The sequence below is a fragment of the Procambarus clarkii genome, chromosome 64 (genome assembly GCF_040958095.1).
Source record: "Procambarus clarkii isolate CNS0578487 chromosome 64, FALCON_Pclarkii_2.0, whole genome shotgun sequence".
NCBI lineage: Eukaryota > Metazoa > Arthropoda > Malacostraca > Decapoda > Cambaridae > Procambarus > Procambarus clarkii.
Genome location: NC_091213.1, coordinates 32,967,182 through 33,039,270, shown reverse-complemented (window position 1 = coordinate 33,039,270; position 72,089 = coordinate 32,967,182).

Here is a 72,089-nt window from a genome sequence, read left to right as displayed (position 1 = left end):
CACTCCACACCTGAAAAGTGCTCGGTCCACCATCAACACGGGCCACACCACCCTACAACTCCTGCAGCACGCCCACTTCTCATCTCAACGTCTTCTACTATGGGCTTGCTAACTGCAGAAATTCAACCTGGAGACACGCTATACCAAGAGTCTGACAACATCTTAGCCCATGATCTCTCCAGAGTTTATGAAGTAGAAGCAACTTCATCTAATACTCCACCACATAACGACGTACTTCCAGAACCGCAGGCTTCGGGGGAGAGTTGTGGCGATAATCTCCTTCAAGAGATTGAGCCTGCTCTTCCCTCCATAATTACGTCGTTGAAATTATATAATACTACTATGGAAGAAATGTCCAACAACGACAACAACACCAGCAAGGTTTGCCAGAGCGCAAAACGTTGCAGCCAGAGACACCTGTTCAGACTCAAACCGCCAAACTACCTGTTGATCGCTACCGGCTCCGCTGATTGGTCGCCGGCCGGGCTGCAACTGCACTCCACCCCCCCATACTACTTGATGTCTGGGGTCGCCACAACCTCAGACCTCAGAATGTTCAGTGCTTTCGTGGTTACCACTCCTCCCGGCTAGACGTTAGCGTGTACTGAGAGAGGTGGTAGCTTAAAGCCAATATTCCAGCACCTTCCCTTTATTTTGTGTTGCACTTCTTGTTATTTTATCTTAACGTAACTTTTCATTGTGTCATTTAATTATTCTTATTATTTTGATTGATTGATTTTATTATAAGAATTTGTTTGTCCATTTTTTCATGTTTTGATTTATTTAACGTAATTAAAATTTCATTGTTAAAATTTACTTGTGTTTTGTGTGTCTTCTCCTTACCTTACCTTACCACAGACGAAGTTCCAGTTTTCTATTTTTATTTATAACTATGTGACGAGGCCATACCCCTAGCCTTAAACAGCCGAACACCAACGCGTTACCGTCACAATATATATATATATATATATATGTATATATATATATATATATATATATATATATATATATATATATATATATATATATATATATATATATATATATGTACATATATATATATATGTACATATATATATATATATAAATATATATATAATTTATTTATTTTTTTTGAGATATATACAAGAGTTGTTACATTCTTGTACAGCCACTAGTACGCGTAGTGTTTCGGGCAAGTCCTTAATCCTATGGTCCCAGGAATACGATCACCTGCCGCGAAGAATCGTTTTTTCATCCAAGTACACATTTTACTGTTGCGTTAAACAGAGGCTACAGTTAAGGAATTGCGCCCAGTAAATCCTCCCCGGCCAGGATACGAACCCATGACATAGCGCTCGCGGAACGCCAGGCGAGTGTCTTACCACTACACCACGGAGACTGCTATATATATATATATATATATATATATATATATATATATATATATATATATATATATATATATATATATATATATATATATATATATATATATATATATATATATATATATATATATATATATATGTGGGACATTTGGGGCTTGACTCGATACATTTAAATATTAATGTAGTGAAAAACAATAACAAAGGACCACCCGCTTTTATAGTAACGAGGGAAACTATGAAAATATGATCATTTGAAAATTCCTAGATGAACCAGTAACTATGGATAAAATACTAGAGAATATGATCACTTATATAATTAATGGGCTGTATAATTAACTGAATCAAAGCCTCAAACACCTACATTGGGGGGTTATTACTGGAACTCAATACGTCCAGGAACTAGTGTGGTTCGTTCACCAGTCCAATGTATAATAATCTAATCCTATGAATATTTATAGAGTCATTATCTTTATCATCAATGAGAACATAGATCAAGAACATAAAAATTAATAATTATAATAAACACATGTCAATCCAATGAAACAGGGTTCTACATGTAAAGGAATACAGATAATAGAAATCAAAGGAATACGAAAGGAGTCTTAGCTTGAAGACGATTTCCAAGAAGTTAGTTACGACTCATCCTCTGATTCTCCTGGACTCGTCGTGGAACACTGGGAGTTGATTAACATGGGAAATGACAGCTCGGAGAATTCTTCACACACGCTGTAAATCAAATTATATTCAGTAGCAACAGATTAAGCTGCTAGATATCTATCTTCAAGAAATTGAGATTAATAATAAGAGTAAATAATGACCTGTAATTTGTTATTGTCGCACGGCGTCACGACAAGCTACCCAGCTATATACCCACCCCCTAGATAATGCATCAAATAAGGTGTTACGAACCCGGATCCAGCGTCCGTGCCTGGAGCAGTGACAAACACGCCATCTGTGGGTCAGCTCCCGAAACCCCCGCCAAACGAACGACGACACCTAGTGAGGACAGCGTGTACTGGCCTCGAGGACCAGTTTCCAGTCTGGTTCAGCGCTCAACACCGCCGCTCCTGACCTCTGGTGAGGTGGTGCTCCGACGACAGCGCCATCTAGGGAGTGGATATGTCGGGCGTTTGTATCTGAGCCTGTGAGTGTGGTGTATTAGTGTCCCGGTTATTAATGACGTGTCTGCTTACAGAGCCGACCTGGGACCACTGTGTTGAAGGTGTAGTCAGTCTACCCGAGGCAGCCAGTCTCCATACAGTGAAGTTTGCTGCAGCTGTCGTGACGTCGCCCCCCCCCGGAAGAACACTGTGGTGTGTTAAGCCTGCCAGTGGAGTGGCAGTGGAAGGATTTACCCGGGACCGACGGTTGGAGACGATAATCCACTGGGGTATTGAGGACAGGAGGGTGATTGGTGATATCACACGAGACTCCTGTCTAGGGCGTACCCCTTTTATCGTTCGTGGAGTGGCCGTACCAGCCTTGTTGGCTCAGTACCTGCCAGCAGACCTGCTGGACGTGTGGTTGACGGCCTCCTCGACGGTGCCCCCAGTGGACCTGTGTTGTGGCTGACCTGTGGCCAGGGTAGACTCGGCGTTCTCAGAGGACACGTCTTAAGGCCACGAAGAGAGCACCAAGGAATCGGCACCGAAAGTGGTGTGGCACCAGAGTCTTCAGCAGAAGACTACAGTGAATAATCCCCTTGCATAGTGTTAATACCCCTCCCCCTTGTGTACGTTTTATTTCTATATATTTAGATGGTGATGGTGTTAATTATAATATTAAGTTCTTAACTATCTTTCCATACTCCCTTTAAGTTACTTGCGTCACGGATCTCATCCCTTGATAGCCACTACTGGCTTGGGAACGGATACATATATCTTCCTCTAACAACATCAGAGTAAGAACCCCGTTGCGTCCCGAGAGGGCCGTAACATAATTGGCATCCCCAGCGGGATCCGTCCCCTTGTTAAGTATGTTTGACAGGGGTGGTGAAGTGGCGTAATCCCTGTATATAATTCCCCCTGTGTGACGATTGTGACGTTATACGTCCTGTGCGGTGCTCAGTGACTAAGTGCGATATTGTGCAGTGCGGTGCTCGCTGTGATTAAGCGATTAAGTGCAATATTGAGTAGTGCGGTGCTCAGTGATTCAGTGCAATATTGTAGAGCGAAGTGTTCGCTTGGATTCAGTGCAATATTGGGTAGTGCGGTGCCCGAAGTAATTACGTGCAATATTGGCAAGTGCAGTGTTTGGTGCGATAAAGGGCCATATTGACGTAGAACAGTGCTCGGTGCGTTAAGTGCTAACGTGTAAGCGGTGTGTTAAGTGCTAGTTGAGTGTTCCATCTGTGACAATGGCAGAAAAAGCTACCATCGACGATCTGGACGATGTTCAGGCTTTTCTGAACAGAGTGGACTGTATTGCCAGATTAAAGTATCTGAGCAAACCAGAGCTTGTACTAGTGAGCGCCTACCTGGAGATCAAGATCCGTGCCAGTGATTCCCGTGTGGAGATCTTGTCCAAGGTTCACCGGCACCTGAAGGCAGAAGAGAAACAGGAAGGCGAGACTCCTAGTACAAGGGAAGGTGAGGAAATAGCTTCCACAGAAAAGGAAGATAAGGGCAGCGACGTTGATAGTGATGCAGGTGAGCTTAATATCAGCTTCCTAACAGTCAAAATGCGTGCCCTAGAGATTAATCGAGAAATTGAATGGAAGAAGTTAGAATTAGAGCGAGAATTAAAAGATAAAGAATTGGCGATGAGGCGTTTAGAATTAGAAAGAGAAGAAAGAAGAGAAGAACGAGAAAGAGAGAGAGAAGAACGAGAAAGAGAAGAGAGACGAGAGAGAAGAACGAGAAAGAGAGAGAGAAGAACGAGAAAGAGAAGAGAAACGAGAGAGAGAAGAACGAGAGAGAGAAGAAAAAGAAAGACAGAGACAACATGAACTAGAAGTATTAAGATTAGGCGCTGGACAGAGACAAACTGGAGTAAGCGGTTTCGATCCGGTAAGAAATATCAAAATGGTCCCCAAATTCAATGAGAGGGAAGTCTCGAAGTTCTTTGCAGCCTTCGAGAAAGTCGCTGCCTCTTTGGAGTGGCCAAGGGAGAATTGGGCCATCATGATAGTCAGTTTTGACTGGGAAGGCCCAAATTGCCTACTCTACGTTATCCCTTGACGACTCCGGCGATTACGATATGGTGAAGAAAGTGGTGCTCATGGCGTACCAATTGGTACCTGAGGCATATAGGCAAAAGTTCCGAAACCTGAAGAAGACCTCAGAGCACACTTTCACCGAATTCGCCACCATCAAGGAGCGACTTTTTCAAGAATGGTGCGCCTCTCGGAAGGTGGAGACCAAGGAAGACCTCGAACAGCTGATTCTGCTCGAGGACTTCAAGGATTGTTTATCTGGAGACCTCAAGACGTACTTAGAGGAACAGCAGGTAGAGACCTTGAGTGCAGCAGCCACCATGGCTGAAGAGTATATCCTGACTCATAGGCCGTCTGCTAAGTACGTCCCGAGGAATTACCAGCGCCGGTTTGATAGACCTCACGACGAAGAAGAAGAAAGACCCGTCCCACGAAGCGCGAAGAAGACGCCCCCAAGTAGCCCCCGAAGAACAAGTCCTAGTAGTCCGAAACACCGTAGTCCAAGGAGGAATATGGTGTGCTGGACTTGTGGGCAGAAAGGGCACGTAGCTGCTAGGTGCCGAGGCAGAAGAGGTGGCAGCGCACGAAGGGAGGTGATGTTGATGAGCTGTGGAACATCACCAGCAGGAAGCCAGTCGACGACGACGCAGGAAGAACCCAGATTGTTTGCCCCTCACACTTCAACCGGGTATGTAACGAGTGATCATACTGGTAGATCAATTGTAGTGCTCAGAGATAGTGGAGCAGCCCAGTCCCTGATCGTGAAGAGCTCGTTACCCGAGGGAGTAAGTGTGGTTGGGAGACCAGAGGTTGTCCTGGTTGGGTTTCCTAGGACGCAGTACATCGCCCCCTTAGTGCCAGTACATCTTGGCTCGCCTTATTTCAGCGGCACATGTGAGTTGGCAGTAGTCGATACCCTCCCTGTGGCTGGGATTGACGTGGTACTAGCCAACGACCTGGTGACCGATTGGAGCACCAATCATCCCAAGAAAGCGGACGAGTCTACCAGAACAGCAAGGTCGGAGGTGTCTACAGGCAATGGTAATGTCCAGGTAAAGACAGACCCGGATGTAACTATGTTTAATTTGTCCTCTCGCCTACAGATTGAGAGCGTTCTAGCAGTGTCTCCTGATTCTCTCGACGAGGAACATGAGGTTAAGAAGGCAGAGGTACCTGAGCAAGAAGAGAGGCCTTGTGTGCAGGCACCCACAGATACCAACGAGTCTGGAGCGAAGGCGGATGTGTACTTGCGGTATGGCAAGGTACAGCGTGTATTGAACCAGCCAGAGATTCCCCAGACTTCAGAGGTATGTGAGGTGTGTTCAAAAGGTCTAGTGCCCTCTTCGGTCCAAGCCAGGCTAGTGGATGTTGCCGGCTATGGACATGACTGGCTCGGGAAGCATATCCCTCAATTGACCCCATGTTTCTTAGCAGTATTTTGTTTTGTTCTCTTATGTGCTCTCTGTGTTCTCAGTAAGGATCAGTGGACGACCCGAAGGATGATGGCTCCCGTGAACATCGAGAAGAGGTCCCTGGGATTAGAGATTTGCACTGCAAGTGTTGCAGTTGAAGAAGGGACCTGGGAGGTAATAGATGATACAGGAGGTACGATATGTGATAATGTGAGTGACTGTTTCCGACAGGTTGACACCCCCCGCGCGACTGCTGAGCCTCAACACAGCGTTATACGGAACGTTGGTCGACCTGACGGGGGCAGAGCGAATGCCATCTTCGGTGAGCAAGCAGCCCTGTTGGAACTAGGTGTGGGCCTAGTAGAGGAGTGTATAGTAAGTACTGACTTGCCCATTGTCGCTATCACTCTGAATTATCAGACCCCTGTATTCCAGGTTCCTGTCTCCCTGAAGGACCACCGGACCGGTACCAGAAATGCCGTCTGTGATCAGCCGTCATCGGTGCCTCGACGCAGAGAAGTGTCGAGTCACCCCAGATCGTGTCGAAACCAATCCTTACTCGAGAGATGTGAGATGATGCCCCTGCTTGACATCGCAGTGGAGACGTGGAAGATTACGTCAGGCAGGTCATCGTCTGCCATCTGCAAGTTCCCATTGTGCCGGAATTGCCCAGTAGGACAATTCTGTAGACGTGACAGCCTCGACATCCCAGATTGTAAAGCTTGTGTGTCCATTTGGAGTTGTGTCGCCCTGCTAATTTGGTTTGTGTTTTTTATAGAACCCCAAACCAAATTCCTTTTGGTGGGGAGGTGTTACGAACCCGGATCCAGCGTCCGTGCCTGGAGCAGTGACAAACACGCCATCTGTGGGTCGGCTCCCGAAACCCCCGCCAAACGAACGACGACACCTAGTGAGGACAGCGTGTACTGGCCTCGAGGACCAGTTTCCAGTCTGGTTCAGCGCTCAACACCGCCGCTCCTGACCTCTGGTGAGGTGGTGCTCCGACGACAGCGCCATCTAGGGAGTGGATATGTCGGGCGTTTGTATCTGAGCCTGTGAGTGTGGTGTATTAGTGTCCCGGTTATTAATGACGTGTCTGCTTACAGAGCCGACCTGGGACCACTGTGTTGAAGGTGTAGTCAGTCTACCCGAGGCAGCCAGTCTCCATACAGTGAAGTTTGCTGCAGCTGTCGTGACGTCGCCCCCCCCGGAAGAACACTGTGGTGTGTTAAGCCTGCCAGTGGAGTGGCAGTGGAAGGATTTACCCGGGACCGACGGTTGGAGACGATAATCCACTGGGGTATTGAGGACAGGAGGGTGATTGGTGATATCACACGAGACTCCTGTCTAGGGCGTACCCCTTTTATCGTTCGTGGAGTGGCCGTACCAGCCTTGTTGGCTCAGTACCTGCCAGCAGACCTGCTGGACGTGTGGTTGACGGCCTCCTCGACGGTGCCCCCAGTGGACCTGTGTTGTGGCTGACCTGTGGCCAGGGTAGACTCGGCGTTCTCAGAGGACACGTCTTAAGGCCACGAAGAGAGCACCAAGGAATCGGCACCGAAAGTGGTGTGGCACCAGAGTCTTCAGCAGAAGACTACAGTGAATAATCCCCTTGCATAGTGTTAATACCCCTCCCCCTTGTGTACGTTTTATTTCTATATATTTAGATGGTGATGGTGTTAATTATAATATTAAGTTCTTAACTATCTTTCCATACTCCCTTTAAGTTACTTGCGTCACGGATCTCATCCCTTGATAGCCACTACTGGCTTGGGAACGGATACATATATCTTCCTCTAACAACATCAGAGTAAGAACCCCGTTGCGTCCCGAGAGGGCCGTAACATAAGGATAAAGGTACTTGGCTAATATGGGCACTGTGTAAGTTAAGGCTTGCCAAAGTTCGCGTCCTAGGCTCCGGCTTCTTAATAAAGAACACGTGGTGTCCAGCCTATCCTAGATACTGACGCGCTCCACTGGCCGGTCACGTGGTATTACATAGAACCAAATTTAACAGGTTCTGGCCGAATGTCAAATTAAATCTCTTGACAATTCAACTTGTTATGTAAAGTGACACTGACACCAGCAAAGTTAATGTCTGCAAAGGTTCTTCACACCTCACAGTGGCGACTTTCTTCTGGAGCTCTTGATGGCGTCTACCCTGGTGGCTGGGGTAATAGCGTCTCCTCTCCCCGCTCCGCGTCCCGCGTTTGCTACACAAATTATTTATTATGGATATTATCATTTCTCGCAGTTGTGATTGAAATGCTAGGATAAGGACGGGTTTATTATTCAGAGGAGTTAAATATATTTATTTGCCCGTTTTACGATGGGAAACGAGCAATGGAGATGAATTAAAGTCTCTCCAGGGCATTCGCGCGTGACGTTAAATTTATTACCAGATAACAGTTATAACTATAAACGCTCTATTTGGCTTTAGATGGAGATCAGTTTATCTGTAATTATCACACAGAACACCGTTGTTTTATAGAGAATCAAATTCAATTCTCAGACACAATGGATATAAATGTGTTTATTACAATGGAATCTGACGCAATACTGGCGTCTGGTGACGTAAAAATTCTAGCCTTATTGTACAGATGTAATTATTAGTACATGTGAACTCTACGCTTGGTTAATTTTAATCACTACAATGATTAGTAGAATTAGTAAGAATTAATAAGAATACAACAGTGTTGTATTTAGTGTTGGAAATTTCCAACATAACTCCGGGGGGAGGATTCTAGGGTCGTAGTGCAATGTGGAGTATTGACACCTATCCCGAAGTTGGCATTAATATAAGTATATTAGTATGTTAGTATGTTAGTACACACATAACGAATGTCCCGTATTTGTCAGGTTAAATGGAACATGTTATTATGAATTACTTATAGCCTATACAACAATTAAGAATTTAAATCACACAATTCAAACAACTGAGAATCTACTGTGATGAGAATGTCTTGGGTCATAGTGACTTGTAATGGTTTGTTACTTGACACCGCACCACAGTATCATCATGGTTGCTTAAATTGGGTGTAAAGTTATTTGCTTTTAGTTAAGAACTATAATAGGCTTGTAGTTTCCCTTAGCGGAAACATGTATTAAATATTGAAACATTAAATGATTAAGTTATCGGTAATCAGGAACCCTCTAAAGCTCACAATAAACTCAACAACTAGGGTCGCAGTGACATGTAATGGTGTAATACGTAGCTGCTGAATCGTAGGCAAACTCAGAATAAGTTCCTAAGAACTGATAACACTATTGTATAATTATACAGTAAAGTATTATTAGTCATTTAAGATCAAGGAAACTATGACACTACAGTAAGGTCACTGTGACTTGTAACTATTGAGTTACTAGACAATAACATCACGCAGCATCATGATCACCTCAAATTCAAATGAGGAAATTGAATTTAATGTGCACTGCTGTGCAGTAGTGATTCTGACTGATGGTACAACTAATTTGCTAACTAGCTAAGATAGTGGAAAATTAGAGAACTGAAAGGGTTTGTTCATTAAAATCAAGGAAGATTCCGAGTCGACAGTGAGATTGGTAGCCTAGTCATTCTGACTTATGAGCTAATTAAATGGCAGCTCATAGGCTTGACACTGTAAACTTGTTAATACGAAATCACCTTTACATGAAATTGAGTTTATTAAATCAGTCTCTATAAGTATAGTCAACTGCAATTAAGGGTGAATACAGATTAGACTAGAACTCAGTTGACACTACTAAAGTCCCTAAACCTACCTAAATAAATGGTTTGAATTTCTAACCTACCTAAGAAAGGGACGAAGCTAATTGTGAGCAAAATATACTCGAATTAACATTGGGAGCTATATTGAGCTCATTAAGCATGTTAACAAGGTGAGTTATAGTAAACTCGTCAACAGTGTTGACAGGGTGAGCTACAGTGAGCTCGTTAACAGTGTTAACAGGGTGAGCTACAGTAAGCTCGAATTAACGAGGTGGAGTATGGCATCATTCAATTATCATGGCGAGCAGTGCTCGTGGCATGGGGAACATTAAAGCGTTCGATTGTCATGGCGAGCAATATTGAGCTCGTATGCGCATGGGGAACAAGAAGCACTCAATTATTACGTTAATTCTAAGGTGAGCTATATTAAGCTCATGAAGCATGTTAATTAACAATGCTGATGTTTAACGATAATGCATTAAACAAAGAGAAACCTAAGATTGTTGGAAATTAAATTACTTCTACGATTAATCCTATTCAAGATAATTTGTAACATTTTCCCAACCTAAACGTTTCACGGGTTATTAGTTCTCTGTAAATTCACTTACATATTGGTAAGTTTGCAAGTTTGTTCGTGCTGCGCTCCTACACTAATTAAGCAGAAACGAAAGAAAAACAACTCAAACAAATTGATGCAAGTATTTATCACTAACTGTGCAGAAAACATGGTATTAAGAAGGTTTTCTTGGCAAACCTTTAAGCGCAAGTATAGTGGACCAGTGGTCCTAATGAATTTATAATTACAGAAGTTGCTTGATGACTTCATAGTATTACTAAATTCAGGAAATGCCAGTGGCATTGAGTGCTAGATTCTCTAGCCTAACATTATTAATTACCTAGGGAGTACTAGATTCTCTAGCCCAACATTACAATTTACCTAGGAAGACTGAGTGTGGTCAATTATTACTTGTCGAGAATAATTCTAGGTCTGCAGTGAATTCAATAGCTTGGTCGCTGTGACTTGTACTTGTTTGAGTACGGACCATTGGTTTTCACTGAGAGCTATGAAACATCTCGGCGAGTATCAATTGTACTACATTCAATCTGAGTTTATTACTCAGCTGTGTTTCTCCTTTTAGCTTGCTGCTGAAGAATTGATTTACTGCTGACTAATTTATTATTGTTGGCAGGCTTAGGCTTGTTCACATTCAGAACTTTACCAGTAAGTAAGTAACCACCTGCAGATTGGAGCATATTCATTCCCAATCGTTTAACATGTCCAGTTATGAACTGGTAATAGTAGTCGGCTCCTACTAGTACATCTACATTGTTAAGGCGGTCAGACGTTAACTTGTTGTCAGCCAAATTAATTTCACGTTCCTGCAGAAAGTGGGCTGTGTACCCCAGACCCTTAATGTTTAAGTCTAAAGGTATTTGATCTACAACAATGGCTTGGACAGCCTTGGCATGACTACCTAGTCGTACAAGCGGTTGAACTACTGAGTATTCATGGGTTCCTCGATTTATCATGAACCCTGACAAGTTTAATTTTACCTGTCCTATTGGTTGTAAATTAAGTGCCTCTGCTGCCCTTTGAGTAATGAAAGTTCTCTGGGAACCTTGGTCAAATAGTCCACGTGTGGTGATCTTGGCTCCTCTGTTCTTCACTTGAAGTTGGGCAGTAGGCAAAGCAGCTTCCACTTGAGATGCTTGTGAAGTTACGCTGTACACATCTCGCACCTTGCAGCACTGTACTGGTGTAGATTCTCTACCTCCTATTCTAGGATTGACATAATTTGTCCTAACTAATTTGCACAGTGCAGCATGATGCTTGCCCCTTCTACACCTATTGCAGGTATTCAGTGGGGTTTCACAGCTATTAACATTATGTGATTTGAGACACCTAGTACATTTGTGTAACTGTTTGAGTCGTCTGACTCTTGTGTCTCTATTAGGGTAATTGGTACATTTGTACAGAGAATGTTTTTGATTGCAAAACAAGCACATTCCCCATCCTACAGCTCGTTTAGGGGTTACCGGTTTTGGTAAAACAGTAACTGCAGGTTGTGATGGTTTTGCTGCTTGCATTTGCTTGTTATTTATTCTCTTGTGAGTACTTGGTGTACTCTGGGGAACCATTAACAGGCTCTTGGGAGTGCTCTTTGGACTATTAGGTCTCTTAGGAGCACCTGAGGGGCTTTTAGGCCTCACTGATGAATCAGTGTTTGACTGATTGTTGTTACATTGATTATTAGCACCTTTGTTACCTAGTGACAGTGTCACTTTAGGAGTTTCTGGTAAGGAAACTGATGTAGGTACAGTTTTGGTGCATTCAGATTTAGCATTAATTGCCTGGTCTGCTGTATGATTGCTCATATTGCGCAAACCTGTAAATATATCCTGCTTTGACAGGGTATTACCATTCTGGTATACATATAATTTATTAAGTGTGTCACCAGACAATTTTCTCTGGATGATAATTTTAGTCATCCACTCAGTAGTTGGGTGATCCACCTCTTTACTGAAAGAATTTATCAGTGACTCAAGCTGGAAACTAAAGGCTTGTAAAGAGTTAACTGATTGTTCTGGTGAAGATAAATTTAATAATTGGTGCACAAGGTTTATAATAGTCTTCTCATTGTTAGCACTTACTTTAGAAGGCTGTTGGGAGTAATTGTGACCATTACTTGTGTTGCTTAAGGCTTCTTGCTTAGCCTCAGCTTTGATTACGGCTTCAACTGCTGCTGCAGCATTAGCTTTATCATTTTCTGGTTCAGATCCACTGATTATTGCAGCTTCACTTGTTTCTTCTGCAGCTTCACTTGTTTCATCTGCAGCTTCACTTGTTTTTCTGGGTTCTTGTGATAAGCTAGTTAATTCAGTAGCCTTATGTATTGAACTTATAGAATCCAGGGAACATTGAGAAGAGCTGTCTGAAAATAGATCAGACTCGGTAAACAAATCATCACGTGAAGTTGTATTAGATGAGAGGTTAGAAAATGAAGGTTGAACTTCAGTTGTTGATCCTGTGTAGTGATCAGCATTGATTAGAGGATTCTCCTCATCTTGAGGTAGCTCATGTATTTCATCTGAGCTGGGTGCTTGCTCGGTTGTAGTTCTTCTACAAAAATGTTCTATCCAATCAGGATCATTTTGTTTCGCAAGCACTCTTTTATAGTGATCTAACTTGTCTTGAATGGTATATTCATATTCATCAAGATCAGATTCTATCAGACATAATTCGTCTGGGTCAGTATTACTGCTAAGGAGTTTGTCCTTATAAGCCTCGATTGTCTCCTTCACCTGGACATATTTTTCGTTAGCTGCCTCTGTGAAGAGGTTGAACTCAAAGAAGTCAATTGGGTTGTTTTCTAAACAGTTGTCGCATTCGTCAAGTCGTCTTGACAGGTACCTTTGAAGACATCTCAGGATAATACTGATTCTCCTTAATATTTCAGGAGTATCCATTCTGGATGTAAATTTGAGCCTTATAAGGCTTATATAGCTACTTGTACAGCTATGGGGTCTGCTCCTTGATGTAGAGCAGGTATAATTATTGACAGCCTGATATTTCTTGAGGCTGGTTGTAATTTACCTCATTTAGAGGTTAGCTACCTACCTAATAATAAGCAACTAAGATTTGAGTGGTACCTTGGTCTCACTACAGGTGTTCCTCAGCTTAGCTCTTCAAAATCAGCTTCGGATGGGTAGTGGACTTACAGTAACACTCAAAGACATACATAGAAATATGCAATAAAATATAATTACACAATAAATGGTTAATCCCACCCTTGATAGGGTCAGCACAAAAATGAATAATATATGTGTCACTAACTAGCTCAAGCCAAGTCGTGAGAATTTCTACTTGAGAAACTACAACTATATTTAGTCTGTGCTTGTGCCAAATTCAACACAATCACAGCCTAAATTGCTACCTAATAAAGGTTGGCAAAGATTATATTGTGGTGCAGTAATGTGCAAATAATTGTGCTGTGGTTTTGTTTTTTTTGGATTTTATAGTTTATATACACTTGTATAATTATGTGTATAAGAAATTAAATGAACACAAGAGAATTAATTGTGTTTGGCAAGTATTCTACTGCCGTAAATATTATCTAACTCCTGAATGTACTCCTAATTGTGGAATAAAATGTTATCAGGGTTAGTAATGATTAACTAGTATGAGATCAGTAATTTATATTAGTATACTGGATCCCTAAATGTTAATGATCCACTGACTTGAGTGAATCAGTAATTATAACATGGATTCAGGCTATAATGGACAGTCTGCTGACAGCCATATATTGAAACATTTGTATAGCCCAAATGGTTAACACATAATTGGTGTTAGTGTTTAATATAAGGTTATGAGCTGTTGCTCCTGGTGACCTAAAGATTCGTACTTCAGTATGAAGTGTAGGCCTAAGTGTTGTGGGCAATAAACTATCCCACGAGTGTTACCTTATACATAAGGTATAAGTAGCAATGAATTGGTGTGACTTAGGCTAACCTATGTGTTACGTTGTTAGTAGACATAATTAATTAAAAGGGTTAGTCTTGATTACATCACACAAGGATTAGATATTAAATACTAGTATTTGTAATTATAATTTATCTTTATCCGGTTCGATAAGGACCATAATGTGGGACATTTGGGGCTTGACTCGATATATTTAAATATTAATGTAGTGAAAAACAATAACGAAGGACCACCCGCTTTTATAGTAAAGAGGGAAACTAAGAATATATGATCATTTGAAAATTCCAAGATGAACCAGTAACTATGGATAAAATACTAGAGAATATGATCACTTATATAATTAATGGGCTGTAAAATTAACTGAATCAAAGCCTCAAACACCTACATTGGGGGATTATTACTGGAACTCAATACGTCCAGGAACTAGTGTGGTTCGTTCACCAGTCCAATGTATAATAATCTAATCCTATGAATATTTATAGAGTCATTATCTTTATCATCAATGAGAACATAGATCAAGAACATAAAAATTAATAATTATAATAAACACATGTCAATTCAATGAAACAGGGTTCTGCATGTAAAGGAATACAGATAATAGAAATCAAAGGAATACGAAAGGAGTCTTAGCTTGAAGACGATTTCCGAGAAGTTAGTTACGACTCATCCTCTGATTCTCCTGGACTCGTCATGAAACACTGGGAGTTGATTAACATGGGAAATGACAGCTCGGAGAATTCTTCACACACGCTGTAAATCAAATGGTATTCAGTCGCAACAGATTAAGCTGCTAGATATCTATGTTCAAGAAATTGAGATTAATAATAAGAGTAAATAATGACCTGTAATTTGTTATTGTCGCACGGCGTCACGACAAGCTACCCAGCTATAAACCCACCCCCTAGATGATGCATCAAATAAGGATAAAGGTACTTAGCTAATATGGGCACTGTGTAAGTTAAGGCTTGCCAAAGTTCGCGTCCTAGTCTCCGGCTTCTTAATAAAGAACACGTGGTGTCCAGCCTATCCTAGATACTGACGCGCTCCACTGGCCGGTCACGTGGTATTACATAGAACCAAATTTAACAGGTTCTGGCCGAATGTCAAATTAAATCTCTTGACAATTCAACTTGTTATGTAAAGTGACACTGACACCAGCAAAGTTAATGTCTGCAAAGGTTCTTCACACGTCACAGTGGCGACTTTCTTCTGGAGCTCTTGATGGCGTCTACCCTGGTGGCTCGGGTAATGGCGGCTCCTCTCCCCGCTCCGCGTCACGCGTTTGCTACACAAATTATTTATTATGGATATTATCATTTCTCGCAGTTGTGATTGAAATGCTCGGATAAGGACGGGTTTATTATTCAGAGGAGTTAAATATTATTATTTGCCCGTTTTACGATGGGAAACGAGCAATGGAGATGAATTAGTCTCTCCAGGGCATTCACGCGTGACGTTAAATTTATTACCAGATAACAGTTATAACTATAAACGCTCTATTTGGCTTTAGTTGGAGATCAGTTTATCTGTAATTAATTATCACACAGAACACCGTTGTTTTATAGAATCAAATTCAATTCTCAGACACAATGGATATAAATGTGTTTATTACAATGGAATCTGATGCAATACTGGCGTCTGGTGACGTAAGAATTCTAGCCTTATTGTACAGATGTAATTATTAGTACATGTGAACTCTACGCTTGGTTAATTTTAATCACTACAATGATTAGTAGAATTAGTAAGAATTAATAAGAATACAACAGTGTTGTATTTAGTGTTGGAAATTTCCAACAATATATATATATATAGTTATGATCGATGTTCCCTTCGGGAATCTTAATTTTAAGATGAATAGGAAAACCAGGGATATACTGAACATCTTGTATCATTATCTTTACTTTAAAAAACATAACGTTTCGAATACTTCTCGTATTCATCATCAGATCTAAAAGAAAAAACAGAAATCACAATCAAATAGCTGGTAAACAAAGAACTCATACTGAATATAATTGCCTATCAAAGAAAGGAAAAAACTTAAAAAACAAATCACTTAAGCGCACTTAAAGTGATCAATACAAATAAAACTTATTAACTGTCACATATATTAAATCTAATTTAAAATCCATTAAACTACAAGATGAAATTTATAACTACTAAAACAAACCATTCCATTAAACTTACGTGAAGTGATCAGAAGTGAAACTTGATACCTAACACATAGATACTAAACACTATAACAAATATTTATATAATGACTACAAATCTACAAAAATGTATGTAAAATACAAACAGAATAAACGACAATTATAAAGTACTAACCAAAATCTTATAAAAAACTCAAATATTAGATAAAATTAAATACCAAAAAATGTATTATATATCCTAAATAAAAGATTATATTAATGTACAATGTTAAGACTTGAAATAAGTAAGAAAGGGCAAAGACATGGTAAACTAAACAAAATTAAACTACCAAAATAAACTAAAAATCAAATTACAGGGCCTACTGTGCACTATACAGTGTACAATTGAACAGCTGAAAGGTTGCTATTTAACATAGGCCGCAGCTCCTTTATATATAAGGATTCCATTACTTTCAAATCTGACTGGCCATTCATACAAGTGTCCAGAATTTTAAAATCAGATTCCAGCAGAGAATGATCAAACTCATAACAATGGTTTCATTTTCGGAGATTAGAAAGATTAATGGAATGGTTTGTTTTAGTAGTTATAAATTTCATCTTGTAGTTTAATGGATTTTAAATTAGTTTTAATATATGTGACAGTTAATAAGTTTTATTTGTATTGATCACTTTAAGTGCGCTTAAGTGTTTTGTTTTTTAAGTTTTTTCCTTTCTTTGATAGGCAATTATATTCAGTATGAGTTCTTTGTTTACCAGCTATTTGATTGTGATTTCTGTTTTTTCTTTTAGATCTGATGATGAATACGAGAAGTATTCGAAACGTTATGTTTTTTAAAGTAAAGATTCTGATACAAGATGTTCTGAGTATCCCTGGTTTTCCTATTCATCTTAAAATATATATATATATATATATATATATATATATATATATATATATATATATATATATATATATATATATATATATATGTATATATATATATATATATATATATATATATATATATATATATATATATATATATATATATATATATATGTATATATATATATATATATATATATATATATATATATATATATATATATATATATATATATATATATATATATGTCGTACCTAGTAGCCAGAACGCACTTCTCAGCCTACTATGCAAGGCCCGATTTGCCTAATAAGCCAAGTTTTCCTGAACTAATATATTTTCTGTAATTTTCTTCTTATGAAATGATAAACCTACTCATTTCATTATGTATGAGGTCAATTTATTTTACTGGAGTTAAAATTAACGTAGATATATGACCGAACCTAACCAACCCTACCTAACCTAACCTAACCTATCTTTATAGGTTAGGTTAAGTTAGGTAGCCGAAAAAGTTAGGTTAGGTTAGGTTAGGTAGGTTAGGTAGTCGAAAAACAATTAATTCATGAAAACTTGACTTATTAGGCAAATCGGGCCTTGCATAGTAGGCTGAGAAGTGCGTTCTGGCTACTAGGTACGACATATATATATATATATATATATATATATATATATATATATATATATATGTGTGTGTATATCACGAAAATAAACACGTGATTAAGAATGTGACAATGTCAGACCAGGGAGGAAAAATGAAACAGGAAATTTCCTTAAGTACTTTCGTATATTAAATACATTAAATATACATTCGTATATTAAATGGGACCTTCTGAAGATGTATTTAATATACGAAAGTACTTAAGGAAATTTCCTGTTTCATTTTTCCTCCGTGGTCTGACATTGTCATATATATATATATATATATATATATATATATATATATATATATATATATATATATGTCGTACCTAGTAGCCAGAACGCACTTCTCAGCCTACTATGCAAGGGCCGATTTGCCTAATAAGCCAAGTTTTCATGAATTAATTGTTTTTCGACTACCTAACCTAACCTAACCTAACCTTTTCGGCCACCTAACCTAACATAACCTATAAAGATAGGTTAGGTTAGGTTAGGTAGGGTTGGTTAGGTTCGGTCATATATCTAAGTTAATTGTAACTCCAATTAAAAAAAATTTACCTCATACATAATGAAATGGGTAGCTTTATCATTTCATAAGAAAAAAATTAGAGAAAATATATTAATTCAGGAAAACTTGGCTTATTAGGCAAATCGGGCCTTGCATAGTAGGCTGAGAAGTGCGTTCTGGCTACTAGGTACGACATATGTATATTTATATATATATATATATATATATATATATATATATATATATATATATATATATATATATATATATATATATATATATATATATAATCTAAGGGAATCTGAGATAACATGGATGAATTGTGAAGAAATGCATTGAAAATTATCGCATGTCTCTGGAGAATAGGAGTTCAAGGGTAGACATGATTACATCTTGTTAAACATTCAGGGAAGTTGATCAAGCAGACAATGACAAAATATTTTTGAAATGATTAGTAACGAGAATGGGAGACTCACGAAACTAAATTATTAAATTATATTTTAGTGTAAGAGAAGTGAACAAGTGAAGTGAACGTGACGTGAGGAGGCAGACTCCATACACAGTTTTATATATAAATATAGTACAGCCCAAATGATTTAGAAACCTGAATACCAGATGATTCAAGGTTGAAAATAGGTACGAAAGATCCGAAACTGAATCCTCTAAGCCCAAATAGGAGAGTACAAACACAAAATTACACACCTACAGGGTCGAGTGGTCAGCATTCACAATTTTCAGTCTATGAACTCGTTTCTTTCACTCGAAGCTCTGTTCACGTTGAAATACGTAATTACTTGGTAGTTAAACAGCTGTCGCGGGCTACATCTTGGGGATGTAAAGGTCTTTGACAGAGGAAGATGAATATATTGTAGAAAAAAAATAAAATGAGTGGGAGTCAGAACATATAGATTGACTCGTGCGAGTGAATGGAATAATTTGTGCGATTGAATGGAATTTCATGACTGTCATTCACTCACTCAACACTCTTAAGAGTGCAGAGTGAGTGCATGACGAGTAGTTGTCAGCGTGTAAGCCCCAGGAGTGCACATGCAACAGTGCACTGTCTTAAAGCCTTTGGTCTGGGACCTAGGTCTGACTTTATTTATTTATTTATTTATTTATTCATTTATTTTATTTATATACAAGATGGTACATATGGGGTTATGAGAAAATATAGATATGAGGTTGATTTTACATTCTTGTAAAGCCACTAGCACGCATGGCGTTTCAGACAAGGGTATTGCAAACTTGTTTGGTATATATATTGTGAACGTGTTCTTTGACTGCACAGTTATTGTCCTGGCAGGTGTTGTGCCAAACGCACATTAAATAAAAAAAGAGAAAAAAAAAATTAAAATAAAACTGCTGGAACCTTTACGTTGTGTAAGCTGTGGGTACAGAACAAGAAAATAAACACTTTGAAATATTTAACATAACAAAACTTAACAAACATTTACTTTAATCATACAAAAATTAATAATGAATAATTAAAGACAAAAACCCCTTGACCACTTGCCTTTTACACAATCAAAAGAAAAAAACCTGTGAATTTTACGTTAGTACAAGATGTGCACAAGACATTAAACAAAATGCTCTGGGCGTCTACCGTCAGCCGCAGTAAGGACGTCTAGGGGAGGGCAAGATGTTAGAGTTTGGAGATGTGGCTGTTTCTGAGCACCAGAAGAATAATCTGCTGTTCTGGTCACTGGCAAGTCCTCATATACAAGCTGGTGACGTCACAGTGGCGCGAAGCTGGGGCTGTAGACGAGGAACCGGCACCGTAAGAGTTGTTTGCTGGTGGCAATGTGAGGGAAGGAAGGGGAGTGGACAATACGTTTTGGCACGTATTGTTGGTGTTCCTTGATGTTGGAGCATACTGAAGTAGAATACGAGAGGAATAGGCAGAATCCACTGCTATGCAGGGGATAACCGTAACAGCTCCTCCCTGCAGCCTGTTCCTATCGCCTGAGATGCTGTTGTGGAGTTAAGATTGGAAGTGGGAGGCTTCACTACGATAACGGCGACTACGTTCTCCGAGCCTTGGTAATCAGCAATCCCTACCATCCAACCCCAAGTACTCGTCCCACCCCCCCACCCCCAAGACTTCTTCCTGTCCCAAGCAAGCCTGGGCAAGATCTAAGCCCTCCATCCCCCACCTCACCTCCCCCTGAACCCCTGGCAACTTCCTTTCAGGACGATGAGCCTACCCAAGTAGCAATGACCATGGAACAACTTCCTACACTTGTAGGGAAGGAGGGTGAAAGTGGTTATAGGAAAATGAGCATCAAGGTAATGTACTCAAACATCGATGGGGTTACCAATAAAGCAAGTGAACTGGCAAGAAGAAAACCCAGATGTAATAGGACTCATGGAAACAAAATTGTCAGGAGTCATAACAGACGCTGTGTTTCTAAAGGACTACTATATAGTAAGGAAAAAGAGGGAAGGAAGAGGAGGTGGAGGAGTGGCCCTGCTGATAAGGAACGACTGGAGTTTTGATGAGATGGAAATTCCAGGCTGTGATGGATTCAGAGATTACATAACAGCGTAATGGGGAGGGGGGGGGGGTATTTAAAACGTATCCCTACTCTCTGATGGCAAGAAGTAAAGCAAAGTAAGCAAGCAGGAGGGGAGGAGGATGGAAGACAAGAGAGGGGATAGATATGGATAAAGTTGAGAGGGGAACTCGTCCGTCTAACAACAAAAACGAGGCGTGCACGGGAAGAGTGGAGGTAGGAGGAGAGAAGGAAGGAGGTGGAAGAGGAAGGAGAATGATTAGGAAGGAGTACAGAGAGTAAGCTGATGTATATTACTCTCTAATATAAATATAAGCTGACACCATCCTGCCAGTTCTACATAATTTTTTCCACAATTTACGACAGGAAGCATCATTTCCTGAATCTTTACTGAATAAATTCATGAGAAACAAACAGGCTGGTGAGGTGAGGGGAGGTGCCTCATTGCCTCTGACCACACCCTCACTCACTGGTCTACTGAGCTTCCCTTTCGTTTCAAAACTTTATCTCTACTCTAGTTTTACTTGAGAGATTAGTAACACTGGGCACTTTATCATTACTCTATTTCATAGATTATTAATTAAAAAAAGGAATGAACAAAACTCAAACTTGTTATTCTACACTTAGAAATTTATTACATTATAGTATTTCCATTTCCAGCAATTGATTACTAGTTCTGCACTTACTGACATTTTACAAAGTTACTATTTAACATTGAATTAATCAACCCAAGAAATCCACCAATCCACCCATCCTCAACCATATATTGGCTTCCTGGTTCAGACTACACTTGTCACCACTAAGACACTCCTGGTCAAAATAAGGTGTACTAACACTCTAACTCACAACTCAGATGAATGCACCCTAGTAGGGTGACTGGCGCCCGCCTAGGGTGAACAGTGGGGGGAAGGAACTGTGTTGAGGTCCACCTCTTGGCCAGACTATGACTGTCCTAAACTACGTCGTTAGCTGGGCCAGGGTGGGCACTCTTGCAAGCCAGAATAAGGACTTCTTTGTTGGTGAATTGCTGATCGCAGATGTCATGCCGCGCTCTCTCATCCACTACCACCACACTCTCTACTAACACGGACACACGTGCATACACACACACACCAACAATTACAACTGTAGATAAATGCCCTTTGCCTCGTCGCCTCTGGTGGTTTCCTCATTAACGCGTGCCTCTTCTCCTCTGCCGGATCCGATGTCCTCGCTGTATCCTTCACATGTGCTGGTGTCTACCCATCCGCCTGCTGTCCTCACCTAGTTGTACTCACCTAGTTGTGTCTGCAGGATCGAGCATTGACTCTTGGATCCCGCCTTTCGAGCATCGGTTGTTTACAGCAATGACTCCGGTCCTATTTCCCTATCATACCTGGTTTTAAAATTATGAATAGTATTTGCTTCCACAACCTGTTCCTTAAGTGCATTCCATTTTCCCTCTACTCTCACGCTAAAAGAAAACTTCCTAACATCCCTGTGACTCATCTGCTTTTCCAGCTTCCACCCATGTCCCCTCGTTCTGTTACTATTCCGTGTGAACATTTCATCTATCAATCCCTCCACTCTATCTATGTTCCACTCTATCAATCCCTCTGAATATTTTATACATTCCTATCATAGCTCCTATCATAGTTCTATAGCTCCTATAGGGAGCCGGTCGGCCGAGCGGACAGCACGCTGGACTTGTGATCCTGTGGTTCTGGGTTCGATCCCAGGCGCCGGCGAGAAACAATGGGCAGAGTTTCTTTCACCCTATGCCCCTGTTACCTAGCAGTAAAATAGGTACCTGGGTGTTAGTCAGCTGTCACGGGCTGCTTCATGGGGGTGGAGGCCTGGTCAAGGACCGGGCCGCGGGGACACTAAAAAGCCCTGAAATCATCTCAAGATAACCTCAAGAAGATCATGTCCCCCTTCTCCCTTCTTCTTACTAGTGTCGTAAGGCACAGTTCTCGCAGGCGCTCCTCATACCCCATCTCTCGTAGCTCTGGGATGAGTCTCATTGCAAACCTCTGAATCTTTTCCAGTTTCTTTATATGCTTCTTCAGACGGGGACTCCATGATGAGGCGGCATACTCTAAGACTGGCCTCACGTAGGCAGTGTAAAGCGCCCTAAATGCCTCCTTACCTAGGATTCTGAATGATGTTCAAACTTTTGCCAGTGTAGAGTACGCTGCTGTCGTTATCCTATTTATATGTACCTCAGGAGATAGATTAGGTGTTACGTCCACACCCAGGTCTCTTTTTCGCGTCGTCACAGGTTGTTCCCCTTCATTGTGTACTGTCCTTTTGGTCTCCTATCTCCTAGTCCCATTTCCATAACTTTACATTTGCTCGTGTTGAATTCCAGTAGCCATTTCTCTGACCATCTCTGCAACCTGTTCAGGCCCTCTTGGAGGATCCTGCAATCCTCATCTGTCACAACTCTTCTCATCAACTTTGCATCATCCGCAAACATCGACATGTAGGACTCTACTCCTGTAAACATGTCGTTAACATATACTAGAAATAGAATTGGACCCAGCACCGATCTTTGTGGTACTCCACTTGTTACTGTTCGCCAGTCCAACTTCTCGCCCCTTACCATAACTCTTTGGCTCCTTCCTGTTAGGTAGTTCCTTATCCATGCTAGGACCTTTCCCCCCACCCCCGCCTGCCTCTCGAGTTTGAACAGCAGTCTCATGTGCGGTACTGCATCAAAGGCTTTTTGGCAGACCAGAAATATGCAGTCCGCCCAAACATCTCTGTCCTGTCTTATCCTCGTTATTTTATCATAGAATTCCAGAAGGTTTGTTAGGCACGATTTCCCTGTCCAGAACCCATGTTGATGTTTGTTCACAAACCTAACGTTCTCTAGGTGTCCAACCAGTCATAGCCTAATTATTCTTTCCAGTATTTTACAGGGAATGCTTGTCAGTGATACAGGTCTATAGTTGAGTGCCTCCTCCCTATCGCCTTTCTTGAAGATCGGTACGACATTTGCCTTCTTCCAGCAACTGGGCAATTCTCCCGACATAAGTGACTCATTAAAGATCATTGCCAGAGGCACGCTGAGGGCCTGCGCTGCTTCTTTTAGTATCCACGGTGATACTTTGTCTGGTCCAACTGCTTTAGTTGCATCTAGAGTTGTCAACTGTTTCATTACCTCCTCTGCTGTCACCTCTATATCTGATAGTCTTTCATCTAGGGTAACCCCTTCCAACAATAAGAGCTGCTCAGGCTCGGTAGTGAACACTCCATGGAAACTGGCATTCAGTGCCTCGCAGATTTCCTTGTCACTTTCAGTGTATGCCCCCTCTGTTTTCCTTAGTCTTGTCACTTGGTCGTTCACCAACATTTTTCTTCTTATATGGCTGTGTAATAACTTAGATTGCTTTTTCGCTTTGATTGCAATATCGTTCTCATAGTCCCTTTCCGATGTTCATCTTATGTTAATGTAATCGTTCCTAGCTCAGTTGCATCTGATCCTGTTGTCCTCTGTCCTTTGTATTCTGTACTTCCTCCACTCCCGCCTGCTGGCCATTTTTGCTTCCTGACACTGTCTATTAAACCATGGGTTATTATATTCCTTCTTATTTTTTCACTTTACTGTTGGTATAAATCTCTCTCTTCGGCCTCCTGGCATTTCTGTATGACTAGGTCAATCATATCTTGGACTGTTTTTTCCTCTAATTTCTTCCTCTCACTGCACTTCACCCAGATAGTCCCTTATCCTCTTATAGTCCCTTTTCCTGTAGTCAACTCTCCTTTCCCAGATCTCTTGTCCCATGGTCATAAGTTTGAATTCTATCATGTAGTCAAAGACTAGAACACAATGGTCACTGGCCCACTAGAAGTATTTCATGCTCCAAATTCTCGATATCTTCTACGCTCTGGGTGAAAATCAGGTCTAATAGGCTTGGTGCATCTCCTCCTCTTTCCCTTGTGTCTTCCTTCACATGTTGTGTTAGGAAATTCCTGTCTATAACATCTACTAACTTTGCCCCCCACGTTTCGTCCACTCCATGGGGATTCCTTGATTCCCAATTTATCTCTCCATGATTTACGTCCTTCATCATCAGCAGCTTCGCTCTCATTCTGTGGCTAGTGTTGCGGCTTTCTGCAGTTCATCTATGCATGCCTTGTTGTTGTCATCATACTCCTGCCTGGATCTTCTACTTTTTGGTGGGGGATTGTAGATTACCAAGATCACAATCTTCCTCCCATCTACTGTCAGAGTTCCACGTATGAAGCTTGTGCACTCATTGGTAACCCAATTTCCCAGGTCTTCAAACTTCCATTTCCGCTTTATTAGGAGTGCCACTCCCCCTCCCTGTCTCTGTGTCCTCTCTTTTCTAATCACCTGTAACCCTCTAGAAAGATTGCATCTGAGATCATGTCATTAATTTTAGTTTCCACTATTGCATCTATGTCAGGATCTGCCTCACTCACTCTCTTTTATCTCTTCTGCTTTATTAGATACCCCATCAGCATTGGTGTACCAAACCGTGAGATTCTTCATGGAAACTCTTGTACAAGAGTTCGCCCTTTCTCTGGGGGGTCTGGGAGATCTTGGGAGTGTCTGGGGGGTGACTGGGGGTGGGGGGGGGCCTGGGGGATCTGGGATGATCTGGGGAGTGTCCAGAAGGATCCGGGAGTGTCTGGGGGGATCCAGGGGGTGGATGGGTGTGAAAGGGGTCGGGAGGGCTAATTGGGGCTGGGCATCTAGGAAGGTAGGTAGGAAGGTCTGGGCTAGGGCCTGGGTAGGTAGGTCTGGAATAGGAAGGGCATACTGGGTCTGAAGATCTGCTGTGTCTTTTCCTTCACCAGATCTGGTCTCCTTGGTGGGTGGTGGCTTTCTGCCCCGCGTCATTGAGGGTCCGTTCTGTGTAGTCGGGCTGCCCCGCTTTGGGGCAGCCTGCCGACAGTTCTTCTTGGGTACCGCTTGCACAGGGTGACAGTTCCGACGATCAACGGCCTGTTTCTAAGCACCCTCGATTGGCTCGGGATACATCACCTCGCCGGACGTGGGCTGAGAAGCGTGACGCTATGGATGATGATGCTGTGGGTGGCGTTGTGCTGCCTCCTGTGTTGGATCCTGTGCCCCCTGCTGGTGGCTCTCCTCAGTGGGCGGTTGCCCCTGGTGACCGCGACCTCGTAGTGGTGGTGTTGTCGAAGGATGTGCGACGAAGGGCTCTGCTCCTGTTCCGATTGGCGGGGGCCCTGGGGCACCTGCTGGTCCACCCTCCTCGGGGCTTGGTGCGATGCGCGGCGTAGAAGGAAGTGAGCGCCCTAGTGGGCGGCCCGATGTGCGGCCTGGTGTTCTTTTAATAGTGCGGCCCCGTGACCGGCCACCTGGGGGGGAAACCCTTGCCTTTCGTCCTCCCATCCGGAGAGGTCTTCAACAGCACTACATCTATGAGTTTTGAGTGTAATGGCCTGGTGCGTCCTCTTCCCTGGTCCCCTTCTACCATCTGGGTCCCACGGGCGCAGTGTTTCATCATTGGCTTGCCAGATTTGATGCCTTGGCCTACTGCGACTCCTGGATGTCCGGTTACTGAAGACGACCTAGCTATTTGGGATGCTTACTGCTTACGATTTCCGGCTCGGGAGTACCCAGAGAAGTATGAGTGATCCGTGTGGTTTTTTCTGTCTGTGTTGTGCGTGTTCTTTCCACAGTGCCTGCGTGCACAGGTGGGTGTTCTTGTGTGTGTGGTGTGCGTGTTTATTCCTGGCTCCTGCGTGTGTGTGGTGTGGGTGTTTGTTCCTGGCTCCTGCGTGGGCCTGTTTTCATGTGTTTGCAATTTGTTGTGCTTTGCCTTTGTTTTGTATTTATGTTTGTGTTGTGGTTGTGTGCGGTTGTGGGTGTTTGGTGTTCTTTCTTTCATGTCCTTGCATGCACCCCGTGTGTTGGGGTGGCGGGTGTGTTGGTGTGGGGTGGTGTGGTTGTGGGTTGTGTGTGTTGCTGTTCCGTGTTTGTCGCGTGGGTTGTGTGTGTGTGTGTTTATTTCTTTGTCCTTGTAATTGCTTTGTTCTTTGTACATATTTTATGCTATTTATGTTCTTATGTCTATTTTGGGGTTTACTGTTCATTTGTTGTTGGTGTCCCAATTTCATCACTCAGCTCTGGTCTCCACATTGGTTCTGCGGTAAAGACCTCCTGAAATCATTTGTTTCGGTTCTCAGATCCTTTTTTTGTAATTTTCAGGGAGACTTTCCCTTTATCACATATGGTCTCTTCTGTTGTTTTTCTCCTTTTATGACTATGAAACGCTATGCGTGCTAGTGGCTGTTCAAGAATGTAAGAACTCTTGTATATATAAATAAATAAAACAGCTTTAGTTGCTCCTTAATTTTCCTGCAATGTCATTTTCGTATTACCTCTCAGCTTCTCTTTTGATTCTGGTGTATTAACCTTTAGCTCTCATTATCGCATCTCTATATTCATTTTTTCTTAGCTCTCTACTTTGTTCATGTTCTTTTTATTCTCTACTTTGCTTCCTAGCCTATTAACCAGGGTTTACTTTGCCTTTCTCGTCCACCTTCTGGAGTGGGATGTTTACCTCCGTTGTATCTGCACGCAACAGAGCAATAACTTCCATGTCGTATCACAGATGATACGTTCACTTGACGTCCTAACATCCAGGTACAAACCGTTGTAATAAATGGGTGAATATAAAAAAAAATTACTGATTTAGTATTACCAGACTGATCAGGAATACTTGGTACGTTTGCCGACAATAAATCGGAATCACTGATACTCCCACTGCTGAATCTCTCTCTGAATCAAAATTATCATCTCTACTTGAGATATATAACATATAGAATAATATACACCACTGAAATAAATATAAGCCATTAGCAGTATATATTTACCACCACACAAAGAACCAGTAGACTCGAAACATACACAAACCAAAAAGTTCTCTAACCAAGAATTAGTTCATGATTTGGGGGTATTCTTCAGAATCTTTTGCATATGGTCATTTGTTTCCCCACTACACACGCAATAGTCGCAACAGTGAAGTTTAAAAAGTCTTACAGAGGCCATGTGATTAAATCTCAAGATCAAGACAAAAGCAAACCTCTCCACTCAAAGAATGCAAACTGCAACCAACTTATCAAGAGAATTCTCACGAGAACCATCAGGATATGACAAACTTTTCTTCTATCATTGACATGCAAATATACTTTTCCTCCAATTATCAATATAATTACTATCAAAAACATCTTGATAAAGATGCCCAAAGCAACGTACTTACTACTATTACTATTACCTTCAGTTGTGTTTGTACCGTCATAATTACGACGGTACAAAAGCCCTGAGGACAGGTTGCTTAATAACACTAATAGTAACTTCAGATAAATCAGTGTTCTTGACCACTGTTATACTCCTCAGGTGTCCAACGTGATGTATATAAATAGTTGACCTCGCGTTGTTGATTGTTATATTGTCCTCCGTGGCTCGCTTTTACTTGCGGGAGAATATTTGATTACTACTACAATGTTCCTCGTCCTCTCCAGGAGTGCCTGAGAGTCAATTGTGCCTGAGTGCATGAGTGCCTGAGTGCCTGAGTGCCTGAATGCCTGAGGGCTGTCAACTTCACCGGTCCTTTATCGGTGAACACTGACTGCTTAAGCGCATAGCAGATCTCTCTCAAAACATGCAAGTAAATGGAATTAGAAGTTCAACTGAGTCGTTGCTCTGCGTATCTTGACTTTTCCCACTAATGGAAAGCTGTAAAGAATTTGGAAGCTCCGAGGTGATACCCAATTCATTTTTTCAGGTTAATCTGATTTCATTAAAAACTTCATGGGAGGGGTTGGTGGAAATTTTCTTTACCTGCATCAGAATGAAATCACATAAACATGTAATTCAGTTATTCACAAAGATCCACGGAGAAAAAGATAAAATAATCCAATTATTTTGTTTTTTATTTCCTGTGTGGATACTTTTGAGCTAGATTATACATGATTTACCTACCTGATTTACCTGATTTACTTGAGTATTTATAAGTAATACATAAAAATTAATTAAATTGGATATCAGTTCGGTGCATCAAAATACTTAATGAGTTTTGGCGGATTCCAGGTCGGGAAGCTTTTAAACACATCAAGGTCAGGCGTGTGTCGTGGTGGAGCAGGACGCTGGTGCGAGGACACCGCCTTGCTCCAGACATTTTCACAAAGATTAATCACATTATTATGTTTTCATTCTCTATTGACATGGATTTGCAAAGTATTTATTTTGTCTATTAACTCTTCAATAAAGATATTGTATTCTGATCTACTTGTGCTGTTTGACATTACTCTGGCCACAGACCATTACCCTGGCCAGAGAATATTACCCTGGCCACAGAATATTATCCTGGCCACAGAATATTAACCTGACCACAGAATATTACCCTGGACAGAGAATATTATCCTGGCCACAGAATATTATCCTGGCCACAGAATATTAACCTGGCCACAGAATATTAACCTGACCACAGAATATTACCCTGGACAGAGAATATTATCCTGGCCACAGAATATTAACCTGGCCACCGAATATTACCCTGACCACAGAATATTACCCTTGAGGTTATCTTGAGATGATTTCGGGGTTTTAGTGTCCCCGCGGCCCGGCCCTCGATTAGGCCTCCACCTCTAGGAAACAGCCCTTGACACCTGACTAACACCCAGGTACCTATTTCACTGCTAGGTAACAGGAGCATAGAGTGAAAGAACCTCTGCCCATTGTTTCTCGCCGGCGCCCGGGATCGAACCCGGGACCACAGCATCACAAGTCTAGTGTGCTGTCCGCTCGACCGACTGGCTCCCCTGGCCACAGAATATTACCCTGGCCACAGAATATTACCCTGGCCACAGAACATTATCCTGGCCACAGAATATTACCCTGACCACAGAATATTACCCTGACCACAGAATATTACCCCTGACCAGAGAATATTACCCTGGCCACAGAACATTACCCTGGCCACAGAATATTACCCTGACCACAGAATATTAACCTGGTCACAGAATATTACCCTGACCACAGAATATTACCCTGACCACAGAATATTACCCTGGTCACATAAAATTACCCTGACCACAGAATATTACCCTGGCCACAGAATATTACCCTGACCACAGAATATTACCCTGGCCACAGAGCATTACCCTGGCCACAGAATATTACCCTGACCACAGAATATTACCCTGACCACAGAATATTACCCTGGCCACATAATATTATCCCTGGCCACATATTATTACCCCTGGCCACAGAATATTACCCTGGCCACAGAATATTACCCTGGCCACAGAATATTACCCTGGCCACAGAGCATTACCCTGGCCACAGAATATTACCCTGACCACAGAATATTACCCTGACCACAGAATATTACCCTGGCCACATAATATTACCCCTGGCCACATATTATTACCCCTGGCCACAGAATTTTACCCTGACCACATAATATTACCCTGGCCACAGAATATTACCCTGGCTACAGAATATTACCCTGGCCTCATAATATTACCCCTGGCCACATATTATTACCCCTGGCCACAGAATATTACCCTGGCCACAGAATATTACCCTGGCCACAGAACATTACCCTGGCCACAGAATATTACCCTGACCTCAGAATATTACCCTGGCCACATAATATTACCCCTGGCCACATATTATTACCCCTAGCTACAGAATATTACCCTGGCCACAGAATATTACCCTGGCCACAGAACATTACCCTGGCCACAGAATATTACACTGACCACAGAATATTACCCTGGCCACAGAATATTACCCTGGCCACAGAATATTACCCTGACCACAGAATATTACCCTGGCCACATAATATTACCCCTGGCCACAATATTACTCTGGCCACAGAATATTACCCTGGTCACAGAATATTACCCTGACCACAGAATATTACCCTGGCCACAGAATATTACCCTGGCCACAGAACATTAAACTGGTCACAGAATATTACCCTGGCCACAGAATATAACCCTGACCACAGAATATTACCCTGGCCACATAATATTACCCCTGGCCACAATATTACTCTGGCCACAGAATATTACCCTGGCCACAGAATATTACCCTGACCACAGAATATTACCCTGGCCACAGAATATTACGCTGACCACAGAATATTACCCTGGCCACAGAATATTACCCTGGCCACAGAACATTACCCTGGTCACAGAATATTACCCCTGGCCACAGAATATTACCCTGACCACAGAATATTACCCTGGCCACAGAATATTACCCCTGGCCACAGAATATTACCCTGGCCACAGAATATTACCCTGGCCACAGAATATTACCCTGACCACAGACTATTACCCCTGGCCACATAATATTACCCTGGCCACAGAACATTACCCTGGCCACATAATATTACCCCTGGCCACAATATTACTCTGGCCACAGAATATTACCCTGGTCACAGAATATTACCCTGACCACAGAATATTACCCTGGCCACAGAATATTACCCTGGCCACAGAACATTACCTTGGTCACAGAATATTACCCTGACCACAGAATATTACCCTGACCACAGAATATTACCCTGGCCACATAATATTACCCCTGGCCACAATATTACTCTGGCCACAGAATATTACCATGGCCACAATATTACTCTGGCCACAGAATATTACCCCTGGCCACAGAATATTACCCTGGCCACAGAATATTACCCTGGCCACAGAATATTACCCTGACCACAGACTATTACCCCTGGCCACATAATATTACCCTGGCCACAGAACATTACCCTGGCCACATAATATTACCCCTGGCCACAATATTACTCTGGCCACAGAATATTACCCTGGTCACAGAATATTACCCTGACCACAGAATATTACCCTGGCCACAGAATATTACCCTGTCCACAGAACATTACCCTGGTCACAGAATATTACCCTGACCACAGAATATTACCCTGACCACAGAATATTACCCTGGCCACATAATATTACCCCTGGCCACAATATTACTCTGGCCACAGAATATTACCCTGGCCACAGAATATTACCCTGACCACAGAATATTACCCTGGCCACAGAATATTACGCTGACCACAGAATATTACCCTGGCCACAGAATATTACCCTGGCCACAGAACATTACCCTGGTCACAGAATATTACCCCTGGCCACAGAATATTACCCTGACCACAGAATATTACCCTGGCCACAGAATATTACCCCTGGCCACAGAATATTACCCTGGCCACAGAATATTACCCTGGCCACAGAATATTACCCTGACCACAGACTATTACCCCTGGCCACATAATATTACCCTGGCCACAGAACATTACCCTGGCCACATAATATTACCCCTGGCCACAATATTACTCTGGCCACAGAATATTACCCTGGTCACAGAATATTACCCTGACCACAGAATATTACCCTGGCCACAGAATATTACCCTGGCCACAGAACATTACCCTGGTCACAGAATATTACCCTGGCCACAGAATATTACCCTGACCACAGAATATTACCCTGACCACATAATATTACCCCTGGCCACAATATTACTCTGGCCACAGAATATTACCCTGGCCACAGAATATTACCCTGACCACAGAATATTACCCTGGCCACAGAATATTACGCTGACCACAGAATATTACCCTGGCCACAGAATATTACCCTGGCCACAGAACATTACCCTGGTCACAGAATATTACCCCTGGCCACAGAATATTACCCCTGGCCACAGAATATTACCCTGGCCACAGAATATTACCCCTGGCCACAGAATATTACCCTGGCCACAGAATATTACCCTGGCCACAGAACATTACCCTGGCCACAGAATATTACCCTGGCCACAGAATATTACCCTGGCCACAGAATATTACCCTGGCCACAGAATATTACCCTGACCTCATAATATTACCCTGGCCACAGAATATTACCCTGGCCACAGAACATTACCCCTGGCCACAGAACATTACCCCTGGCCACAGAACATTACCCCTGGCCACAGAACATTACCCTGGCCACAGAATATTACCCCTGGCCACAGAACATTACCCCTGGCCACAGAACATTACCCCTGGCCACAGAATATTAACCTGGCCACAGAATATTACCCTGACCACATAATATTACCCTGACCACAGAATATTACCCCTGGCCACAGAATATTACCCTGACCACAGAATATTATCCTGGCCACAGAATATTACCCTGGCCACATAATATTACCCTGACCACATAATATTACCCTGGCCACAGAATATTACCCTGACCACATAATATTACCCTGGCCACAGAATATTACCTTGACCACAGAATATTACCCTGGCCACAGAACATTACCCTGGTCACAGAATATTACCCCTGGTAACAGAATATTACCCTGACCACAGAATATTACCCTGGCCACAGAATATTACCCTGACCACAGAATATTACCCTGGCCACAGAACATTACCCTGGCCACAGAACATTACCCCTGGCCACATAATATTACCCTGACCACAGAACATTATCCTGGCCACAGAACATTACCCCTGGCCACAGAACGTTACCCCTGGCCACATAATATTACCCTGACCACAAAATATTACCCTGACCAGATTATATTACACTGACCACAGAATATTACCCTGACCACATAATATTACCCTGACCACATAATATTAACCTGGCCACAGAATATTACCCTGACCACATAATATTACCCTGACCACATAATATTACCCTGACCACAGAATATTACCCTGGCCACAGAATATTACCCTGACCACAGAATATTACCCTGGCCACAGAACATTACCCGGGCCACAGAACATTATCCTGACCACAGAATATTACTCTGACCACAGAACATTAACCTGACCACAGAACATTACCCTGGCCACAGAACATTACCCCTGGCCACAGAATATTACTCTGACTACAGAACATTACCCTGGCCACAGAACATTACCCTGGCCACATAATATTACCCTGACCACAGAATATTAATAATGCCCTCATGAATAATTTGCAGTTCCTTCACTCAGTGTTCCACTCATGACACTGAAGTATTAAACTGACGAAGACAAGACAATTATCCAGGAATAGTTATTCAACTGGCTCTCATATGAACCTTTGTACTTAATTGGTTTTTCCTTTCCTTTAGACGTTAGAGAGACAGTGCTTCCTCCCCCCCCCCCCCCTTGACCCATAAGAACATAAGAACATAAGAACAAAGGTAACTGCAGAAGGCCTATTGGCCCATACGAGGCAGCTCCTATTCTATAACCACCCAATCCCACTCATATACTTGTCCAACCCGTGCTTGAAACAATCGAGGGACCCCACCTCCACAATGTTACGCGGCAATTGGTTCCACAAATCAACAACCCTGTTACTGAACCAGTATTTACCCAAGTCTTTCTTAAATCTAAACTTATCCAATTTATACCCATTGTTTCGTGTTCTGTCCTGTGTTGATACTTTTAATACCCTATTAATATCCCCCCCGGTTATGTCCATTCATCCACTTGTAAACCTCTATCATGTCACCCCTAACTCTTCGCCTTTCCAGTGAATGCAACTTAAGCTTTGTTAATCTTTCTTCATATGAAAGATTTCTAATTTGGGGAATTAACTTAGTCATCCTACGCTGGACACGTTCAAGTGAAGACCCACACGACAATGTCTCTGGCTACAATTTAATTTCTCGAAATAATGGACAATTTTTTTTCTAACTCGTCCTTCGAGTAGGCTAAAATTAGCTGGGCATCTCCATTGGTACCTGGCCGGCCCACAACCTCGCCAGGTGTTGCCCATCATTATATTACATCCTTCCAGCTCTCCCTCAACATAAACCACCTCTTAATTTCGTTCCCTGCTACTAAACCTCATCCGCTGATCTGAACCTCTCCCCACTCCCCCACTAACCATCAATTCACTCCCTTTTCCCCCTTTTCGCACATAGGATAGTATCGCTATAATGCCGTAGATGGCAACACATCTCGTGGGTGATGCTACAACAACATTTATTTTCCTCACCGTCCGACAAAATAAATTAAACTGGGGCACACCGGCGGCTTTTCCTATCCTGGTGGCGGGTTAAGGTTGTTAAGGCCTGGCAGGTTGGGATCCAGGCGCCTCCCTGGAGGATTAAGTACCTTCACTACACTCCACCGCTCTCTCACCTTCCTCAGGTTAAACTTGCTATATCCTTTCTCAAGTACACAGAAGTGCAGCGCCGTGAAATTATATCTCGTAGATCATGCTACAAAATTCGATTTAATTGAGGTTAAAGAGTACTTTAAAAGATATAAAATTATATTCGCAATATCATATTTATCCACACGTATCCGAAATTAATTTACTTTAATAGGAATCAAGAGCACCCCGCCTACCACTAAATCATGAGACTGGACCAGTTGTGCAATTGTGAAAATTGCAAAAGTGATGTACGCTTCATGCAGTCAGTCAGGTGCTGTCACAGTGAGAGGTTGTGTTAGCTGGAGTTCTGGAGTAACATTATTATTGCAATAATGGAAGGATTAGTTAATGATTTGGTGAGTTTGGTTGGAACTCTGAGAGCAGAGATGGATTCCCTGCTGGAGGAGGTACGACGGCTGAGACTTCGAGAGGAAACGAAGGAGGAGACCAGTGTTGACGAGACCTCATCGTGGAGAGTAGTGAAAGACAGGGGTCTTAAGAAGACCTTGACAAGGCCGCCTACAGACGCCCTAAGGACGGCAAATTCATTTGCCGTGTTGGAGGACGAGTGCTGTAGTGCGCCTGCAGCGAGGAAATCAGCGAGGAACGGCGGAGCGCAGGCCCCTCAGGCTGCTCAGAAAGTTAGGGCGGTACCGAAGCGAATTTTGGTTGTGGGAGATTCCCAGGTGAGGTATTTAGACAGAACGTTTTGTGCCAGAGATAGGGGGAACAGGTTAAGGGTTTGCTTTCCGGGAGCTGGAATTGGTGATATTGTTGAAAACATGAATGATATTATGATGGGAAATGGGAACAAACACATTATTTGTATTAGTGCAGGGGGTAATGATGTTGGGCGAGTTAGGAGTGAGGAACTAATACAGAGATTTAGGATAGCCATTGAATTAGTTAGGAGCAAGGGAGGAATCCTGATCATTTGTGGCATTCTTCCAAGAAAGTGAGTGGAAAATGAATGGATGTCGAGGGCACTTGGTGTCAATTGCCGGCTGGAAAGATATTGCAAATCAAATGCAATATCTTTCATAGACAACTGGGAACGCTTTTATGGAAGAAATGAAATGTATGCTCGTGATGGGGTGCATCTATCGAGGGCTGGGGTTGTTGCTGTTGCGAACTCGTTGGAACCAGTGGTTAGAGGTGTTTGTTTGGGTTTAAACTGTTAGTAGATAGTGGTATGGGAATTGATTTGGAGGAAGGAGGTAATAAAAGTATGTGTTTGTGGGAGAAAAGAATTGGCAAAATGATCAGGGAAAGAAAAGGGCCTCAAAATAACAATTCACTTAGGATATATTACACTAACAGTAGAAGTCTAAGAAAAAAAATTAATGAATTAAATGCTCTTGTCTGCACAGAAAAAATAGATATTATTGCACTTACCGAAACGTGGATGAACGTAGAAAATAGAGAACTATTAGCTGAATATCAGATAAATGGATTTAAACTATTTCACACAGATAGATATATTAGACGAGGAGGGGGAGTAGCCATATATGTTAGGGACAATTTGAAATGTAGTCTCAAAGAGGGAATCAAAACTGAGCCACACACAGAAACTATTTGGATAGAATTAAACGAAAAAGCAAATAATATTATAATAGGAGTTATATATAGGCCACCAAATTTAGACAGAATGGAAGCAAAACATCTATGGAATGAAATATCTAGAGCATCTAGATCTAACAGTATTTATGTCATGGGTGACTTTAATTTTAGTGGAATAAACTGGGTGAACAAAACAGGGAATAGTGAAGCAGAAGATTTTCTAGAATTAATTGACGATTGCTTTCTTACGCAACACATTAAGGAACCAACGCGAGAAAATAATATTTTAGATTTAGTGTTAACTAACAGGGAAACACTAATTAATGACATCGTAATAGGGAGTGAGCTAGGAAACAGTGATCACAAAGTAATCAAATTTAGCATAGAATGGAATAGACCTGTAGGAGAAAATTCTGTTAAAGTGCCAGATTTTCGAAAAGCTGATTTTAATAGCCTAAGAAATTTTTTGGGTCAAATAGATTAGAAACTCTTGGGTATGGGGTGTGGGCCGGTCTTAGAGCGAGACATGAACCCAGCGATAGGTGACGTAAAAGGGGATTTCGATGTGGATTTAATATATAACTTATTTAAGAATATTCTAAACAAAGCACAGGAACGTAGTATACCATACAAATTGAATAGGTCGAATACTAATGACCCAAAGTGGATAACAAATAATTTAAAGAACCTTATAGGTAAAAAGAGAGCTTGGTACAAAAGGATTAAGAATGGGGAAGTCAGGTTAGAACAGGAATTCATACAACTGGTTAGAAATGTTAAAAAAGAGATTAGAAAAGCAAAAAGAAACTATGAAGTTCGCATAGCAGAGCAAGCAAAGTCAAATCCTAAAGGGTTTTTTCAGTTATATCGCACTAAGACTAGGGAAAGGATAGGTCCATTAAAATCTGAGACAGGTCAAATACCGGATAATGACAAGGAGATGAGTAGTATTTTTAACAAATATTTTATATCTGTATTTACTAAAGAAGAACTTAACAATATGCCTTCAGCCGAACAAGTCTATGTGGGTGGGGACGAGGACAGGTTGACTAGTTTAGCAGTTACCAGGGAGGATGTAATTAAACAATTAGAAAAACTAAAACCAAACAAATCCCCAGGGCCGGATGAAGTGTTTGCCAGGGTGCTTAAAGAATGCAAAGAGGAGCTTTCCGAGCCACTGTCTACCATATTTAATAAATCAATAGAGTCAGGCAGAGTGCCAGAGTCATGGAAGGTAGCTAATGTGGTACCAATTTTTAAGAAAGGAGATGCGTCAAACTATCGGCCAATTAACCTAACGTCTATTGTGGGAAAGTTACTTGAATCAATAATTGCAAATACAATTCGTCTCCATCTTGAAAAACATAAATTAATAAATGAGTCGCAACATGGTTTTACAAATGGCCGTTCATGTTTAACAAATTTGCTAACTTTTTATTCCAGCATAGTTGAGCCAGTTGATAGTGGTAAGGATTGTGATGTTGTGTACCTTGACTTTAGCAAAGCTTTTGATACAGTGCCACATGAAAGACTAATTAAAAAAATAGAAGCTCGTGGTATTGGGGGTGCTATATTAACTTGGATTAGGGCATGGCTATTCCAAAGGAAACAGAGAGTTAGTATAAATGGGGTTAAGTCAGAGTGGGATAATGTTGTTAGTGGAGAACCTAAGGGCTCTGTCCTGGGACCTCTGTTGTTTATAATATATATAAATGATTTAGATTCAGGTTTGTGTAGCAACATTTGCAAATTTGTCGATGATACGAAAATCGGTAGGGAAATTAATTCGGAGGAGGACTCACTATCACTTCAAGTTGATCTAGATAGGGTTTTGAAATGGTCAAAGGATTGGCAAATGCAGTTTAATGCTGATAAATGTAAAGTTCTGAGGCTAGGTAATGATGATAGAGTTACAAGATACGAGCTAGATGGTGTTGAGATTGCGAAGTCGGATTGCGAAAGGGATCTGGGAGTTATGATTAGTAAGAATTTAAAACAAAAGGATCAATGCATGAATGTTCGTAATAAGGCGAATTGGACACTGGGATTTATTAATCGAAGCGTTAGTAACTAGACACCTGGTGTGGTTCTTAAGCTATATCTTGCTCTGGTTAGGCCCCATTTAGATTATGCAGTTCAGTTTTGGTTGCCGTATTATAGAATGGATATAAATTCACTTCAACGTGTCCAACGTAGGATGACTAAGTTAATTCCCCAAATTAGAAATCTTTCATATGAAGAAAGATTAACAATGCTTAAGTTGCATTCACTGGAAAGGCGAAGAGTTATGGGTGACATGATAGAGGTTTACAAGTGGATGGATGGACATAACAAGGGGGATATTAATAGGGTATTAAAAATATCAACACAAGACAGAACACGAAACAATGGATATAAATTGGATAAGTTTAGATTTAGGAAAGACTTGGGTAAATACTGGTTCAGTAACAGGGTTGTTGATTTGTGGAACCAATTGCCGCGTAACGTGGTGGAGGTGGTGTCCCTCGATTGTTTCAAGCGCGGGTTGGACAAGTGTATGAGTGGGATTGGGTGGTTATAGAATAGGAGCTGCCTCTTATGGGCCAATAGGCCTTCTGCAGTTGCCTTTGTTCTTATGTTCTTATCCCTCATTGATAGTTCTGCATCCATGCTTGCTCTAGAGCCTAAAAGAATGCTTGGAAGGCTGGAAGAGATAAAAAATTAAGTCATTTGGATCATCCTCCCCTACCACCATGCAAAATTACTCTGATGGTTCCTTTCACAGTTAACATAAGAACATAAGAACAAAGGTAACTGCAGAAGGCCTATTGGCCCATACGAGGCAGCTCCCATTCTATAACCACCCAATCCCACTCATATACTTGTCCAACCCGTGCTTGAAACAATCGAGGGACCCCACCTCCACAATGTTACGCGGCAATTGGTTCCACAAATCAACAACCCTGTTACTGAACCAGTATTTACCCAAGTCTTTCCTAAATCTAAACTTATCCAATTTATATCCATTGTTTCGTGTTCTGTCCTGTGTTGATACTTTTAATACCCTATTAATATCCCCCCGGTTATGTCCATTCATCCACTTGTAAACCTCTATCATGTCACCCCTAACTCTTCGCCTTTCCAGTGAATGCAACTTAAGCTTTGTTAATCTTTCTTCATATGAAAGATTTCTAATTTGGGGAATTAACTTAGTCATCCTACGCTGGACACGTTCAAGTGAATTTATATCCATTCTATAATATGGCGACCAAAACTGAACTGCATAATCTAAATGGGGCCTAACTAGAGCAAGATATAGCTTGAGAACCACACCAGGTGTCTTGTTACTAACGCTGCGATTAATAAATCCAAGTGTCCGATTTGCCTTATTACGAACATTTATGCATTGATCCTTTTGTTTTAAATTCTTACTAATCATAACTCCCAGATCCCTTTCGCAATCCGACTTCGCAATCACAACACCATCTAGCTCGTATCTTGTAACTCTATCATCATTACCTAACCTCAGAACTTTACATTTATCAGCATTAAACTGCATCTGCCAATCCTTTGACCATTTCAAAACCCTATCTAGATCAACTTGAAGTGATAGTGAGTCCTCCTCCGAATTAATTTCCCTACCGATTTTCGTATCATCGGCAAAATTGCAAATGTTGCTACTCAAACCTGAATCTAAATCATTTATATATATTATAAACAACAGAGGTCCCAGGACAGAGCCTTGAGGCACTCCACTTACAACATTTTCCCACTCTGACTTGATTCCATTTATACTAACTCTCTGTTTCCTTTGGTATAGCCATGCCCTAATCCAGCTTAATATAGCACCCCTGTTACGACCCTGGGTTCTCCAGTGGAAACCAGAGGTCAAAATTGAGCTATTAAACTTTCTGGTAGTACAGTTGGGCATCTAGAATGTCAATTGTTTGTATCTTCCCTGCCAGACGTAAGACTATTATTGTTTCTCAAAGAGCATTTAAAGACTGAGCTGGGGGTTGATTATTAAATAATAACATAGGCACCAACTTTGCTTACTAATACTTTCTAATCATTCATAAAGTAACAATACGTTTCACAGGGGAAGATCTTTAATGTGCTTAGCTGCACGATCAATTAGGCTCCTCCCGGCACCACAACATGAGGGAGGCAGCTGGTGGCTAGCTCGGTCTTCTCTTGGCTGGTGGCGTGAGGTTAAGACCTACTCTGTGGCTGTATCCCTACTCTCCTTCCTTCTCCTCTTACTTATTTCCCTTACCTGAAGTTCCTGTATCCTTAAGCTAAGTACAGGGCATTAGTGAGTGTGCCTACTCTGGTAGTAACGATTGGTGAGACCTGGGGATAGTATTTTGCCAGTGTTTGGGTACCCCTAAGTGTTGTGTTTTGTATTAGGGTCCCACGTGGTTTCACTACCCTAAGCTGCATCCAGCTTCAGTGCTTATCCAGTAGTACTTTACCCTAGCTTGTTATTAGTGTAAACCTTGTATCCTGCCTACGTGGACCAAGGCTTTTAACGTAAGATAGTGTGGTAAAGTTATTATTATTATTGTTATTGGTGTGAGTGTATATGGGGGGTTGTTAACGGGTTAATAAATAAGTACATGAATTACAGAGTATCTCTTCTTCCAAGGTGGGAGCGCAGTGATCAACCCTTAGACAAACATATTTGGTCTTGTAGCAAGTTATTACTACTGTGGATAGTTTATTTTGGGGGCCGGGCCTTTTAGCTCTCCCATATTTGATACTCCTGTCTTCTAACTACCTATACCCCTTAATAGTACCAGTACCCCATAGAAGCCCCACTCATATCAGTTATAACAAGTGGTTGGCCAGTCCGGGAGGAACATTATAAGTGTAAAAAATTAGATTCTTGAGTGCCAAAATTAAAATTTTTTATTTCCGCAGAACGGTTGTGTGCTAGCCTAGGGTCCAGCTCATCTAGCAAAGGACATTCTTGCACTGACTGGACATCCAGCTGGATCCCTTCACGATTAAGGTTAGTGTGGCCTTGTGTTAGGGGCCGTGCAAATTTTTGTTTTTTTTCCAATTTTTATTTTTTAATTTTTTCTTTGGCTGGGAGCTAAAATTATTAGTGATGTCTTCTGAAATGCAGAACCTGGCAAGGGAGCCTTCAGTGGTAGAGATAAAGAAACTTAAAAAGTCTAATTTAGTATTGTTAGGCCAGGAATTTGGCCTAGAATTAAATGTCGCAGATAAAAAGTGGACTTTGGTGAATGAAATATTACAACATTGTATTGATGAACAACTATTGGCAAGTGATACACCTTTATGCCAGCCTAGCCAAGCAGAAAGTGCAACTCATAGGGAAAGTGAATTAGCTTTAGAGTTAGCAAAAATAAAATTAGAGGAGCAAAAACTCAAAACCGAGGAGGCTAGAATTAGAGCGAATGCCACTGGAACTCCACCTGCCGGGGATTCAAACCCCAGGCATTATGAGAAAAAGCATAATTTGCCTGAATTTTCAGAGTCTGACCCTGAAAGGTTTTTCAACCATTTTCAGAGAGTGGCCACGTCCATGAACTGGCCAAAGGAAGAGTGGGTGAAAATCCTACAGGGAAGACTTAGGGGTAAAGCACAAGATATTTTTATAAACATGCCTGACGACGAGTGTTTCGAATATGATAAAGTCAGGGAATGTATTTTGCGGGCATATGAAATTACTCCTGAAGCTCACCGCCAAGTTTATCGTAACCTTAGGCCTACTCACAACCAACCGCTCACTGAATTTGTGAATGATCAAATTCGATTGTTTGATAGATGGATTCGCTCGGCGAAAGCCGAAACATACGAGGCTCTCAGGAACTTAATTTTAATGGAGCATTTTATAAATATGATGCCAGAGAATGTTTCACAGTATATTAGAGGAAGGATAGAGTTAAATTCTAAAATAGGGGATTTGGCCAAGTTGGCAGAAAACTACCAATTGGCGGGCAAAAGGCCCAATAAAAATAATTATACCCCACAGAGTAGCAAACCTTATACCCACAGCCAGTCCAGACCAGCTCATTCTAACCCTTTAACTAATGCACCTTCTGTTTCAGACATAACTAACCCTGTTAAAGTGTCTAGCCCAACGGCACCTAAAGGTGAACCGAAGGGTAATTCTGTTAGTAATGTCTCTTCTCCCCGACGTTTTTGTGGTCACTGTAATCGTCCAAACCACACTATTAGCCGTTGTTGGCAACTGCACCCTGAAAAAAGACCCAATGCTCTAGTTGTGACACAGGGCTTGAGGCTTTCAGAAGGGTTAGGGAGTAAGACCTCCAACCCACAGTGGTTGGACTTGCTTACCCCATTCTTATCGAAAGGGAGACTACTTTTGTCTGAGGGTTCTTCCTGGAAGGACGTGGTGATCTTCCGAGACACCGGTGCCATCCAGACTTTAATTTTAGAGAGTGCGTTGCAAGGTGCCAACACTCTCGACACTGGAGAGGTGGTACTGGTCGAGGGTGTCACTAGTGATACTCGGGCAGTACCCCTCCATAAGGTTACCCTGGAATCTGATTTCCACAAGGGTGTTTGTACAGTCGGAGTCACTCCATACCTACCTTTCCCTAATGTTGATGTAATAGTTGGTAATGATTTAGCAGGGGATAAGGTAGGGGACTCCAGACTGCCTATTATGTTGCCTACCCCTAAGGTTTGCCTGGATCCACCCGCCGCAGAGGATAATGTTCTGTACCCTGCGTGCGCGGTGACCAGGTCTATGGGACTTAAATGTAAGGGCAGCCCTGTGCTTGCCAAGGTGGTAAATCCCGAGGTCACGAGGAGCTTTCCGAGTGGTGAAAACCAAGTGGACCTCGCGGACACATTCATGGCCCGACTCGATGACGTGGCCGAGGACATTGTGGAGAGCCTGCCACCGCCATCTACCGAGAGTAGTGGGGAGGTGGAGGAGAACCCTGTTGAGCCTCGGCCAATGGCATCTGACCAAGGCCTAGATGCCTCCTTGAGTGAGTTACAGAAAGCTGACCCCACTCTTGCAGATTGTCATGAAACAGCCGTCTCTATGGAGGAAATTGTAGACGCAGCAACTGGGTACTACTACAATGATCGGATTTTGATGAGAAAATGGAGACCACAGGGTGCTCCCTGGTCAAATGAGTGGGAGGTAGTCCACCAGGTTATGTTGCCGACCTGCTATAGAGAAAGAGTTTTGGCAGCTGCTCATGATGATCCTATGGGGGGACATCAAGGTGTTAATATTACGTATCACAAAATTTTAAAGTATTTTTTCTGGCCCAAGCTGAAAAGCGATGTGGCAAAATTTTGTAATGCGTGTATTGTTTGTCAACTGGTTGGGAAACCAAACCAGACTCCACCTAAAGCTCCTCTAAGGCCTATTGTCGTGCCAGAGGAACCATTTTCTCATGTGGTAATGGACTGTGTTGGACCATTACCTAGAACTAAGTCGGGTAATATTTACCTAATCACGATGATGTGTATCACTACTCGTTACCCAGAGGCTTTTGCTGTAAGGAACATCCGAGCAAAAACTGTTGTTGCTCGTATGTTGCAATTTTTTTCCACTTTTGGACTGCCTCGGGTCGTGCAAACTGACAATGGTACTAATTTTAAGTCTGATGTTTTCGAGCAATTTTGTAAGGAACATGGAATAACTCATAAGGTTTCCAGCCCATACCATCCACAGAGTCAGGGGGTAATTGAACGTTTCCATCTAACTCTGAAGCAGATGTTGAAGACATCGTGCGAGAGTTCCCACACCTTCTGGGATGAGAATTTACCGTATGTTTTGTTTGCGGCTAGAGAGGGATTACAAAGTTCACTGGGCTGTTCTCCTTTTGAGTTAGTCTTTGGCCATAAAGTTCGTGGACCCTTGCAAATGTTACAGGAGAATCTGTTAGGGAACGTAACGTTAACCGAAGGTTCGGCTTTCTTTGCGCAACACCACCAGAGACTCAAGGACTGCAAGGCGGCTGCATTAAAGTATCTTGGCAAGGCCCAAGAAAAGATGAAAGAACGTAACGATGCTAAATCTAAGTTACGGGTATTTCAGCCTGGCGACCCTGTCCTGGTATTAAAGCCTCGACTAGGGAACACTATGTCCCACAAGTACGAAGGCCCCTACATTGTGACAGAAAAGACTGGGGACCTCACGTACAAAGTGAGGCACTCTGACAAACGTAACCAGGTAATGCTCATACATGTAAATCGACTGAAGAAGTTCCAGGGCCCCAGGCCCATTGCACTAACCAATGTTTCCATTTCCAGTGAGAGAGGGGATGATTGTTCTGGGGACCCAACTAATCTCATTTTCAATAATTCTAGTTCTGTGAATGCTGTGGAGGAACTGTCCCATTTGCAGATGGCCCAACGTGAAGAGGTGCAGTCGTTGGTTGATGAATTCTCCAGTCTGTTCGGGGAGGTCCCGACCCAGACTGATGCCATTTGCCATGATGTCGAGTTGACGGACTACACTCCCATTCGCCTTCAACCCTATCGGATGAGTCCAGAAAAGAAGGCCATCGTACGGAAGGAGGTCGACTTCTTGCTCCAGCACGGCCTCATCCGGCCGAGCCAGGGCTCTTGGTGCTCGCCCTGCCTTTTGGTCCCCAAACCAGACGGCTCCTGGCGATTATGCACCGACTATCGGCAGCTCAACAAGGTGACCATTGTGGATGCCTATCCGCTGCCCCTCCTCGAGGACTGCATCGACGAGTTGGGAAATGCCAAGTACGTTTCGAAATTCGACCTCTCGAGGGGGTATTATCAAATCCCACTCACTGAACGTGCTAAACAGCTCACCGCGTTCGTGACACCCGAGGGTGTTTTTGAGTATCAAGTGTTACCGTTCGGCTTGCGTAATGCCCCTGCCACGTTCCAGAGACTCATGAACTCTCTACTCGCTAAGGTGCCAAATTGTCGGGCGTATTTAGATGATATCGTGCTGTTTGACAGTAATTGGGCTGACCACATAGCTAGGTTACGCCAGTTGTTTGCCATCTTGAAAAGGGCAAATCTTACCTTAAATGCTAAAAAGTGTCATTTTGGCCAAGGCACAGTGACGTACCTCGGTTATGAAGTGGGCCAAGGAAAAGTGTTACCTCGGCAAGATAAAATCAATGCCATTCTGGAGTATCCAGTACTAAAGTCTAAAAAGGACGTTCAAAGATTTATCGGTATGTGTGCGTACTATCGACGTTTTTGTCAGAACTTTTCCAGTGGTGCCACTCCTCTCACAGACTTGTTGCGGAAAGCCGTTAAATTTAAGTGGTCATCAGACTGTGCAGAGGCATTTAAAAATTTGAAATTGATCTTAGCTTCCGCCCCAGTGCTTGCTAGTCCAAGGTTCGACCGACCGTTTAAAATTCATGTTGACGCGTCTGACTCGGGTGCTGGTGCAGTGTTGTTGCAAACTGGGGATGATCAGGTGGAACACCCAGTATATTATTACTCTGTGAAATTCGACAAGGCGCAACGCAATTATTCAGTGGTAGAAAAAGAGGCGTTGGCGCTAGTGTTAACATGTAAAAAGTTCGAAGTTTACCTCACAGGTAATATAGTGGAAGTGTACACGGACCATAACCCACTAGTCTTCCTGACTCAGATGAAGGGTAAGAATAAACGCATCCTCAGGTGGGCGTTGTACCTACAGGACTTCAATCTTTCCATTACCCACCTACCGGGCAGACTCAACGTGATAGCCGACGCTCTGTCCCGGTTGCCTGAATAACATTCATCTGAGCCACAGAAAGCCATTTACCAACTGTCATGCTTTAGTTATTTTTTTTTAGGTTCTCCTGTGACATTAAATATTCCGTGTCCAATTTATTTACTTCCCTGTTCTTTTATTTTTGTTGTGTATGTTTTTTTTTCTTTCAGAGAACTCCTTTGTATTTTTTTTTGCAGAGAAATTGCTTTTGATTGATTTTTTGTTTTTGTCATGTTTTTCTTTTTGTTCTCTGTATACTCTTACAAAAAAAAAAATATGACTACTATTCTAGTGGTCACATTTTTTTTTTTTTTTTCTCTGAAGGGGGGAGGAGTGTTACGACCCTGGGTTCTCCAGTGGAAACCAGAGGTCAAAATTGAGCTATTAAACTTTCTGGTAGTACAGTTGGGCATCTAGAATGTCAATTGTTTGTATCTTCCCTGCCAGACGTAAGACTATTATTGTTTCTCAAAGAGCATTTAAAGACTGAGCTGGGGGTTGATTATTAAATAATAACATAGGCACCAACTTTGCTTACTAATACTTTCTAATCATTCATAAAGTAACAATACGTTTCACAGGGGAAGATCTTTAATGTGCTTAGCTGCACGATCAATTAGGCTCCTCCCGGCACCACAACATGAGGGAGGCAGCTGGTGGCTAGCTCGGTCTTCTCTTGGCTGGTGGCGTGAGGTTAAGACCTACTCTGTGGCTGTATCCCTACTCTCCTTCCTTCTCCTCTTACTTATTTCCCTTACCTGAAGTTCCTGTATCCTTAAGCTAAGTACAGGGCATTAGTGAGTGTGCCTACTCTGGTAGTAACGATTGGTGAGACCTGGGGATAGTATTTTGCCAGTGTTTGGGTACCCCTAAGTGTTGTGTTTTGTATTAGGGTCCCACGTGGTTTCACTACCCTAAGCTGCATCCAGCTTCAGTGCTTATCCAGTAGTACTTTACCCTAGCTTGTTATTAGTGTAAACCTTGTATCCTGCCTACGTGGACCAAGGCTTTTAACGTAAGATAGTGTGGTAAAGTTATTATTATTATTGTTATTGGTGTGAGTGTATATGGGGGGTTGTTAACGGGTTAATAAATAAGTACATGAATTACAGAGTATCTCTTCTTCCAAGGTGGGAGCGCAGTGATCAACCCTTAGACAAACATATTTGGTCTTGTAGCAAGTTATTACTACTGTGGATAGTTTATTTTGGGGGCCGGGCCTTTTAGCTCTCCCATATTTGATACTCCTGTCTTCTAACTACCTATACCCCTTAATAGTACCAGTACCCCATAGAAGCCCCACTCATATCAGTTATAACAACCCCCAATACCATGAGACTCTATTTTTTTAATCAGTCTTTCATGTGGCACTGTATCAAAAGCTTTGCTAAAGTCAAGGTATACAACATCGCAATCCTTACCACTATCAACTGCCTCAACAATGCTAGAATAAAAAGATAACAAATTTGTTAAACATGAACGGCCATTTATAAAACCATGTTGCGACTCAATTATTAATTTATGTTTTTCAAGATGAAGACGAATTTTATTTGCTATTATAGATTCGAGTAACTTTCCCACAATAGACGTTAGGCTAATTGGTCGATAGTTAGACGCAAGTGATCTATCTCCTTTCTTAAAGTTGCTGCCGAAAGTGCAGTTCTTGTGACAACGATATATGGAAGATCGTTTCTAAAACTGGTTCTCCACTCTTCCGACAGTATTGAGACATTCTCCTTGCACTCAAGCGTGTAAATGTACCCAAAGGCAAAAGGTAAGTTGCAAGTGATTGTTATCCTGATTGCACTCAGACCAACAAGAAGTCAGTGTGACATGCTTGTTTCTGAACCTTGCCACAGATAAGATAAAACAGTCGATGATGGAGCCAGAATTTGTCTCTTCTGGATCGTTAATTTGAAATGTAGTCTCAAAGAGGGAATCAAAACAGAGCCACACACAGAAACTATTTGGATTGAATTAAACGAAAAAGCTAATAATATTATAATAGGAGTAATATATAGGCCACCAAATTTAGACAGAATGGAAGCAAAGCATCTATGGGATGAAATATCTAGAGCATCTAGATCTAACAGTATTTATGTCATGGGTGACTTTAATTTTAGCGGAATAAACTGGTTGAACAAAACAGGGAATAGTGAAGCAGAAGATTTTCTAGAATTAATTGACGATTGCTTTCTTACGCAACACATTAAGGAACCAACACGGGAAAATAATATTTTAGATTTAGTGTTAACTAACAGGGAAACGCAAATTAATGACATCGAAATAGGGAGTGAGCTAGGGAGCAGTGATCACAAAGAAATCAGATTTAGCATAGAATGGAATAGACCAGTAGGAGAAAATTCTGTTAAAGTGCCAGATTTTCGAAAAGCTGATTTTAATAGCCTAAGAAATTTTTTGGGTCAAATTGATTGGAAAGGCTTGGGTATGGGGTGTGGGCCGGTCCTGGAGCGAGACATGAACCCAGCGATAGGTGACTTAAATGGGGATTTCGATGTGGATTCAATATATAACTTATTTAAGAATATTCTAAACAAAGCACAGGAACGTAGTATACCATACAAATTGAATAGATCGTATACTAATGACCCAAAGTGGATAACAAAGAATTTGAAGAACCTTATAGGTAAAAAGAGAGCTTGGTACAAAAGGATTAAAAATGGGGAGGTCACTTTAGAACAGGAATTCGTACAACTGGTTAGAAATGTTAAAAAAGAGATAAGGAAAGCAAAAAGAAACTATGAAGTTCGCATAGCAGGGCAAGCAAAGACAAATCCTAAAGGGTTTTTTCAGTTATATCGTACTAAGACTAGGGAAAGGATAGGTCCATTAAAAACTGAGACAGGTCAAATAACAGATAGTGATGAAGAGATGAGTAGTATTTTTAATAAATATTTTGTATCTGTATTTACTAAAGAGGAACTTAACAATATGCCTTCAGCCGAACAAGTCTATGTGGGTGGGGACGAGGACAGGTTGACGAGTTTAGCAGTTACCAGGGAGGATGTTCTTAAACAAATAGTAAAACTCAAACCAAACAAATCCCCAGGGCCGGATGAAGTGTTTGCTAGGGTGCTTAAAGAATGCAAAGAGGAGCTTTGTGACCCACTGTCAACCATATTTAATAAATCAATAGAGTCAGGCAGAGTGCCAGAGTTTGGAAAGTTGCTAATGTGATACCAGTTTTTAAGAAAGGAGATAGATCACTTGCGTCTAACTATCGACCAATTAGCCTAACGTCTATTGTGGGAAAGTTACTCGAATCTATAATAGCAAATATAATTCGTTCTTATCTTGAAAAACATAAATTAATAATTGAGTCGCAACATGGTTTTATAAATGGCCGTTCATGTTTAACAAATTTGTTATCTTTTTATTCTAGCATTGTTGAGGCAGTTGATAGTGGTAAGGATTGCGATGTTGTTTACCTTGACTTTAGCAAAGCTTTTGATACAGTGCCACATGAAAGACTGATTAAAAAAATAGAGTCTCATGGTATTGGGGGTGCTATATTAAGCTGGATTAGGGCATGGCTATACCAAAGGAAACAGAGAGTTAGTATAAATGGAATCAAGTCAGAGTGGGAAAATGTTGTAAGTGGAGTGCCTCAAGGCTCTGTCCTGGGACCTCTGTTGTTTATAATATATATAAATGATTTAGATTCAGGTTTGAGTAGCAACATTTGCAAATTTGCCGATGATACGAAAATCGGTAGGGAAATTAATTCGGAGGAGGACTCACTATCACTTCAAGTTGATCTAGATAGGGTTTTGAAATGGTCAAAGGATTGGCAGATGCAGTTTAATGCTGATAAATGTAAAGTTCTGAGGTTAGGTAATGATGATAGAGTTACAAGATACGAGCTAGATGGTGTTGTGATTGCGAAGTCGGATTGCGAAAGGGATCTGGGAGTTATGATTAGTAAGAATTTAAAACAAAAGGATCAATGCATAAATGTTCGTAATAAGGCAAATCGGACACTTGGATTTATTAATCGCAGCGTTAGTAACAAGACACCTGGTGTGGTTCTCAAGCTATATCTTGCTCTAGTTAGGCCCCATTTAGATTATGCAGTTCAGTTTTGGTCGCCATATTATAGAATGGATATAAATTCACTTGAACGTGTCCAGCGTAGGATGACTAAGTTAATTCCCCAAATTAGAAATCTTTCATATGAAGAAAGATTAACAAAGCTTAAGTTGCATTCACTGGAAAGGCGAAGAGTTAGGGGTGACATGATAGAGGTTTACAAGTGGATGAATGGACATAACCGGGGGGATATTAATAGGGTATTAAAAGTATCAACACAGGACAGAACACGAAACAATGGATATAAATTGGATAAGTTTAGATTTAGGAAAGACTTGGGTAAATACTGGTTCAGTAACAGGGTTGTTGATTTGTGGAACCAATTGCCGCGTAACATTGTGGAGGTGGGGTCCCTCGATTGTTTCAAGCACGGGTTGGACAAGTATATGAGTGGGATTGGGTGGTTATAGAATAGGAGCTGCCTCGTATGGGCCAATAGGCCTTCTGCAGTTACCTTTGTTCTTATGTTCTTATGTTCTTATCGTATCCCATATTGGCCATTAAGTGCATGATAGAACTGGTGAGTTGCCCAAAGCATTTGCTTCTAAAGAGGGAGTTGATTACCATCTTGGACTGCTCTAGAGCAGTCTAATGACAGTAATATATCGAGAGCTGTGTAACGGTGTCTCACCCCCATATCTTTCTCGTCCCAGCTTCAAGAGTCATATCTCTGCAACCTGAACGTTCTCTGATGTTCAGGGAACATTTTGATATATATGAGGGTATGGAACGTTATCGTGTTGGCAATGAATTTGGCGTTTTAGTTTGGTCACACAAATGGCTTATGCCCTTTTGAGTTACAAGATGGCGCCGAGGCACTCTCCATCCTGCCAAAGGAGCGTGACGCCTGCCGGTTGTTGATTGGCCAGGTAGGCTCACGTGACATCATGGACCAATGCGGAGGAGCCCTCGGGTAGTGTGACGTCACAAGGCGGAGGGCTCCGGGCGGCGGGCACAGTATGTCACTGCCCGTCATAGAGAGTGGATCAGGAGCTCGAGTGAGCTCCTGATTTAGAGGCTAGGAAACCCCAACCAGTGAACCCAAGCAGCCGCCTTAATACTGCAGACATCGTGAGAGGTCATCTGACTTCTATAGAGTAAATGGAAGCAAGGCTTGGCTGGTGTTAGAGCGCCAAGAGCTCTTTTACTAATAGTTTGTAGCAGAGAGAACGTTGGACTAGGACGTCTGGGACGCCTAGTGGGCCGCGTTCGAACGCATCAGGCGAGCTGCTGTGCCTGGGGTCAAGTCCACTGGCAGACCGTGGAGGGGACACTGGACCAGACTGCAAGTTGTCTACAGTGCCAGTGTGGGAGGAAGAAGGCGACGTGCTCAGGGACCTGTCTCCAGTACCTGGAGAGGAAGAGGAGGAGGACCTGCCTGCAGAGTGTGAGAACGGCGAGGACGTGCATCTACAAGTCGACTGAGGACCTTGTGTATGGGATCTGATCAACGGAGGACCAAACGTCAGGACCAGGGACCTCAGCAGCTCTCACCAGAGGATAGGTCGGCTTCGTAGCAGAAAGAATTTAGGTAGATAAATCACCCCCCCCCCCCCCTCCACCCTTTTTATCCGCTTGATCTAGGTGAGCTAGGATATCTTTCATATCGTAAACATTGTCTTTATTATTACTGCCAGTGTGGTAGAGAGTTAGGCTAGGAGCCAGGTTACTCAAGTAGGCATGAGTTGGTGTATATATATGTGGGTGCAGTGACTTTTGGGCCGCTGGAGGAAGCGGCTGGGTCCATGAGGCCAGGAGCGAGCTCTTGAATCGTCCAGCAGACAGTGTTGCCGCCGTCTGACAGTTCCACGTATATTAACCACTATGTGGATCCAGTGTAGTTTCCTTCAGTAAACTTATTGATTTTAACATTCTGTTTAAGTGAGCCTCCCATCTCTAGGGCTATTTGAGTAAATCATTTATGTTACACTGTAATGCATCTGAAATTACATCCTTGGGCTGCGATAACGACTAAGACCACTGAGAAGTGTTGCTGGCACACGAATATAAACTCCCAGCTGGCGACCTTGGACGAAGAGGTAAGGATTTACCTGTATATCTTCCCAGTGTCACGGCGGGCAAATCCAACCGAGAGTGACAGAGGTGAGGCTGGATTTCCCCACTCGCCAGGGGGTGCAGTTCAAGGCCAGCCCTTGGTAGACTGGGGTGCCCCAGGGCGAGGAGTGGCGCCCAGGTACCGAGGGGGCGAAGACCCGCGGGAATAACCCTCTCTACATCTGGAAGAGGAAAGGGGGGCGAAATGGTGACAGCTGTTAGACATTACTATTGCTGGGCATGGTCTCTGCTACAATTACATCTGGAAAGTTATCATCAATCGTTGAAATATCTGACCAAATGTAATCTCTGGCAGCAGAAATATTCACATATCTTGCGTAATTGTGTGTGCAATTTTTTTCTTCAGAATTCAGATGCAAGTCTATTACAAATGTTCAGGAATAGTGTGTTTATGTGACTCAAAATGACGTACCGTTTAAAGCTTACCTAAATATCCAAAGTTTACTTACCGTAAGTAGTGCATGCACACGACTGTAAGGTTTCCACAGCACTGCCCATTGATTGGGTGGGGAGTGGGTGATTAGTAATTACGTAACCCAGTAATTACAGAGGTAAAATGTTCGGCTTAGAGACTGTTGTGGTGCCAGTCCCTGAACACTTCTGCTATAAAAGACTTATTATATATATCTGCATTAAAGTACAGTACCAGCTTATCAAGACTTACTGGGGGGGGGGGGAATCTACCAGAGAATAATTTCATTGTATTTATTTAGTCTAATTATTTTAATTATTAATTAATTGTTATTTCTTTAATATTTTACAATTTATCTTCACTAATAAACTTCCACTTCACACAATTTTGGGAACTTAAAATTTCATCCACACGAAAATTATTCCATGTTGTTATTATTTAGTTAGATTAATTATTGTAAAGTTATATTATTAATATGACTTAATATAGCTTAGCTGTTATAGTAGTAGAGGTTCTGGGTAGCCAAGCCGGTCTGGGGGTCACGTGGGTCATGGCGTCGTTAATGTGCAGGATAGAACAGGCATCAGTCACGTGGTCACGTGGGTCATGGCGTCGTTAATGTGCGGGATAGAACAGGCATCACTCACGTGGTCACGTGGATCATGGCGTCGTTAATGTGCGGGATAGAACAGGCATCAGTCACGTGGTCACGTGGATCATGGCGTCGTTAATGTGCGGGATAGAACAGGCATCAGTCACGTGGTCACGTGGATCATGGCGTCGTTAATGTGCGGGATAGAACAGGCATCAGTCACGTGGTCACGTGGATCATGGCGTCGTTAATGTGCGGGATAGAACAGGCATCAGTCACGTGGTCACGTGGATCATGGCGTCGTTAATGTGCGGGATAGAACAGGCATCACTCACGTGGTCACGTGGATCATGGCGTCGTTAATGTGCGGGATAGAACAGGCATCAGTCACGTGGTCACGTGGATCATGGCGTCGTTAATGTGCGGGATAGAACAGGCATCAGTCACGTGGTCACGTGGATCATGGCGTCGTTAATGTGCAGGATAGAACAGGCATCAGTCACGTGGTCACGTGGATCATGGCGTCGTTAATGTGCGGGATAGAACAGGCATCAGTCACGTGGTCACGTGGATCATGGCGTCGTTAATGTGCGGGATAGAACAGGCATCAGTCACGTGGTCACGTGGATCATGGCGTCGTTAATGTGCGGGATAGAACAGGCATCAGTCACGTGGTCACGTGGATCATGGCGTCGTTAATGTGCGGGATAATACAAACATCAATCACGTGGTATTGTGTCTCTAGGCGATGCTCCACATTTTTTTTTATTTACATGCGGAGCATGCTATTATAATTCAATAAAATATTTGCATAAAACAATTACAGAGACAAATCACTACACACAACAAAAACACAAACATAGATAAACCCATGAAACCCAAACACAACATACAAAGCAATAAGGATACACAAAATACAGTACACAAGGCAGTCCAAAACGGGCACACAAAACACAATACAGTACGGAGGAAACACAGTTCAGAAACAAACACAAGGAGAAAATAATAAGCACATGACATAAACCAGACATAGGTACAAAACCATAGGCCTGAAGTGCCCAAAAACAATAAAAACAATAACATAAAACACTCAAGAACAATATGACACAAAAAACAGAATAAGAGGCCACAAACCAAAACCTACACAAATAATGATAACTCATGAAACACATGCACAAAAACAATGTTATAAGGATACACAAAACACATAACATAGGCCACTCCAAAATGTGCGAGGAATTCTGGCTCCAGTATATTACTTATAAAATGTATAATTTTAAGAATGCAAAATAATGATTAATTCTAAGATAGCTCGAAGGACCAGAATGAGTAATGAAATGAGAAAATCAGTGGCTTATAGATCTATGATTATATGTGAATAAATTCTATTAAGCAATGACTGTAAATTAGATAATTCTAGACCCAGCTTCCCAAGACACATTTTTTTTTTTTGGGGGGGGGGTTATTCTATGAGATTAATTTATGTGTAACATATATTAGGCAATAATAATAATAAGTATAATATGCACACACATAGATAATGAGTAAATTATGTAATGCAAGAAATACTACTGCAATGTGAAGATTAATAATGCATAAAAGGCTGTATCAGATATATATATATATATATATATATATATATATATATATATATATATATATATATATATATATATATATATATATATATATATATATATATATGGACTCTGAATAATAAGGTACTATCTACAATGAAAACTGATTATATCTCAGCTGTGACAGAGGGATGTAGATGCAGTCCACTGTACGCCAGTCTGGAAACAGTTTGAGATAGTGATACTTGGAGCACGTGACGGTATGGCAGTCACACGCTTCCTCGAGGGTGTTGCACCATGCTGCAATAATGATAATTCCATAATTTCCACCCCAAACTAGTATTCACACACATATAAGGTAATATCTAAATATTTGGAGGGGAAAGAGCTGCACTTACATGGGATTATTTTTTACGCCCGCAGCATAATGACATGGCACCTACATGATCTTATTTAGGTGCTCGTTAAATAGAACAAATGAGGTAAAAATGTCTGCCGAACTGGTGTCCGTGATTCTGGTAAGCTGCGTCCTCAATCCAGCATCCAGGGATGTAAGGATGCCGTCAGGATGGTAAGATTAGTTGGACCACTTCGGAGCACCTTCACGCTTGTTGATCGAATATGGCGAGAGTCCTCTCTCCTTCCCGAAAGTCGTGCATGAGCAAAAGCTCACCGTGAGGGTTCGAGCATAAATTATATTTATTTATTAAAGCTAAATAGGGAAGGGGGCGTTTAGGAACACTCTTGATGATTTAGATAAATACTTTCTGTGGTGATGTTTTAATTCTCACAGTGCAAGTCAGTTAATGTAGACTGCACAAATAAAACAATTCTTGCTTGGTGGTGGAAATGATGTTAGATTATGATGTTATTTACTGGAACAGCAATTAAGCTGGGTAAGGAAATTCCAGTAAACTATTATATACTAAAAGTAAACCTATTACTAAATTATTATTCCTAATAAAGGAAAGTAAATGGTTACATCTGTGTTAGATCTACAGGTATGTGGAAATTTTATCCCCCGTGCATGGCTGACGCAACACTACACAATTCTAGGAGAAATTACATGATGTTCCACAACCTAATACAGTAAATTCTATAATACTAAACTCCATATTAGTAGTGTTAGTTAATTATTACACTTAATACAGGAAATACATCCAGTTGTATTAAGGATTAGTAAATGAATATTAAATGTGTATGAAGCCTAATGCAAGAAATACATCCTGTTGTATTAGGGATGAGAATAACTGTTGGAAATTTCCAACAAAATGGACACACAAACACAGCACGTTTCAGAAACAAAACAAATATAAGACACATAACAGAATATAAACAAGACCAAGGGACAAAACCATACGCCTGAAGGGTTCACAGCATTACACAACAAGTGAGACAGAAGAGAGAAGGCCATGCCTATCCATATTCGTGCGGAAAGTCACCCACCAGAAAACGTAGACAGTACGCCTCCCGCATGATCCACAAATCTTCACGAACAAGAACTCCATGCGACGAATGACAGTGAGGCATATAGCCAGGAACACCGGAGACGAGGGCACGTACACTAGGCACCCAGACACTGGACGAGCACGCAACGTCCGGCTCCACTAACAGACGGTGCGTCGACCCCACAACAGCACCCAACACAGCACCCCCTCTTATGATCCCAGGTAGCCTGGAGAAACGAGTCTACCTGATTAGAGTTATTCTGCTTTCCGGACCAGAAATTGAGAGGTCAGAGGAAGAAATATGTATAATAAACGTTAGTCAGTAATTTAATAATACAGACAGAGATTGAGCATCTTGTCAATATTAGTGGAGATAGGTGGTCGACAATTTGTGATGTAATGTGACGCTAGCGGACAATGGAACGTCACTTGAGTTGCCGCAGTCGTCAGAGGTAAATGTGAATTTCAGTGTCTTAGGAATATTGAAGAATATGGCTGTGGATGAAGTATTTGAGTGACGGCTACAGTGCATAACTGTTGAGGAAGCTGCCGAGGGCGTAATGCACGTTACTTCACCGGAGCTCTTCCTGTGCCCAGCGATCATGGAAAGTGTTTATGCATGTAGGATGTATATTTTTATTGTGAAAGTGAGCTAAAATAAGCAGTTAGAAATAAGAGAACATGCTGGAGGGAGGAGTGGTACATCCTCTCTCGTGGGTGGTCAGTGGATGACTGAGGGGCAGAGGCCCCTAGCATCGCGACCGGAGGAGCGTCTTTTCAAGACATGTTTACATGTTTTTAGTTATTTTGACCTGTAGGGCTAGTTATCTTGACCTACGACAAGTTATCTTGACCTGTGGGCAAGTTATCTTGACCTGTGGGCAAGTTATCTTGACCTGTGGGCAAGTTATCTTGACCTGTGGGCAAGTTATCTTGACCTGTGGGCAAGTTATCTTGACCTGTGGGCAAGTTATCTTGACCTGTGGGCAAGTTATGTTGACCTCATTCATGCGGGCTGGAAAAAACACTCTCTCTATACTCCCGATGACGTCACGTAACCCTACGATCTGACCAATCAGATGATGAGCTAAGGCAGAAGTTATATTTTGATTGGTGTATCTGTATAGTGGTTTAGTGAAACGAGCTAGTAAGGTGTGGGCCTCGTGGCCAGCACAAGGGGATTCGCTCCTGGGGAAATTCAGTGTTTTCTTTATTATAAAAACAACATATAAATACAATTTAAAGGCAAGATACGGAAGCACCATAACAGTGGGGAACACAACACGATACATCAACAACAACACAGCACCATACTAATGATAAACAACACACCAAACTAATGCTTAAATATACAAACACCAATACAGATATATACAAACACCAATACAGAACTACACAAACACCGGCATAATACACAGACACGCACCAGGGTACAACTCCATGCACGCATAAAGGGAACATAAAAAGGAAACAGAGAATACATAAATGAAAAAATATATATATGCAAAACGCTAATATCCTTAACCAGGCCACAGTGAAGAAATGCGCACCATATGTACTCCATCCACACACATGTGGCACCATATGTATACAATCCACACACAAGTGGCACCATATGTACACCATCCACACTCAAGTGGCACCGTATGAACACCATCCACACACAAGTGGCACCATATGTACACCATCCACACTCAAGTGGCACCGTATGAACACCATCCACACACAAGTGGGACCATATGTACACCATCTACACAAGTGGCACCGTATGTACACCATCCACACACAAGGGGCACCGTATGTACACCATCCACACAAGGGGCAGGTATGTACACCATCCACACACAAGGGGCACCATATGTACACCATCCACACAAGTGGAACACCAATCAGGTACCGCAGGCACAGAGCACCAGTAACATGCTATATGCTACGCATCTGGAGAAAGACTCATGCTCCCGTCACGGTTAATGAGATTCACATTAGCCTACTGTTATGACCCCATGTAGCCTGGGTGGAATGAGTCTACCCCAGTGGGAGTTATTCTGCGACCGGACCGGATTGAGAGGTCAGAGGAAAGATGTATATATTAAATAATTGAATAAACGTCAGTGAGTAATCACGGGATACTAGCAGAGGATGAGCGTTGGTAATATGTGACATGAAATGAGATGTCGATACTTTGGGGACGTGAAGTGACGCTAGCAGGAGGTGGTGACCTCACTTGAGTCGCAGCTGTCGTCACAGGTGGTTGTACTTCTTTGATTCTCCTGGAATAAGGAAGAATATAGTTCCCTGTGTTAGTGCTGGAGTGAAGACTACATGTCTGCAAGTGTGAGGAAGCTGTTGGGGACATAGTACACCATTTCTCTGTGATTTTTATTAATTAGAGGCGACATGGAAGTGAGTGTTGGCAGCGCCTTGGTGAAACTAATTGTTGTGCCTTCAAGAGGAAGGAAGCAAGCAGACGTTTCTGTTATGGAGCCTGCCAGGCGACGTTGTGAACTCAAGTCGTGTGCTGGAGGAAGCCTTGTGAGGCAATCCTGAAGCATTTTTGTGGGGGCCTATGTGAGCGCCATGTTTGAGCTCCAATGGGTGAGCTTCCTTACGTCAGAGATTTCGGCGGTAAGCCTGTTTAATCATTTGTTAGATTAGATACCAATGTTTTATCCTGTACCCAGTGATCAAAGTGAACATATGTGTATGTAGGGTAGAGAATTTATTGAGTCAGTGAGCTAAAATAAGAGAGTAGAGATAAGAGGACATGCTGGAGGGAGGAGCGGTACATCCTCCCTCGCCAGAGGTCAGTGGATGACTGAGGAGGAAGCCCGGGCCTCGCGAGACCGGGAAGGCGGCCAGCAACGTGTTGACACATGTTCCCAGGTGGACCCGCCCAAGATGGGGGAGGATCCACATCAGTGGAGCTGTAGTGCTGGTATAAGAGTTTCGGATGGAGAATTATATTTTCTGTGAATAAATTTAATTATGTTTTGCTAGGAGAATTTTTTTATTGACATAGTAATGGAATTGCAGGTTTGTTTGGGACGGAATTCATGGAGAAACTTCGAGGTTATATAAGAAGTTAATGGAGGAACTTCGAGGCTGGAGAAGAAGAGTATGCTGAACTCTGTGGCAGAGCAAAACTCCATTGTGAGGAGTTGATTTCAAGCAGTGTAGAGGAGCTACACGTGTCTCTGTGGAATCAGTGAAGTGGCAATGATGTCGGATTAGGACTTCGTTGTGTAGCAGATTGGGAGAACTGCAGAAGTGCCTTTCCTGATATTTTGGAGGACCAAGAGATATACATTGGTGTTGAGCCTCTTGGAGCAGAACAGAGGTTCATGGTGGACACACATAAGTGTATAAGGGGAAGTACTTGAATGTTTATTGGCCTGTAGGCCAATATATATCCCCCACCGGTCGAGGACGAGGGAGAGGGAAGACGTATCGTGCGCGCTCCGTTAAAATCGTGACGTTAACCGGGATTTCTTAGGACTACTGCCATGGATTACTGATTATAGACATAACAAAGTGCATAGTGACCCGCTGGAAAATTGAAAACAGTCATTAACAATGGAACTTTGTGTTAAATAGAGAATAAACGGGAGACCACGTGTGAGCCAGTGAACGAGGCTTTGTGTACATGCGTGTATGAGGAAAAATAGTGAACGGTGATTCGTGGAACAGTGAAGTGGAACGGGTATCACAACAACATATAAGTTATAAGTGAAGGAAAATCGTGCATAGAATATTATAAATATAGAGTACTAGAAATATAGAATAGTGGCAAGAGGGGGCATCAGTGGTTATAAATCGAGTAACTGGAAACTGGTGACATCAACCTGGGACAACAAGAGGTCGCCTGAAATAGTTCCCGAAGAAATAGTAGAAATAGTCCCCGAAGCTGGTCTCCGACCGGGGACCAGCTTCGCTACCCTACGCTAAGTACCTGCCATAAAGTTTGAACAAAATAACATACATAATATTACAAATATACGGTATACATATAATATTATAAATATTAAATATATAAATATATACATATAATTTTGTAAAGAGTTAAAAGGACTGACATCAACAAGTGATCCATACAGTGAACCACAAATACAATACAATACATTAGACAATGGAGAGGTGTGGCGAGTGTTCGGGAGTATTGGGAAAACGTAACGTAGGCGTCAAGTGTTGCATCTGTAACATAAGATTTCACCTGGGCTGTACAGAATTATCTCCAGGATGCACAAAAAAGCAAGGAATTTACTGGGTTTGCAAAGATGACAGATTAATGTTAGAGAACATAACTAAACTGATGAAAAACATTCCCGAGTCACAGAGATTATCATTCACAGACAGGCTACCAGTGATATATGCGGACTGGGAAAAGACAACATTGGATAACGACCAAAACTCAGGAACAGATAGTTTAGAGAACCGCAGCAGTAGTGTGGGGGAAGAGGCTATTGTGGTACAAAATAACAGCAATATTGCAGAGCCAGATAATATAAACGATGAGAGCAACAGTGAGACAGAGTGCATAGATGAAGGAATTGGGACGAAAAACAGAGATGGCGCCAGTAAAGAGGTAGACAAGACAGACACAGATATAAATACCTTGAAAAACGCAAAATCGGAACACATTTGCAAAGTCTACGCTAAAGGAATATGCAAATATGGAAAATTAGGAGCAAAATGCCATTTTCTGCATCCTCGAAAATGCCAGAACATGGTGGCGAGGGGTACATGCCGTTTTGGAACAGGGTGTAGATACTTCCACCCTAAATTATGTCAATTTTCAATTAGGCACAAAAAATGCTACAATCTTCAGTGTCCGGAATTCCACGTGAGAGGTACACAGCGTTATAGACGGGAAGATCAATATGACACTACTGGAAATTTTTTAGAGGAAGGCAGAAACAGAGTAGTAAATATAAGAGAGAGGAAGTCAGATGGAACCACTACAGGATTACAGAGGGGAAGGGAGATACCCACAAGACTGGAATACAAACTATCAACAAGCACACAGGTGCTACACCACACAACACCCGTCCTACTACCAAAACTGGACGAATCACTTCCAAAACAACACACCCTGGACGCAAACACAGTGGCCTCCTTACCAGAGCCTCAGATATTAACACCAAGTAAAGCATCCAGCACTTCCACTAACACGATAACATCATTTATATTTGCCAACATCCAGGGTATAAAAACACGCAAATCCAACAAAGTTCACTTTATAGGTGGTCTCCTTCATGAGGCAAATGCAGTGTTTGCAGCCCTAACAGAGACCAAACACAAAGGACTACCATGATGGTGAAATATGGGTCTCAGAGTACAATCTTTTCAGATGTGATAGGAAACACCGGCTTCAGGGTGGGGTCAGCCTCTACATCAAAGACACACTAATCTGTACGGAGCTGCTAAACACCTCAAATGATATGTTGGAAGTGCTGAAAATCAAAATAGAGATTCTAAATGTAGTTATTGTCCTTGTATATAAGTCACCGGAGGCAAACCCTCAGCAGTTTAAAGACCAACTAATGAAAATAGAACACTGCTTGGAAAACATCACAAATCCAGCTCCGAACATCATCCTGCTTGGGGACTTCAACCTACGGCACCTGAAATGGAAGCACCTGGCTAATACAGTAATATCAGAAATAATACCAGGAAGTAGCCTAAATGAACAGGCACATGCAAATGAGCTGCTACGGATGTGCGACAGGCTTGCCTTAAACCATCCCATCTTCAAATAGTAGAACCAACTAGGAAGGAGAACACGCTGGACCTCATTTTTACTAATAATGATGAATTGATCAGGAACATAATGATTACAAATAGCTATTACTCAGATCACAACTTAATTGAAGTTATGACAACCATGGGGAGTAGACCTTCAAAACCAGTCCAGATTCCCGGTGGAGGAGATTTCAGCAAATTCAACTTCAATAATAAACAGATAAACTGGGAGCAAATAAACCAGGACTTCACAGAAATAAACTATGAAGAACAGCTAGAAAATGCAAACCTGAACCAGTGCTTGGAAAAAATAAGCTCAGTAGCGCTAGAAATATGTTTATACCGCATACCCCTAAGAAAAAAAGAGGAAGAGAGGCAGATTGGAACGGGAACGTCGTTCCCTATATAGGCGAAGAAAGCGAATCGCGGAACAACTTGAGAGTCGCACCCTATCTCAAGAACGGCGAAGAAGGTTAGGTAGAGAAATAGAAACAATTGAACTCAAGCTACAAGAATCATACAAAACCCAGGAGAGGCAATGAGAGCAAAAGGCCATCAGTGAAATAGAGAGAAATCCGAAATATTTTTTCTCATATGCAAAATCAAGATTAAAAACCACATCTAGTATCGGGCCCCTGCGAAAGGAAGATGGAACTTTCACCGATGACAACAAAGAAATGAGCGAGCTACTGAGAAAGCAGTACGACTCTGTTTTCAGCGAGCCAATAAACGCACTAAAGATTGATAACCCAAATGAATTTTTCATGGATATGATACCAACATCAAATCATATATCAGACGTCACCCTATCCCCACTGGATTTTGAAGAAGCCATAAACAGTATGCCTATGCACTCTACACCAGGCCCGGATTCTTGGAACTCCATATTCATCAAGAACTGTAAAAAAAACACTATCACAGGCCCTCCACATTCTGTGGAGACAAAGCCTAGATACTGTCATTATTCCTGATATACTAAAAACAGCAGAGATAGCACCACTTCATAAAGGAGGAAATAAGGCAGAGGCAAAAAATTACAGACCGATAGCACTAACATCGCACATCATAAAAATCTTTGAGAGAGCGCTAAGAAGTAAGATCACAAAATTCATGGAATCACAGCAACTCCATAACCCCGGACAACATGGTTTCAGAACAGGGCGCTCTTGCCTGTCGCAGTTGCTGGACCACTATGATATGGCATTAGATGCTGTGGAAGACAAACAAAACGCTGATGTAATTTACACAGATTTCGCAAAAGCTTTTGATAAATGTGACCATGGTGTTATTGCACATAAAATGCGTTCAAAAGGAATTACCGGAAAAATAGGCAGATGGATCTACAATTTCCTGACCAACAGAACCCAATGTGTAATAGTCAACAAAATAAAATCCAGCCCATCAACCGTGAAAAAATCATTCCCCCAAGGTACTGTGCTTGCTCCAGTACTTTTTCTCATCCTCATATCGGACATAGACAAGAACACAACCTATAGCACTGTATCATCCTTTGCAGATGACACTAGGATCTTCATGAAAGTAGGCAACATAGAGGACACGGCAAACCTCCAATCAGATGTAGATCAGGTCTTTCTATGGGCTACAGAAAATAATATGGTGTTTAACGAAGATAAGTTCCAGCTCATGTGCTACGGAAAAAATGAACATATAAAAACGGAAACCACGTACAAAACTCAGGCAAATCGTAACATAGAACGAAAAGGCAATGTAATGGATCTAGGTGTAATTAGAACTATCAGTTCCTCTCAGACAACGCTAGAGGCAGGACGTACAGGACCTTGTGTGCTGATATTTATCCTACCTCCTACCGAGGCAGGGGCCTCGTAGCCTGGTGGATAGCGCGCAGGATTCGTAATTCTGTGGCGCGGGTTCGATTCCCGCACGAGGCAGAAACAAATGGGCAAAGTTTCTTTCAACCTGAATGCCCCTGTTACCTAGCAGTAAATAGGTACCTGGGAGTTAGTCAGCTGTCACGGGCTGCTTCCTGGGGGTGGAGGCCTGGTCGAGGACCGGGCCGCGGGGATACTAAAAAGCCCCGAAATCATCTCAAGATAACCTCAAGCAAGAAGTACATGTGTGTGTTACTCCAAGACCCTAAGCAAGACCTACACAAAAGGAAGTAACAATACAAACAAAAAGGAAAGAGGAACACACAATACTGGTGAGCAGGGAGGGATATCTCTCAAGCAAAACCTCCCTCGTGTGCCTCTCACGACGCCATAGCAAGCACAAGCCACACACCACAGCAACACTTGCTTTCATCGATAATCTTACTAGTCCAGGGTCCTACCAGACAACTATTGCACTAGGTCAACGTCTCCAAGTAAGGCAGTTATTGCCAACAAGAACATTACTTCATCCAGGGAGGAGAAAAGGCCAGCTTCACCCAGCCATTTTGAATTTCAAACGTCCAGTGACGCTGCAGCCTACTCGCCCAGATTTTCGTTGGTGCTCCCTAGCTACTGTTATCGCCGCCGAGTGTCAACTTCAGCGCCTTTTGAAGTGTACTGCTCACTGGATGGAGTATTTTCTACATTACAACATTCATCTGTACTCTTCGTTTCTGTAATCGTCGCCCTCGTCCTCCCATGACGTCACGGCAGCCCATGACGTCACAGCAGTCCATGACGTCAGCCCAGGTTCAGGAAACCGACGCCAGGATCGCCTCCGGATGTAAACAACGCCGCCACTCACCTCCCCCCCCCTCCCCACACGACTCCTCATGGATTGTTTTTCACGATAGCCAAAGTTGTTCTGAGGATACCACAGCCCGAAGCTAAGTAAACTATAGCTGGTACACTCTGTGCTATACAATAATTGCGATTTAATAAGGAAATAACCCTGTATATCAAATGTTCTTTCCTCCAGTGACTTGATAAGAGGAATTAGCTGCCCATTCCTCACTTAATTCCTTTTTGTGGTGTTTGGTGCTACAAGTTCCATTGTTCATTAGTAATGTTATGTTAAGTGATTCCAAGTACATTCTGGTGCAGTGTATTAAGTATAAATAATATTGTTTTTTTTTCAGCAGTTGAAGTGCATTATAGACAAATTTTATGTTTTCCCTAGACCTTAATCTGAAGTTTCCTTTAGCATTTTATATTAAATGTTACAGTATCTGTGTTTATAGTACTGTACTCTATAACTTTATTATAAACTGATTACAGCAGTTGCTATAACATTGCAGAATATTCTTGTATTCTTTCCACAGTGTTTTTTTTCTATTATTATTATTATTATTTACACATTTACAGAAAGTTAATTTGTTTTAAATTCTTGATGCCTTATTGCTACATGTTCTGCATTACATGTTAATTCTTTTGTGTATATTTTTCTACATTTTATCCATTATTAAGTATCATATTGTACTACATGTTGAGTGTTGTATACTTGTGTAATTATTTTCATGAAATTTACATCTCTCAGTTTTATGATAAAATTTACTATGCTTTACCTGATCCAATTAATTTACATAACTCCAGTTTCAAGTCATGTGCATACCAGATTGCATATTTAATTTATAATTTTGCTGATTCATATATTTTGTGTTATATATAATTTTTCAGTGGTTAGTTTTATTACACTGTATGCAGAAGGTGTTTGTGCACACTAAGGAGCTACACATGTGACAAAATGATACATATGGCAAGAATCTTAGCTCGGACTGAGTGACCTTGAAAACAAGCGCGCCTATGTGGAGCAGAGAGGCCTAACTCCTCGTGCCCCGCCTCTTAGCAGTGCTTCTGCATGCATAAACAGTGTGTGAATCTTTCCTTCTGATCGTGCGATATGATTGGAGTCCCTTTGCTGTGTGGTTGATGTGTAACTCTGTGGTTCATGCTGTGTGCAGCTGTGAACCTGCCCAGGCGACACTCGAGGCATGGCGACTGCTGCCTCTAAGGCAGGTGCTGCCTCAGTGGCCTCACACCAGAGTGCTAGTACATCAAGTGGTCTACACGAGGAAGATACAAGCATGGTATCTTTCACAGTGGACTCAAATGCTGGACAGGAGGAGCCTGATAGTGACGAAACTCCTTGGACAACTGTATCGTCCCGGAGGAAGACACAAGGAGTCAAAAATATCATAAATCGTAACCATGAGAAGAAAAGAACCAACCTGCAGTTTCCCTCGGGCACGGGAACTGCAGCAAAATATGCATGGTTGGCTGAGGCAGCCAAAAAACACCCTGGTGGTGGGCATTGGTTGGCGAATAGACATGCAAACCATGTTCGTATGAACAGTACTGATGAGATGGTGCAATATTTCTGTACTCAAGAGCTTGCTGGTATAACAATGAGGAAACCACCACCGCCTGCTCATACCCACAGGACACCTGTCATCATTTTTGGTCTGGACCTCTACCAGGATCACACACTGGTAGAGCAGCACGAATATATTTTCAATGCGAAAAGAACTAAGGGCAGAGAGACTATTCTCGCCAACTGGACCAGCGAAGAGACTCCGCCGGAAAGATTTACTGTTCCATGTGCTTATCGGCAACTAACAATGAAGATTTACACCCCTCCCAGGCGCAGGTGTTACAAGTGCCAACGGTGGAATCATGTTGCAAGGAACTGTTGGAATGATGAGCGGTGTGGCCACTGTGCCGGAAAGCATGCAACGTCTGTGTGTGATGCTAAAAAGGGTGGTGCACTAAAACTGAGGTGTGCAAACTGTCACGTGGAGGGAGTTCCCGCCTGGCATGGGGACTGTGCCTCACTCCCGCCGAGACGGGCTGCCCGGGGTACACCAGCTGGGGGCGCCAGTAACCACCCTGGCTCATTAGCTGTGCCACCACCGGTCACTCCGTCACACTCCCCTCCCTTACCCAACCACTCCAACGCCACGGCTAGTAGCTCGAGTGACACAGTTGTAGGCCCTACCAATTCAAGTTGGTCGGGGGGCCTGGATCAGGCACAGAAAATTAGTGAGCTTATGCATACAGTAGAAAAACAAAACAAAATTGTGGAAAACCTGACCAAGCAGATAACCGAACAAAATAAGGAAATCATGCACCAAGAAACGATGATAACCACTCTTCAGGAAACTGTGAGAGTATTAATAACTGAGTGCAGGCCACACCACCCTGGGGTACCACCATGTGCTCCCATGCGGCCAGTACCCCAGGGGAGACCCCAGCAGGGGGTGTCCCAGCCCTCACACCAGCTGGGCTCTCCCACCACGGCTCCCCACACCCCAGCCTCATCAACGCAGTGCGCTTTGAACAGAGGTAAACTATTCCACGTAGAAACGCATAGTGCTGTCGATGAGTATTATGGCGCAACTGATCCTGATGATGAACGTAGTGACACTGAGGGTGAGAACTGTGGGAAATTTTTACCCACCATATCTAATAATCATCTAAGAAATGTATAATTTCTATATCATATCTAAATCATATCAAAATCATATCTAAATCGTATCAAAATCATTATATAGCTTGATCCTAGATGACAATGGCACCATGAACACGTACGCAACAGGGGCCCCTTTTGATGCCTACGTGACTTTGTACATGATTTCTCAAGGATCCAGAAGCTTCTAGAAGGACTTCTTAATTAAAAAACTATTGGAACATTGATTCAACATCCGGTAGGATTAAAAATCGAATCCTTAATAAGATTCAGTGGTACTTTCAAATACTACTTATAATCTTTAAATCTTATATCTAATTATATTATAATCACATCTTATTTCAATCATAAGTCTAGACTGTAAAAATAATCGATCAATATTCATAGAAGGCTACCGTGCTGAGAGAGCATGGCAGGGCGATGGGGGGCGAGAAGCGCCCACGACGATGCCTCGCGGCACTCCGCGTTTGTTTACAAATGAGTGAACAAGTGACTGATCCTTAGCGAACATTACCAGCTCAAGGACACCTTATCTAACATTTTTATCGCCAGTGAATACTCTCTAGAACTGGGGGAGTACCTGGACAATATCTACAAGGAAAATCCGTGAACATTCACATAAAATAGAGTGTATAGTGGAGATCAGTGACACGGTTTCCTCCACCTTCATTCATAAACTTTTATCTCGAATCATTCTTCTGCAACTGCAGGATAATCACGTAGCAACGCTACCAGATCATCATACAGCAACGCTGTAGCAAAATATCGTGCCTAAACTCAACAAGAGAGTTAATCAGTCTGGCAAACTTGTCAGACAGGCACCCCGACTGGCAGAGAAGTATATTGAAGGTTATTTGGTATATGATTGGCCAATTGTATGCTTGTGTAGCTTTAATATCCTATAAATCTGTCTGTTGGTTAAAAAGCGAGGCTAAGCCTCACATATCGGTACGTTTATTAAAATTGTAGTGTAGCTGTGAATCTTATCCAAGCACTGAACCTCATGAGTGTCCATTCTGTCAGAAAAGAATTCAGCCTCAATAAGTAAAAACCTCACAAGTGTCCACCGTCTTGGAAGAGATTCAGTCAAGCTAACTGTATAAAGTGAATATGTCTGCATATATATTTGAATATATAAATTAAGTTATCAATTGCTTGCTTAGTTATTTATAAGTTATCATATAAGTTCATTTAATTGAATATAATTTCTAGTACTAAGTTAATAGTATTAAGACTACATTTAAGGTCATTTATTATACTTTTACAATTTAATTTGTTGTTTATAGTATAAGTACATATTGGCTGTTAAGTTATGGTGCTAGGTTAGACTATGTATGTTTAAATCCCTGATTTAAACAGAGCCAGTGTTCAGTCAGATAACTGAATTTATCAAATCTTATCCTTGTATAAAATACAAGCTGATGTGAGATCCCTGTCTACAGGTGGATTGGAACTTCTATCAACTAAGTCATTCACCCCACCTGTCCCTTACAGCCCACAGTTTGTCATTAGGAAAAGAGGATCTAGGATTTACAACCCTAGCTAGAGATTTTAGTTGAATTAATTTGCAGACAGTAATTTTTTAATTTAGTTCAGTACAAGTCCTTGGTAGTCTCCTCTTATATCAATCCCAGCAGGTTTTTCCAACATTAATGGTCCTTCGAACCTAGATAATAATGGTCCTTTATACCTAGATATTTATGATCATTCGTTTACCGAATATTTCAGTGCCAAATACATAAGAAACTTCTTGATTTTGCATTGGAATAATTCTTACATATTCTAGCCTAACCTAGCTATCAGCCAATATTTATCATAGCTATATATCTAAGTAAACAAATAGTTTGCAGTGGCTTAAGCCACCATATCCATTAACTAGTAAGCATTCATAGTATTCATAGCATACAAATATTGTTTTGTGTTAAGAAACCACAGTAATTAAGTATATCAGTGTCAAAGACACAACTGCATCTTAATCATAAATACCAATTATCTACCTCATTGTGGTAACATTACATATATATTTAAGTGTATTATCTAGCATTATCTCTAATCTACTGATTTTCAGAGCTGCTCATTACATAATATTCTTTAAAAAAGTGTTATCATCACTGTAAGAGCTTTCATTACAATCTATCTATAATCAACTATATCATACCCTATATTACAGGTAAAACCAGTAGACATTCTACTGTATTTTATCAAGCAACTATTAGGGTAACAGATCTTGTAATAACTTTGCAAAAATAGTGCCATTTACTATTTTTAAAAAATTATTACAGGATTTACCAACTTGGTGCATTCGTGCATTCGGGTCACAAATCAAATTATTACAGTACTTTTGATAATTGAACACCTGCTACAACCAGATTCCAGGGAGGAAATGAAGGACGATCTTTGGAATCATTACCTAAGTAGACAGGAAAGCTCATTTATCAAAATACATTAACATCATACATATTTATCAGAAAAAAGAGAAAAATCTCGGAATCTCCGAAACTCGGAAAAGGTCAAAATGACTAACAGTGTTCCACCAGCAGCTGAAACAGAAAAGAAAAGGACACAAAGTGTCTAAAAAAATCACTTGAATCTACAGCCTAAAGACCATTTAAATCAGGTGATAGACAAATGTCATCATCACTTGGCTACAATAGTCTACAATTGGGGATTAAGACCAATCTTAATCTCACATCACAATCTGAAAGGCTAACAGCCCATTGACAATGTCAATACAAATATTATCATCCATCTAAGATAACTATCTTAATCCAAGAATAAAGTCTTGATCACCTAATCTCATGCTTTCACTGGAGTGAAAGCAGCCTCAGAAAATCTGAAGTTAATCAAGCATCTCAAAGAGACTTACTTAATAGAAAAGGCAAAGCCGAGAAAAAAGAAAAAGCAAAATGCTTCATCACATCATGAATAATGTAGATACACATTATTACAGATACAATTCATCCTTTAAGGAAATCCTTGGAGGAGTACAAGTGTTACATGCTTGTATAACCTACTTCCATGTAATTGCTTACCTACAAGTGTTACATACTTGTAACAACATCTTATCACAAAGCCAAATCTTTGATGGACTTCGAGCTTACGTACAAAGATTACGAAGCCGAGGAAAACTTAGATCTCAAGAAAAAATCCACAAAGGTGAATCCACGGACAAAAGCAAAAATGTCCAGAATGGCAGTCAAAAATCAAGGCAACAAAACTCCTCTTCTGCAAAGTGGAAACAGAATAATGTTGGCTCTTATGCTATATCCCTCACAGTTAACAGAACTGTAGGAAACCAAGCTCCTAAGACAGATAAGACAAAAGGAGCTACAAGTGCCCCAAAATGTTTATTCTGTCAAGAAGCACATACCATTTATCAATGCACAGTTTATGTAGGCCGTGCCAGTCGAATCGATCGACTGAAATCTCTGAACAGGTGCATCCGTTGTCTACGGAAGCACGATACAAGTGAGTGTAACACTCCATTGCAGAACTGCCAATATTGTCATAAAAGTGTACATCACACAGCACTCTGTAGTGATATTAACACTCAATCCAGATCACAGACTTCCAATAATCAACATGCATCTCAGGCAAAGCCCAAAGATGATAATACCACAACAGCCGTACAATTCTGTACAGTAATGAGCAATGTCAACGACTTGGATACAGAAATTGTTACAGCAGCCATATTGCCTACTGCACAGCTAGAACTATGCAATCAAGGAATTTGTATTCCAACTAGAGGCTTTTTTGATCAAGGGTCACAGAAAACCTTTATCAGTAAAAAGATGGCAGAAGATTTACAACTTAAATCTTCAAAGCAAGTATCTACATCTATATCAGGGTTTTTTACTAATTCTGGTCGTAGAACCTTTCCAGTAGTAAAACTCAATGTCTGTCTAGGTACATCCCAAAGGACAGTAGAAGCCATAGTAGTTGATAAAATTCCTACTGAAATGGAATTGACTGGTCTGACAGCCACAATTAAATTCCTAAAAGAAAAAGGAATCCAATTAGCAGATCCTCTACTTGATTCTGACTACATAGGGGATATCGGAATCCTGATTGGAGCTGACTACTATCATCGATTCATTCTGGGATCAGAAGAATCTATGGGTATGAATATACTCAAATCAGCAGGAGGCATATTGATGACAGGACCTATACTAGATCTTGAACCTTCAACTCCTGAAAAATCACATCATACAGAAACTGTAATAGTGGCATGACTAGGCAAAGAACAGTCACCACTTAAAATCCCCCACATGATTGATGATGGATTAGAATCTGTACCTCAATTGTGGGAACTTGATGCCATAGGAATAATTCCTGAACAACCAAGTCCTGATGATGTCTGTGCATATAATCAATACTTAGAAACAGTACAGTACCATGATGGACAGTACTGGGTAAGGCTACCATGGAAAATCAACCATAAAACCTTACCTACCAATTATCACATGGCTTATAGTCAATTTAAATCTCAACTAGCAAAGCTAAGAAAAAGGCCTGAGCATTTAAAACTCTATCAT